Source organism: Lithobates pipiens, unplaced genomic scaffold (assembly GCF_037356315.1).
Source record: "Lithobates pipiens isolate NorthernLeopardFrog02 unplaced genomic scaffold, aLitPip1_a1.2 Scaffold_16, whole genome shotgun sequence".
In the NCBI taxonomy this organism is placed as follows: Eukaryota; Metazoa; Chordata; class Amphibia; order Anura; family Ranidae; genus Lithobates; species Lithobates pipiens.
In genome coordinates, this window is record NW_027507748.1 from 293,299,469 (window position 1) to 293,371,557 (window position 72,089).

Here is a 72,089-nt window from a genome sequence, read left to right on the forward strand (position 1 = left end):
GTGTGTGGCGTATGGTCTGAACACTGACAGGCTGACCCCCCACCCCTTCAACCTCTACAGCAATACTGGCAGCACTCATAAGTCTATTTCCCAAAGACAACCTCTGGATGTCAGGCTGAGCAAGTGCACTCAACTTCTTTGGTTGACCATGGAATTTTGTTTTGAGTGGAACTTGTCCTGTTAAACCACTGTATGGTCTTGGCCATCGTGCGGCAGCTCAGTTTCAGGGTCTTGGCAATCTTCTTATAGCTTAGGCCATCTTTATGTAAAGCAACAATTCTTTTTTTTCAGATCTTCAGAGAGTTCTTTGCCATGAGGTGCCATGTTATACTTCCCATGACCAGTATGAGGGAGTGAGAATGATAAAACCAAATTTAACACACCTGCTCTCCATTCACACCTGAGACCTTTTGACACTAATGAGTTACATGACACCATGGAGGGAAAATGGCTACCTGGGCCCAATTTGGACATTTTCACTTAGGGGTGTACTCACTTTTGTTGCCAGCGGTTTAGACATTAATGGCTGTGTGTTGAGTTATTTAGAGGGGACAGCAAATTTACACTATTATAAAAGCTGTGCACTCACTACTTTACATTGTAGCAAAGTATAATTTCTTCAGTGTTGTCACATGAAAAGATATGATAAAATATTTTTTAAAAATGTGAGGGGTGTACTCACTTTTGTGAGATACTGTACATATCTTTATCAAGCAGGAAATGTAAAAAACTTTGTATAGCAGAAAAGAAACCAGAAAAAAATAAAAATAGAACAGCTACCTTTACTTAGTAAAACTGTGAACCATGTGAGTGCGTTATATGAACCATACACCTCATATGGGATTCTCGGATGTTCCCAGTGCCCTCCCTACAGTCCATTCCAACCTCTAACAATCAACTCTCAGAAACCTCCTCTAAGGTATTATGGGAATCTTCTCATCAGAACCAGTCTTTAGTAACTTTTTTGGGGCACCTCTAGGCCTCATATGTCATTCTATAAAGCGTAAGGTCTGCATTAACCATTTGTTTCCACATAGCAAAAGTTAGAGTATCTGTATATATCCATCTCCTAGCGATAAGCTTGCAAACATAATAAAAGAGAAGTCTAATTTTGTAGCATTACTCATTTCCTCATACTCTGATGAAACCAAGCAAACATAAAACATATGTTTGGGAAGCCAAAATTGAGAACATAGAGGCACTCACAAGTCATGTGTAAAAAGTTGTCCTCAAATAACTGACACTTCTGACATAAAGTGGATTCCCTTTTCCTCATTCAAAACAATCATAAAGGTGTGTAGTAAGTTTGATGTAAATAACTTAACTGTATCATCCTGTCAATAGATGCAATTACCATAGTATGATAAGTGTGGAGCACCTCACTACACTGCTCCTCTGACCAGAGGCGTAACTAGCATCTTCAGGGCCCCGGTGCAAGAACCCATGAAGGGCCCCCACCAAGGTTGTTGCTAGGTCTACAAAAGATCTCGGGCTAGAGCCCATAGCAGCGAAGAAAAGAAAGTCATACACTTGGGCGGGCATACACATGTAAATTATATATATATATATATATATATATATATATATATATATATCTATGCCATTACATATCTGAGTACGGGTCCCCCACTTACATCAGGGTCCCCAGAGATCCTCCACTTACATCAGGTACCCCAGAGAACTTTCCTACTTACATCAGGGACCCCAGAGAACCTCCTTACTTACATTAGGGTCCCCAGAGAGCCTCCCCTTACATCAGTGTCCCCATAGACCCCCTCCTTACATCAGGATCCCCAGAGAGCCTCCCCTTACATCAGAATCCCCAGAGAGCCCGCTTTACATCAGTGTCCCCAGAGAGCCCCCCTTACATCAGTGTCCCCAGAGAGCCCCTCCTTACATCAGGGTCCCCAGAGAGCCTCCCCCTACATTAGGCTCCCCAGAGAGCCTCCCTCTACATTAGGTTCCCCAGAGAGCCTCCCCCAACATTAGGGTCCCCAGAAAGCCTCCCCTTACATCAGGGTCCCCAGAGAGCCTCCCCTTACATCAGGGTCCCCAGAGAATCTCCCCCTACATCAAGGTCCCCAGAGAGCCTACCCTACATTAGGGTCCCAAAAGAGCCTCCCCTTCCATAAGGGGTCCCCAGAGAGCCTCCCCTTCCATAAGGGGTCCCCAGAGAGCCTCCCCTTCCATAAGAGTCCTCAGAGAGCCCCCTTACATCAGAGTCCCCATAGACCCCCTCCTTACATCGAGGTCCCCAGAGAGCCTCCCCCTACATCAGGGTCCCCAGAGAGCCTCCCCCTACATCAGGGTCCCCAGAGAGCCTCCCCCTACATCAGGGTCCTCAGTGAGCCTCCCCCTACATCAGGGTGCCCAGAGAGCCTCCCCCACCATCAGAGTCTCCAGAGAGCCCCCTCCTTACATCAGGGTCCCCAGAGAGCCCCCTCCTTACATCGGGGTCCCCAGAGAGCCCCCTCCTTACATCAGGGTCCCCAGAGAGCCCCCTCCTTACATCGGGGCCCCCAGAGAGCCCCCTCCTTACATCGGGTCCCCAGAGAGCCCCCTCCTTACATAAGGGTCCCCAGAGAGCCCCCTCATTACATAAGGGTCCCCAGAGAGCTCCCTCATTACATAAGGGTGCCCAGAGAGCCCCCTCCTTACATAAGGGTCCCCAGAGAGCAACCCCTCTTACATTAGTCTCCCCAGAGGGCCCCTTCCTTACATTAGTGTCCCCAGAGGGCCCCCCTTTACATCAGGGTACCCAGACAGCTGACCCCCCCTTTCAGAGGTTTCCCTGTACCTGGCTGGTGGAGGTGGGAGGCGGCGATTGGCAACTCTATGGTGTCCACAGGCAGGAGGATCTCCCTGGGGCTTGTAGTTCTTCTCTACCGAGTGTATACAGTGGAGAAGAGAGGGGCCTCTGACCAGGGCATGTATCAGAAACAGTGTACAAGCAGAGCGACTCACTGAAAGTGAAACTGATACCTGCCAGGGTCAGAGGCCCCTCCCCTTTCCTCTCCACTGTATACACTGACAATCGGGAAGAGAGAACTACAAGCCCCAGGCAGATCCCGCCGCTCACAGGCACCATAGAGCTCGATTGCCGCTTTCCACCTCCCCCCAGTGCTTTCTAAAGTGCCAGCCAGAGGTGCAGGGGAGATGCCAGGTCTTGGGCACCCCCACAGCGGCAGAACGGCAGGGCCCAGTCGCAAGTGTGACTGCAGCGACCCCTATAGTTCCGCCGCTGCCTCTGACAACTTCAGTACAACGGTGGACCAACAGTTTTTGGGTCTCTCCACTAATTCATTAGTACAAGGAGCTAAGTTCACATAATATCTAGAAACTAGTTTAATATGAACGGGATCTAAAAGAAATTACTCCAGCTTAGTATTTGTCAAGGATACCTCCCCATCCCCAAATTGAGCCCTCGCCACATATTTCAACTGATAATACTGATAAAATATATTTATGACCCTACAAAAGACCTCAAAAGATCAAATATGACCCTCAGAGTATAAATCATGTGCATATTTTATCCCATATTGAGCCCAAGAAGAGCCATTTAGAGATGGCCTTTGCGGTTCGTCCAGCGGTCGGTTCGCCAAACCGGCGGACTTCTGCCGCTGTTTGCGGCTGCCATATTCGTTTACATTGTGAAAAACTTTGACCCATGACACATCCATCATGGGGTACAGGACAGCCAATTGAGACATTTCTGCACATGGACATACCCCCTACCTTATAAATAGACCTGAGCTGGCGGCCATTTTACATTCTGTCTTTTGTCAGTGTAGGGAAAGGGCGCTGTGTGGAGCAGGGACAGTCAGTCTAATCACTAGCTAGCTATTACTATTAGGTCCACAAAAGTCCTTTTAAGGACTGGTATAGGTGTACAGTATATAGGGTTGTAATACACTTATGATATAATTTCTTTCAAATATAGAAAGTATATTATGGTGCACTGCTGTGCTGCTGAGTGCTGACCGATTCTGCAGCTGTCTTTTATCAGTGTAGGGAGGGACAGTTTGGTGTTTGGAGCAAGGACAGTCTGCAATTCACTAGCTACTAGGTCCACAAAGGTTCTTTTAAGGACTGGTATAGGTGTACAGTATATAGGGTTGTAATACACATATAATATACTTTCTTTCAAATATAGAAAGCATATTATACGCAAATGCTGTGCTGCTGACTGATTCTGCAGCTGTCGTTTCTCATTGTAGGGAGGGACAGTTTGGTGTTTGGAGCAGGGGCAGTCCCCAATTCACTAGCTACTAGCTAGCTACTACTAGGTCCACAAAGGTCCTTTTAAGGACTAGTATAGGTGTACAGTATATAGGGTTGTAATACACGTATAATATACTTTCTTTCAAATATAGAAAGCATATTATACTGGACTGCATGCAGTGCTGCTGACCGATTCTGCAGCTGTCGTTTCTCAGTGTAGGGAGAGACAGTTTGGTGGTTGGAGCAGGGACAGTCTGCAATTCACTCGCTACTAGCTAGCTACTATTAGGTCCACAAAGGTCCTTTTAAGGACTGGTATAGATGTACTATTTGGTGTGCAGTATATAGGGGTGTAATACACGTATAAAATCATTTCAAATATAGAAAGCATAGTATAGTGCATTTCCACTATGCAGCATTGTGACTGCTGAGCGGTTCTGCAGCGATACTACAAAGAGTGAAAAGCGCAATTAGAAAAAAGTATTATATAGTTGTCCCTGTCGGAGGGTGGAGAGGAGGTTGGTGCCATTGTCGCAAACCACCATTCCTGGCAGAGGGCCATCAATGAGTACCTGTGCGACTACGGCACCAGGACAGGGTCAGGGGAGCTTGGTTTTTTCTCACCACGCCAGTGGGGCATGATCAGGGATGCATGCACTGTCCTGTCATCGTTTGAGGAGGCCACAAGGATGGTGAGCAGTGACAGTGCATGCATCAGTGACACTGTACCTCTTGTCCACCTCTTGGAGCATACGCTGCGTGGAATAATGGACAGGGCACTTGAGGCAGAACAGAGGCAGGAAGAGGAGGACTTACTTGCCTCTCAAGGCCCCCTTTATCCTGACAGTGTTCCTGCTGTGCCACCCATCACACAGGAAGAGGATGAGGAGGAGGAGGAGGAGGAGGAGGAGGATGATTGTGTCAGCATGGAGGTGGAGGCTGGCACTCAGCATCAGCAGCCACAGCAGTCTTGTAGGGATGATTTACAGTCTCAAGAAACCCGTGGACTTGTACGTGGCTGGGAGGAGGTAGCTGCGGATTATGTTGTCCTTAGTGACCCAGAGGACTCCGGACCGAATGCCTCAGCTAACGTATGCTGAATGGCCTCCCTGATCCTGCAAAGCCTGCGGAAGGATCCTCGTATTCTTCGGATCAAGGAGAGGGACCATCACTGGCTGGCCACTCTCCTTGATCCACGGTTGCCGACCTTATCTTGCCGTCGCAGAGGGAGCAGAGGATGAGACATCTCCGGGAGGCCTTGCAGAAAGGTCTGTGCAAAGCATTCCCAGAGACTGGGAGGTTACATATCCTGGTCCTGGACAACGTGTTGCTGAGGCATCGGTCAGAAGGAGCGGTGGAGAAGGTTTTTTTAGTCCGCAGCCCCAAGGTATGATCGGTTCCAGCAACCATCGCCAGCGTCTGATTTACATGGTGCAGGAATACCTAGGGGCAAGGTCAGACTTGGACACCTTTCCCACCGAAAATCCTCTGGCTTACTAGGTCTTGAGGATGGATCACTGGCCAGAGCTTGCACAGTATGCAATTGAGCTACTGGCCTGTCCTGCATCCAGCGTTCTTTTGGAACGCACCTTCAGTGCTGCTGGTGGCTTTGTTACCGATCACAGGGTGCGCTTGTCCACCGAATCAGTTGATCGACTGACCTTCATCAAGATGAATCAGTCTTCATCAAGATGAATCAGTCCACAGCTACCAAGCACCTGAAGCTGATGTAACCGAATATTTTTTTTTTAAATATCACATCCCTTCAAAACTGCCTATGCTGATGCTGAGTGACTGTCCTGTTATGTTGATTATCTATCCTCTTCCTCCTCCGCTGATATGTTGGAAGAACATTTCTGGTTCTGGGTGATGCCATCAGCCCAATTTTTCTGCCCCTGTTTAACAGGGGCGTTGAATTACAATTTTTGATGCAATGCTTTGCAGCAGGGCTAATGCCTGCAATAAAACTAGAGTATATGGGAGAGGTTGCAGTGTGGTGGCACCAGCACCAGTGCCTAAGGCCCAATTTTTCTGCCCCTGTTTAACAGGGGCGTTTAATTACAATTTTTGATGCAATGCTTTGCAGCAGGGCTAATTCCTGCACTAACACTAGAGTATATGGGAGAGGTTGCAGTGTCGTGGCACCAGCACCAGTGCCTAAGGCCCAATTTTTCTGCCCCTGTTTAACAGGGGCATGTAATTACAATTCTTGATATAATATTTCACAGGAGGGCCCGTTCCTGTGCCCACCCAGAGTAACTGTGAGGACTTATAGTGTTGTGGCACCAGCACCACAACCACCAAAGGTCAATTTTTCTACCACTGTTCAACAATGGCATGTAATTACAATTCTTGATATAATTGTTCACAGCAGGGCGCTCCAGCGCCCACCAAGAGTCACTTTGAGGGCTTACAATGTTGTGGCAAAACCAACACCTTGTTCCGCCATTTCTGCAGAGCATATAGGGCAGGCCCCTACTTTCAAACATCCAACTTACAAACATCTCCTACTTGCAAACGGAAGGAGACATCAGCAAGTGAGATGAAAAAAGACGGACGGTGAAACAAATTATACAGGGGTGATAACCCTTCCCTATGTTTTCCAAAAGCTTAAAAATAGTTTTTTTGACTGGAGCTAAACTTTAAAAATGTACCAGTTGAAAATTACAAACAGATTTAACTTAACACAACAAACCTACACAGTCCCTGTCTTGTTTGCACCGCCTGTATACTGCTGTTCTGAATATATAGGGCCTGGGGGCCACACGTATTTCCTTTTTTTAATATGGGTACAGGGTTCCCCTTAATATGCGTACAAGACCCAAAGGGGCTGGTAATGGCCAGGGAGGGCTACCCATGCCATTTTTCTCAATGATTTTCAACCATATTGCAGGAACCAGATATAACATTAAAACCGCAAGCAATTTTAAATGACGTTATTTCCGTTAAATGTCATTTTGTGCAGGGACTGTTCTAAACACGGGAAACACGTGGCACTTCACAGGCATACTACAGACAACCCCCAGGCACGATATTTAAAGGAATATTTCACTTTTTTTTTTCACTTTAATCGTCATTAAAATCAGTGCTCCCGCCAAAACGGACGTTTTTAAAACTTTTTTTTGCATTGACCCATGTCCCCTGGGGCAGGAGCCAGTTCCCCAAACCCTTTTTAGGACAGTATCTTGCATGTTAGCCGTTAAAATTAGCACTTTTAATTTTGAACGTTCGAGTCCCATAGACTTCAATGGGGTTCTAATGTTCGTACGAATTTGGGGTCCGTTCGAAAGTTCTGGTGCGAACTGAACCGGGGGGGTGTTCGGCTCATCCCTTGTGCCAAAATACATCTGACCACAGACACGTGGTCTATAACAAACATGGGCAGGGAAGGTATATAACTTTTACTGCCCACTGGGTGAACCTTCTGATGGCCGTCAAGCATGTAACCTGTGGCACCCGTGTAGATTTGGTTTTACCGCCACTGATTTCATGCAGGCCTGCCTCTTCTTCTCCTCCTCCTACTTCATCCTCCCTCTCCTCCTCAGCTGACTCCTCCTTTACAGCTGCTAGTGTTTCTTCCGCTGCACCGCCCAAGATCCCCAGAACCTATTTGACATGCCAGGTGAGACGTTGCCATGCTGTGCTGCGTCTGTTGTGCCTGGAGGCCAAGAGCCACACTGCCCCTGCACTCCTTTCAGCTTTGCGTTCACAGGCAGATCAGTGGCTAACACCGCTCATTTTGACAGTTGGTAAAGTGGTGTGTGACAACGGTGCCAATCTACTTAGCGCATTGAAACAGAGCAAAATAACACACGTGTTACATGCATGGCACACGTCTTAAACTTGGTCGTGCAGCGATTCGTTGTCAAATACCCTGGGGTCCAGGACATCTTGCGGCAGGCAAGGAAAATCTCGGCCCATTTGAGAAAATCTTTCACGGCCATGGCTCGCCTTGCTGACATTCAGCAGCGACACAATCTGCCGGTCAGACGTCTTATTTGCGATTGCCCGACGTGATGGAACTCAACCTTCTATATGCTTGATAGGCTGCTCCAGCAGAAACGGGCAGTTAACGACTACCTGTACAAACTCTGCGGCAGAACAGGTTCTGGGGAGCTTGGTTTTTTTTCACAGCGCCAGTGGCTGCTTATGCGCGACGCATGCAGACTTCTGTGGCCATTTGATGAGATCACCAAACTGGTCAGTCGCAGCCATGGTGCCATCAGTGACATGGTACCTTATGCCTTCTTTATGGAGCGTGCATTGCGTTTTGTCATTGATCAAGCCGTGGAGGAGCAGAAAGATGAGGAAGTCGCAATGCTGGATGAATTCCCGGGGGGGGGCTACTCTATCTGAGACAAGTCAACAACAGGAGTCTGAAGAGGAGTCAGAGGAGGATGGTGCCGGGGCAGATGAGGAAGAGCAACAAGAGCATGCTTTAAACCTTTCTGGGATCCCTGTTGTTGTCCGTGGATGGGGAGAGGAGAATGAGGAGGATGACATTATCCTGGATGATGAGCAGGAGCCAGGCCACCACACCGCTTCCAGTTTAGTGCAAATGGGGGCCTTCATGCTCCAGTGTTTTAACAGGGACCCCCGTTAAAAAGCATAAAGGTCAAGGACCACTACTGGGTGGCAATGTACTTAGACCCCCGGTACAAACACAAAATGGCGGAAATGTTACCACCATCACAGAGGGCTGTCAGAATGGAGCACTTACAGGCCTTGCTTAGAGAAATGCTGCATTCTGATTTTGCGTGCGCTGGCAGAGGAGGAATTCCCAATCCCAGAGAAAGAATTGTGGGTACCAATCCAACATCACCTGCAAGAAGAGGGTGGTTTGAAGATGTGTTGGTCACTTCTGAAATGAGATCATTCTTTCAGCCGACCCATCGACAGGTCTCATCTGGATCCAGCATCAGGGAACGCCTAGACCGACAGGTGTCCGACTACGTCGGGTTAACAGCCGATGTGGACACTCTGAGAAGTGATGAACCCCTGGACTACAGGGTGGGCAGGCTTGACCTCTGGCCAGAGCTTGTGCAATTTGCAATTGAACTGTTGGCTTGCCCCTTGTCCAGTGTCCTGTCCGAAAGGACGTTCAGCGCAGCAGGGGGGATCGTGACCGATAAGCGCACTCGCCTAGCTCACGACAGTGTTGACTACCTCACATTTATAAAAATGATTTCAACACATGTGACCAGTAGACCATGTATATGCATAACTCTATAAACGATTTATTTAATCTAGCACACTGACCTTTTTTCTACCTTTGGCTCACTTCCTTGTACAAAAAAAGTGCACCGTACTATATGCCCGTACCCTCCTGTTTGAAAAAGTTGAGCGGTGTCATATTTTTGGGTGCCGCAGCGAGTTGCTGGTATCAGTGCTGGTGTCAGTGCTCTCTAGCTTGGTGCTGGTGTGGTGTCAGTGCTCTCTATCACTGTGCTGGTGTGGTGTCAGTGTTCTCTATCACAGTGCTGGTGCCAGTGCTCTCTCTCTATCTTGGTGCTGGTGTCAGTGCTCTCTCTCTATCTCGGTGCTGTGTGGTGTCAGTGCTCTCTATCTCGGTGCTGGTGTCAGCGCTCTCTATCACGGTGCTGGTGTCAGTGCTCTCTATCACGGTGCTGGTGTCAGTGCTCTCTATCTCGGTGCTGGTGTGGTCTCAGTGCTGTCTATCACGGTGCTGGTGTCAGTGCTCTCACGGTGCTGGTGTCAGTGCTCTCTATCACAGTGCTGGTGTCAGTACTCTCTCTCTCTATCTCGATGCTGGTGTCAGTGCTCTCTCTCGGTGCTGGTGTGGTGTCAGTGCTCTCTATCTTGGTGCTGGTGTCAGTGCTCTCTATCACGGTGCTGGTATCAGTGCTTTCTATCATGGTGCTGGTGTCAGTGCTCTCTATCTCGGTGCTGGTGTGGTCTCAGTGCTCTCTATCACAGTGCTGGTGTCAGTGCTCTCACGGTGCTGGTGTCAGTGTTCTCTATCACGGTGCTGGTGTCAGTGCTCTCTATCTCGGTGCTGGTGTCAGTGCTCTCTATCTCGGTGCTGGTGTCAGTGCTCTCTTTGACGGTGCTGGTGTCAGTGCTCTCTATCACGGTGCTGGTGTCAGTGCTCCCTATCTCGGTGCTGGTGTGGTCTCAGTGCTCTCTATCATGGTGCTGGTGTCAGTGCTCTCGCGGTGCCGGTGCCAGTGCTCTCTATCACGGTGCTGGTGTCAGTACTCTCTAACACGGTGCTGGTATCAGTGCTCTCACGGTGCTGGTGTCAGTGCTCTCTATCACGGCGCTGGTGTCAGTGCTCTCTATCATGGTGCTGGTGTCAGTGCTCTCTATCTCTGTGCTGGTGTGGTCTCAGTGCTCTCTATCATGGTGCTGGTGTCAGTGCTCTCATGGTGCTGGTGTCAGTGCTCTCAATCACGGTGCTGGTGTCAGTGCTCTCACGGTGCTGGTGTCAGTGCTCTCTATCACGGTGCTGGTGTCAGTGCTCTATATCACAGTGCTGGTGTCAGTGCTCTCACGGTGCTGGTGTCAGTGCTCTCTATAACGGTGCTGGTGTCAGTGCTCTCTATCTCGGTGCTGGTGTGGTGTCAGTGCTCTCTATCACAGTGCTGGTGTCAGTGCTCTCATGGTGCTGGTGTCAGTGTTCTCTATCACGGTGCTGGTGTCAGTGCTCTCTATCTCGGCGCTGGTGTCAGTGCTCTCTATCTTGGTGCTGGTGTCAGTGCTCTCTATCACGGTGGTGGTGTCAGTGCTCTCTATCTCGGTGCTGGTGTGGTCTCAGTGCTCTCTATCATGGTGCTGGTGTCAGTGCTCTTACGGTGCTGGTGTCAGTGCTCTCTATCACAGTGCTGGTGTCAGTACTCTCTAACACGGTGCTGGTATCAGTGCTCTCACGGTGCTGGTGTCACGGCTCTCTATCACGGCGCTGGTGTCAGTGCTCTCTATCACGGTGCTGGTGTCAGTGCTCTCTATCTAGGTGCTGGTGTGGTCTCAGTGCTCTCTATCATGGTGCTGGTGTCAGTGCTCTCACGGTGCTGGTGTCAGTGCTCTCAATCACGGTGCTGGTGTCAGTGCTCTCACGGTGCTGGTGTCAGTGATCTCTATCACGGTGCTGGTGTCAGTGCTCTCTATCACGGTGCTGGTGTCAGTGCTCTCTATCACGGTGCTGGTGTCAGTGCTCTCATGGTGCTGGTGTCAGTGCTCTCTATCACGGTGCTGGTGTCAGTGCTCTCTATCTCGGTGCTTGTGTCAGTGCTCTCTATCACGGTGCTGGTGTCAGTGCTCTCTATCACGGTGCTGGTGTCAGTGCTCTCTATCACGGTGCTGTATCAGTGCTCTCACGGTGCTGGTGTCAGTGCTCTCTATCACGGTGCTGGTGTCAGTGCTCTCTATCTCTGTGATTGTGTCAGTGCTCTCTATCTTGGTGCTGGTGTCAGTGCTCTCTATCACGGTGCTGGTGTCAGTGCTCTCTATCTCAGTGCTGGTGTCAGTGCTCTCTATCACGGTGCTGGTGTCAGTTCTCAGTCTCTATCGCGGTGCTGGTTTCAGACAGTGAGGGAGATAGCAGCAGAGAAGCCAATCAGCAGGCAGTGACAGCACCATGGCTGAGGATCAGCACTGGGCTGGCACCTCCGGACCACCACAGTGGAGTCCTGCATAGGTGGGGGTAAGGGCCGGGCAGAGGGAGGGGCTCAAGCACAGGTTGGCACACTGGGACACTGGCTCAGGACTGCGCTGCCCTGACTGTGGCACTGATCATCTCCTGCACCCCCTTCATAGCCTGCCCTGACCTTGTCTCTCCTCCATGGCCTTCATGCGCTCCTGAATTGTCAAAATTTCACAGATAAAAAAAGAATGCTTGTCGTTGTCGATCCCAGATTCACTTAATACTTGTGTTATGTCAGTGTCCATGTTGTGGGACCATGTGTGCACAGCTAGTAAGTATTTTGTGGATGAAAATATGACCTGGAGGTTTTTAAGGTTCGCCTGCCATTAAAGTCAATGGGGTCCGCCGTGAAACTTGCGGTACGCAAACTTTTGGCCACGTTCGCGGTTCGCATTCGCGCAACGTCCCGTCGGAAATTCGTCCATCACTAGAGCCATTCTCTCTTTCACAAAAAAAATTTTCAGGCAAATATAATGTAGTGCCGGGCTCCTGAAGAGCATGCGCTATGTTTTGTAAATTTATTTTTTTCCTAAGACCATAGTTGGGTTTTAGGATTGATTACAGTAAATTATGGTTTTGGCATCAGTTTGGCTGGACTGTACTATGTTCTGCCTGGTCATAGGTGTAAGTGACACCTATGACAGACATTGGAACGCAGTCTGGTTGGGCGCATTGGGTACCAATCTCTCTCTCTGAGACAATCAGCGGGTGCGTTGTCTCGCTGTGTATTCTGGGAGAGGGTACTTAAGGTGCTGAGATCACGTGGTTCTGGGTTCCGGTCCAGAAGTATGTGCTGACTCCTTGGTCCTGGTCCTCCTGACCAGCCCCCAGAGGCCCTCATGGCCTGGGGTGCGGATCCATCCATTTCTGAGTCTCGGGGCTGGCTAGCCCAAGGCCCAGTAACTGGAAGGAGGGTTCCGAGGTGGGCCGGTGCCGTCTCAGGTTTGGAGAGGCCCAGCAACTGAAAACGCAACCAGGGGAGGACTCTTCAGAAGAGGGCCATGCATGAGGCTGGCTGCTCGGTAAGAACCTGGAAGCTAAGCTGAAAGGACACCAAGTGAATCCACATTCTTACAGGATCGCCGGACCAGCTGCAAGATACTGATACCGTAAGAGAGTTCCTAATTTCATCCTTCTGTTACAACTAAGTTCTGTGAGAGACTTTCTGCTCTATTCTAAAGTTCTACAACCAAGTGTGTGGCAGAGACTTTGCTAAACTTAAATCACCTGTCAGCTGCTAAATTCACTAAAAGGGGATTTTTACCCGATAGATGAAATATGCAGTTGCGAATGCCTATTCCCTGGATCACCTAGATAGAGACATTTCAAGTGTCAGCAGTTCCAAGAGTAACTGAGCTTCTATATTCCTTACTGAGAGACTGTGTTCTGTTTAACGTTTCTGCAAATAATAAAAATTCCCAACAGGATTCAAGTGTCGGTCTCTACAGTTTATTGGGCCATCAACCTCGGCAAACCCCTAGACGAGCACGAGGTGGAGAAGGTAACGGTAAGCCCAAACAAAACTAGCGGCTTCTTCGAGGGTCAGTGCTAGAATAGTATTTCCCCTCCCTCCATTCTGGGATTTTCAACAAATATAATTGTGCTTCACAAATATGAACCTATTTTAAAACTTTACACATTTTAATAATGAAATATCATGCGCAACATAATGTGAAAACAATAAAGTTCCCAATGATGATTATGTATAATATATTTTCAATTCAATATTACATCTATTTTTTAGTTTTATTCTATTTATTACTAGTTTATGTTATAAATTGTGAATCTCTGTTGTCACCAATGCATATAATACATTTTTAAAATCTTTAAATGCTTCACCCAGGTTATATTTGCTCTTTGAATGCTGAACCAGCTCCCCAATGTTTTGGAAACCAATTAACTCCAAACGTTGGACTTTTTCTTACAGAAGGTCAAAAGCACCCTATGAAAATCCACAGGAATGGGTTATGACACTCCTTTTAGCCTGGTCACACATGCACTCACAAAACATAAGAAGCCTCAGCTCAAAGTGTAATTATATTTATTAAAAAAAGGCTTTAATGAATCCAACAATTTACAGACTCACATTATCAATGTGCACAAAGCACCATGTATACCAGCATAGGGGTCGAATAGCAACAATAATCCTTCAACCTCAATCCAATACATATGCCACTCACTGCAGATCAACTAACGACAAATTAGTTCTATAACCTGTTATAAAAGCACCCTTTTGCATTTTGTCTTTAGACTTCCTCAGGGGCCATTTATTGAAGTTTAAAAAAAAAAAAAATTAGCGTATACCCTTGGGTGATTACAATTATTTTCTGTAGAATATGTGTGTCTAAAAACTGCACCACAGTATTTTCTGTACCTACTTATGCTAAAAAATTGTTTGCCCTTTTGCAAATGCCAGTATCGGGCACTCATCTCCTGAATATTGCTGAGTGCACTGATGCTTCTGGAGACCCAACTCACCTTTTTGAACTCGTACAAAAAGGACATCTTTCACATGTGTAGTAGAAGTATAAGAAGAAGTGCAAGAAGTATATTAGTGCTATACTAAGGGCATACATGTTAATTCTGCCATGGTGCCATTCTGCTTTTCAAATAATGCATACAACAACATTGAAAATTGGTATGGTAAAGTGTCTGTGTGCTATAACTGTGCCTGCTCTGTATGTTATGTGCCCTAGGTATGTAGTCTGCTGTGCAAATGTACCGAAGTCGATCCAGCCTGTTGTTCTCCTTTTGCTCAATCGCTGCCAGCGGCTATAGCAGCCAGCAGTGATAATTGTATTCTGCCAGAGGGGAATGAGCTCCCTTTTGCAAAACACAATAGTGCTGTGGGAGGGAGAGTGACTGTGTTTTTGTTGGGAAGTGAGCAACCTGCGGATGAAGGAAAGAAAAGTGCATAATGTATGGTTTGCCCTAACTGTGTTCAGGCAGGTTAGGGCAAACTCCCTAATTGTGCTATTCTATTTTGACACCAGATATTTTTTCTCCATGAGAGTACACTCATCAGCACTGCAGCCATTGACTGCAAGAATCTCACATGCTGGTTTTCCAGCAGGGTGGTTTACCAATCGGCTTCTATTGAACAGAGAGGGCTTCACACAGATTGAAATTCGGCTGAATGTGCCACAATGTGCAGGCTGTTGGATTCTCTAGAAATCTTCACTGCAGGGCTGTCCTCTTCCTGCTGCTGAATTCCTGGCATTGTGGGGGTTAACAACTTCAGATCTCTAGGCACAGATGCAGTAAAGATAACCTGATAGGGACACACTCCCTCCTGCCCTTTCCTCCCTTGAGAAGATTTCTTAGGCTATATTCACTTTTGTGGTGGTGGTTCCCACTGCGATTCTGCACTTGTTCCCATAGCCACAACTACCCACACAGAAAAACACAGTAGATGTGTGGCACGCTACATGTACTGGAAATTGCTAGTGCACTGGGAGCCACACTGCACTTGCGGTTTCCGTGCAGACGGCGATTCCAGAAATGCCGCAGGGACCTTTTCCCTGCATTTCAGGATTGAATGAATGGGCTGCCGTGCCCATGCAAAACTCGGCTCACAGAGCTGAATCAATGTAGACCCAGCCTTACACGGATTAAGCACAATCTGTGAATGGGGGGGAGTCTAATTCGTCACAAGATTTTCTCCCCCATTTTCAGATTTCGTTAAAGGCAGTGTAATCAATTGAAAATTTTTTCTCAATGGAGGACAGGAAGGGGCTTATCCCTGTCTGGTCATCTTTTAAACTAATTTCTCTTTATTAAAACATTTTTTGTAACTTGTTTTTCCAAAAAAAGCATAGATCACAACAACAATTAAAGATCGTTTCATCAAATACATATCTAAACACAAAAGGCAGAATCATACACAACATACAAGTTGCCACTGACCCGCCTACACAGATCCCCCCCACCCCCCGCCCAGAACCCCTCGTTTCGAACACGTGCTGCCGACCCCAGCCAACCCAACCCTGGTTGGTTGGAAGGAAAGTGGTGGAGACCGCCAGGGACAGGAGAGAGGGAGGAAGAGGGGCACATCCAGATATCACTCCCCCTAAAGGGGGTATCAGGGAGACCCCCCTCAGCCATGGGCCAAGCGGGTGAGCATTGGATCTATCCCTCAGCTATCCCGTCCAGAGGATAACCGATATCATTCAACCAGGGATTCCATAGCTCCTTAAATTTTTTTAAGTTATTTTGTCTAATAAACGTCACTCGTTCGCACCAAATTGTGGAGTTGATAGCATTTACCCATGCTTGTAGTACTGGAGGATTTTTTGCCTGCCAATTTGTCGCGATTAACCGCCTAGCCTGGTACAGGCACCTTAATATAGATGTCCTTATTACAGAGGGAATTCCACCCTCCTCTAGAATCCCCAATAGACAAATCTTGGCTTCTGGTTTCAAGGTGGTCTTAAAAGTCCTGTTTATTCTATGTACAATTTCTATCAAGTACCAATACAGTTTCTGGCACTTCCACACCATATGGAGAAGATCCCCTGATGCCCCACATCTGGGGAAATCATCCTTGGGTTTTCTGCCTATTTTCCACATCTTTTTGGGAGTATGGTATGCCCTATATATAAGAAGCAGGTGGGACATGCGCTGTGATGGGAATATGGACACCAAGCTCCCCTGTGCTAGTATCTCATCCCATTGCTCCTACGTTATAGGTCCCAGGTCTTCCGCCCATCCCCTCCTGCTCTTATCGGTTCCCTCCCCCTTCAAAATTTTGTCCTTGAGTTTTATATATAACCTAGAGATCTGGCCTTTTACTTGCCTTCAATCAATAAGTCCCTGAAGCAAGGGAATTTCAATCCTCTTAATGGCGAGTGACCCATACTGCGCTTGAATCCCATGTCTCAGCTGCAAATATTTATAGAACGTCTTATTGGAAATACCAAATTCCTGTCTAAGATCTTCAAAGGATTTCATAAGACTCCCCTGATATAATTGCACTAACCTACTAATCCCCCACCTCTCCCATTCCAGAGACCTATCTATACTATTTAGTTCAGCCAATTCTCTCCATTATACCATAGAGGAGTATAGTCAGTCACTCCCACATAACCCATAAGTTGCTTGGCTATCTGCCACACTTTCCTCGCCAAAACATTAGTGGGGCATTTATGAGCAAATGAATTGGCTTCCAGAGCTTCAACTAATGATTTATGATGCGCTTTATCAATCATCAGTTTATGATTTGGACACCCTCCCCCTTTAAGCCCAGCCCCAGCTAAATGCTGGAGCTGGGCTGACAAAAAGTATGTTCTCGGGTGTGGTATCGCCACTCCTCCCCTCCTGACGGGGAGCTGCAATGTCTGTAGCCAGATCCGAGCTTGCCCCTTCTTCCAAATTAGTTCTCGAAACAACGATTCCAACTTGCTGAACCACTTCTGATTGATCCAGATTGGGGAGTTATGCAAGATATATAGAATTTGTGGCTGCCAGATCATTTTTATTAAATTGCAGCGTTTCGCCACAGAAAGGGGGAGACAACACCAATTATTAACCTTCTGCTTCAATTTCGTTAGTAATGGTACTAAATTCTCCTCAACATACTGGTTTACTTCTCTAGAGATCCAAACGCCCAAGTACTTTAACTTGGGCACCACTTCTAAACCTGTAATTATAGGCGGTGTTAAATCTCCAGGTCCAGACAACAGCAGGAGGGCTGATTTACTCCAATTGATCACCAAACCCGATTGTTGCCCAAACTCCCCCATCATCTGCACTACATTGTTCAAGGTAGAGCCCATGTCCCCAATAAAGAACAGAACATCGTCCGCGAACAAGGCAATTTTTCCTCCTCCAGCCCACGTCGGAATCCCTGGATGTCCAGGCACGATCTTGTCAGGACAGCCAGGGGTTCCATAGCCAACACGAACAGGAGGGGAGACAACGGGCACCCCTGTCTTGTCCCCCTTTCCAAGTGGAATATATCAGAGAATAGAGTCCCCATTTTAATCTTTGCCCTAGGTCCATTATAAAGTAATTTTACCCATTGAATAAATAAAGGGCCAAAACCAAAATGCTCCAATACTCCCCATAGATAACCCCATTCCAAGCTTCTAGAGCTAATATAGCTCCAGGTCCTTCATTATCTCTAGGTATTTGTATATTTAGAAAAACTCTCCTGATATTGGTACTGGTTGCCCTGCCCGGGATAAACCCGGACTGGTCTGGATGTATTAATTTATGGATATAATTATTTAAACGGGTCGCTAAGACCTTGGCTAATATTTTTACATCGGAGCATAACAAGGATATTGGCCGATTTGATGAAACCTCCTGTTGGTCCTTCCCCTCCTTAAGTATTAAAGTAACATTGGCCTCCAACATTGAAGCGGGGAGCTATCCCGCCACCAATGCATGATTTGGCATTTCCAGTAGTGCTGGCAGCAGCTCTTCACTATATCGTTTATAAATTTCTATTGGTAGCCCATCGGGGCCAGGAGATTTATAATTGGGCATACTGGTCATTGCGCTTTTTAACTCTTCTAGGGTAAGTGGTAGATCAAGACTCAATTTATCCTGATCTGATAGTGTTGGCGTTGAAATATACGTAGATTCTCCGCCTTTTTCAAAAGTGCCATTTTATATATTTGTTGGCTATCCACCCAAGCCTTCTGCTTCCCGAGCGATAGATCCTCTATATACGCTCTCTCAGCCTGGATAACATCATTTCTTATTACCCTCTCTTTCTCTCTGGTTTTCCTCCTAATTATTGCGATTTGCTGTATGAGTATTCCTCTAATAAAGGCTTTTAGGGAGTCCCAAACTATTCCAGGCGCGGCTGACCCTCTGTTATTTTGAAGAAATGCCCTAATCCGGCCCACCGGGGAGCTAGAACTGCTAATCAGTTCCAGCCAAGCGGGGTTTACTCTCCACTCCCCGGGACCCGCTCTCTCTCCCATGCTCACAGTAATAGACAGAGGGGAATGATCTGAAATCCCCCTTACCCCATATTCTATGTCTAGTACCAAACCTGATGCCTCCTTGTTCCCCAAAACCATGTCTATTCTTGATAGAGTCTGGTAGGTACTAGAGAAACAGGAATACTGCCTGTCCTGGGGATGTCGCATGCGCCAGAGATTGTTCAGTCCGATTTCTGATAGAAATCCATGTAGTCGACCTGTTCTATTCCCAGCAGGACAAGGGAATCTGTCCAAACACTTATCTAAAGTTTCGTTAAAGTCTCCTAATATTATCCACGGGACACCTGGTTTACCCAAGCTAAACGTAAGAAATTTGTACATGACCTCCAACTTGAAGGGAGGGGGTATATAAATATTGGCTAAGACGTATTCTTGCCCACCAATCAGGCAATATAGAAAGACGACCCTCCCCTCCGCATCAATGTGGTACTCCTTACATAAAAAATCCGTTCCCCTCCGTACTAGCACACTCACACCCCTAGAGTACGACGAATGGAAGGAATGGTAATATGCCTGGAATTTCCGATTATTTAACTGGAGGGCCGTGATTGGAGTTAAGTGGGTCTCCTGTAAAAAAAGCAACCCAGTTCCCTTTCTCTCTGTCTCCAACATCACAGCAGCTCTCTTATTTGAGTCTCCCAAGCCCCTCACATTCCATGAGGTTATATTCAACCTACTCATCAGCTCTAATTGCTAGACCCAGGGGAACAGAAGGGTGGGGGGGAGGGGGCGACACCCTCTCCCCCAACACCGCCCCCCATCCCGGCCCCCCCGCCACCTCCTTGGTACTTACAGCACGTGTTCGAAGACCCACCCCTCTCCCCCCACCCCCCCCCCCAACCCTGCCCATCAGAGCATCCCCTAGGGGTCTCTATTGTAGCCAGCTTATTCAAACCCCATCCAAGAGTGCCCACACTAACTACCCCCCCAAATAGTCCTACCTCCCCCATTTAGGAATAATTCTAGATATCACAATCATTTTATAACGTCTAATTATTCCCTTCTATAAAAGGGAAAGAAAGGGAAAGCGGGGAGAGAAAAAAAAGGGGGGGGGGGCAAGGGGAAAAAAAACCCCAAAAACATTGATTATTGCATTTCAAGAAACCATAAAAAAATCATTAAATCTAATCTATTTATTATTCCATTATACTTCCAGACAGTTAATAATGTGACTTACTCTGTCAGATAGTTACCTCCATTTATGAAGAAGGAAGAAAGAGGGGAGAAAAAAATAAAATTTTCCCCTTTCTCTTCCCCTCTCCCCTCCCCCCAGACTATCAAACCTCGTTTACCTCACCCTACATAATATTTGTTTGCGGTATAATTCACCCTGTGATTCTTAGCGCACAGTGATCCATAGTGCTTACCCACCATGTCTAATCTACTTATTATGCCATTGTACACATTTCCCCCCCACCTACCCTACCATAAATAACCATTGATAACATGATCTGTAAAAAAAAACAAAAAAAAACAAACCCCCCGTCCACCACCCCCCCCCACCCTCCTCCCCTCCACAACGTCCAATACAGGCCAACGTCAAGCAATACTACAAAGTCTCTTTATGTTCCTCCAGCCAGTTTGCGGCCTCCAAGGGAGAGTTGAAGAATAGGGTTGAACCCAAAGCAAACACTTGCAGTCGAGCCGGATACAGTAATGCATAAGTTATCCTATATTTTTGCAAAGTGCGCTTAATAGAAGTAAACTCAGCTCTCTGTTTCTGCAGGTCCAATGAAAAATCTGGATAAAATTATACTCTAGTCCCCTTATAGAAAATGTCTCCTAGTTCTCTAATTCTTCGCATCAAAATCATTCGATCATTGTAATTAACAAATTTCAGTATCAATGGCCTACAGCGTCCCTCTAGTGATCTAGATCTAAAAGGAACTGTATGGGCCCATTCAATAGAAAGAAGTGAAGAAGAGGGAACATCTTCCACTAATTCCTTAAACCAGTTCTCCAAAAAGGTTATGGGGTTAGAGCCCTCGCTTCCCTCTGGCAAGCCAATTAGGCGCACGTTATTCCTGCGATTTCTGTTGTCCATATCATCAATTTTAGATGCTTGTATGGTAATTTGCTTCTGGAGTGCAGTTATTTTTTCCTGTAGAGGGGATAACTCGTCCTCCACCGTACTTAATCTTCCCTCTAATACATTCATTCTATCGATGGTATTGCTTAATAGTTGGCTCATGGAATGTAATTCATTTTTAATGTTGCTCAATTGGTTATCTAGACCAGAAATAAAGTTCTTGCACTCATTAACTGCCTGCAGTATCTCTCGTAGCGTGGGTTCACCAACCCCATCCCCAGAGATTGTTCCGTTCTTGCAGCGCCATGAGCCACCTTACTCTCCCCCTGTGTTAGCTCACCTACCCCCCCCTTCTGGAGGTAAGGTAGCAGGATCTGGTACCAAATGGCCTGCATTTCTCCTGTCGCCCAGTGTCCCCTGTGATTTAGTTTGCCCTTACGGATGATTCTGTGTTTTCCTGAGGTTGCATGGGCAAATCGCTCAAGTTTAGCTGCCGCAGAGGCTTGATTTAATTTTTCCTTGGCTGCCCACGTTTTTTGATTCCCTTCCCCATGTAGCATGTCCTCCGCAGCTCTCTTACTAAGCATGATGGTAGCCACGTAGCAGAAAAAAGCTGTGTCAGCAAAAATGATAATGTGATAGAGTATAACCCTCTGTCAGATCCCCACAGCAAAAACTCAGCTTTTAAATAAGAGAACGTGGGGGAAAGATACCAAACAGTCTGTTAACAATGCACTACCAAGATCATATAGATTTTATATCATGGAGCCGAAATTCCCTCAAACTGGAGGTTTATAAATGGAAAAGAAGGGGGGGGGGGGACAAGCGTCCCGCCAAAGCAGGGGTCACTAGGGCACTTCCTTGCTTTCAATCATTAGCGGCGATTCAGTTCGCATTGTGCGCTATATAAGTATTTCATTCATTCATTCATTCATTAGCAATGACCATTATCTCAGTCTTCACTACACATGCTTTTCACTGTTCACTCTCCCCTAGTTACCACTGCCTAAGTCGATGCTTTAGGCACGGCCGCTATCCAATTGCTCCACCGCTTCCCCGCTGTCCCACTCAGGTGTTCAACGTGCCTCTTGGTTCCAAAGCGGGGGTTAGCTGGGATGGCTCCACTCTACCGGACACCGCCGGGGATCTTTCGTCAATCTGGGTCAGCAGCGGAACCCTCCCCGCTCATCCACGTGTAGCTTCGTATACTTCTGTACAACTTCGAATCTCCGCTCGAAGTCTCGCGATATCCCGAACCATCCGTGGGACCTTCCTCGGGTAGTTTTGGCACTCTCCGACAGCGCCCATTAGAATGGGCAGTACTAGGCACTTTCCAGGTCTTCGTATTTGATGCAGAGCCACAGCGAGAAAGATCAGACAGCGGAGGTGATAACCACCCAAAGGTTTACATTCTCCAGTCAAAGGGCAGAGGCAGAGAGCACGGGCACTCACATCTCACTCTCTCACTTACTCACTCCCACCTCCATCCGGCCACACCCCCCTTGATTTAGCTGGCTGGTCATCTTTAGTGCAGCTGAGGATGGAGACCCAAAGCAGGTACCCCCCACAGAACTGGAATTTCAGTTGCACTTCATTACAGGTAAGCAATGTAACTAAAGCTGCAGTAAAATAAAATAGCTAAACTTTAGCATTAAATATAAAATAGTCCAAAAACTTCATTTCTGAACATTTGATAGCTGGTAAATTCCAGTACGGCATAGAATCACAGTAAACGGGAGAGAAGCAGTCATTGGTAAGGAGAGGGAAGGCGAGCGGATTGCCGCACAGGAAAGGAGAGCAGAGAGGATGGTGGTGTGCAATACACTGCCAGTACAGCTGACCGGAAACAGGAGCTGCCATTCTTTAAAGTACGAAAATGAGGATAGCAGAAATGGAGATGAAGCATGCTCACTGAGGGTGTAACATTATGGGTGTAACACTAATGCCGCGTACACACGACCAGACTTTCAAGCAGAAAGTCAGTTTGTTTTGAACCTGATGATGTACGATGGGACTAAAAAAGGAAGTTCAATAGCCAGTAGCCAATAGCTGCCCTTGCATCGTATTTGGTCCGTCAGACCAGCATACAGATGAACGGTTTTCCCCATAAGAATTGAGTCCATCGGACAGATTTGAAACATGTTCTATTTCTAGGTCGGTCTGAATTTTTTAAAGAAAAACGATCAGACTATCCCACACACTATCGGACTATCCGACGGAATGATTCCGTCTGACTTATTTTGCCAAAAGTCCGGTCGTGTGTACGCGGCATAAGGCCGCGTACACACGGGCGGATTGTCTGCCCAACTAAGTTCGTCAGACAATCCGACAGACAGTCCGTTCAACTTTTGAATGAACGGACTTGACCACACACGATGAGCAGACAGTCCGCCGAAAGCTTGCACGATGACGTGTACAGCACGTACGACGGGACTAGAAATTCGACGTCCAATATACTGCAATGCAACCTTCGGCGTGTAAATCCTTTCTGAGCATGCGCCATACTTAGTCCGTCAAACTTGCCTACTCACGAGCAGACTGTCCGCTGAAACCAAGTTTGGACGGACAAAATTACGGAAATGCCGAAAGACTAAGTCCGTCAGACTGTCCGCTGAAAAAGTCAGCTGAAGCCCACACACGAGCGGATTGTCCGCTGAAACACGGTTCAGCGGACTAAGTTGGGCAGACAATCCGCCCGTGTGTACGCGGCCTTAGGGTTCTATTTATAAAACATTAATTGCACAAATGTCAGAAGCTGAACAAAATGCCATTGTAATTTTTCCTAGAAATTACTGCCTGTATTGTCAGTTCCATTTAGTGGCCAAAATGTGTTATGGTGTTGTGAAATACCTCAATAAGAAAAGTATATGGCATTTTGGCCACTAGATGCAGCTGATGATACAGGAATGACTGTTAAAAAAATTACAATGACATTGTGTTCAGCTTGCGCTAATACATCTGACATTCCTGCAATTAATGTTTTATAAATAGAAAATTCCATAACTGCTGGTAGACAATAAAAAGTACTCTCCCCTCTTAATATTATACAGAATTAGGTATATTGTACCGTGCATTGCCTAACACACTTTTGTGTACACTGTTTTTAAATATTTCAGAATACTAGAAATGTAGTAACTCAAAAAGGATAAACTATAAAATGCACTAAACAACCATTATTACAGTATAAAGCTTAGACAGGTGAGGCCTTCTCTCATACTAAAATTCCTTTTATGTAGTTTCATGGTAGAGAAATAATAAATCCAAATGGAAGCCAGTTCAGATGACAGGAGAGTCATGAAAACGTTTGAGTGACTGTAATAAAGTTAAGTGTAACTTCTAATGGTAAAAGCATTCACGGAATGGGATGTTTCCTAAACTGTTGTTAAATTATGAACAGAGCCAACTCAGCAAAGGTGCAGGTGTACAGATGATGTGACTGGTGAATTGCTTGTTTATGTTTAGAGAAAGGAAATGAGACCCATATGAAAGATAAAATACAGTGAATACTATGAATGATCATTGCTAGGACAAGGTCATTTGGCGCCCAAGGTGAAAAATGCCAAAATGCAATATACATTTTTCACCTTTTTAAATTAGAAACATGTCTGATCTCCTTTATGTTCTGTAGTTGCCAAATTAGCAATTGCTAAATCTTGGAAGAAGGCGTCAATTAATACAATAATACAATGTTAAGATAATAAGGGTTGGATTATTATTAATGTTCGCTTATCTTGTATCTTTTTCACCTTTTAAAATTAAACACGACTCTTTTATGTCTTGCAGTTGCCAAAACAGCAATTGCGAAATCTTGGAAGAAGACATCAATTAATACAGATGATGTTACGATACATAAGGGTGGGATCATGATTAAAGTGATATTAAAGATAAATATATAAAAAAATAAAATAAACATGTTATACTTACCTGCCCCATGCAATGGTTTTGCACAGAGCAGCCCTGAAACTCCTCTTCTCGGGTCCCTGCCGACGCTCATGGCTCCTTCTTTTCTCCAAGTTGCCCCAAAGCAAGCCGTTTGCTCTGGGGAAACTCATGCGTACTTGCCCCCGAGCATGATCTGCATGTCCATAAGACAGACAAAATAGGGTTTGGCCTTCGCCCTCTGCTCCATCCTCACAGGCTGTGATGGACAGCAGCAGGAGTCAATCTAGGGGCACTGATTTCAATTTGACTCAATGTTATACTTACTGCTGTATTTAAAAAAAAAGCCCCTTAGTGCAAGTTGGTTAGTTGTGTAGGACAAATAACATATAGTTATTTAATATCTATAGTTAAAGTGATACTAAAACACACACTGTTTAATTTATTTTGTCCCTTTCTTTTTCTGTATTTTTTTTTGTGTGCTAATTGCTGATATGAGAGGAAGCCCACATCCCCAATTGTACAATCTAAAAGAAAAAAACCCTCTAGTGGGCTTTTTTAGGGCATGAACTCCCAAAAAGTGAAGTTGTTTGTATAAAAAGATCAACAGTTTTATTTGTATATGTTAGAAACAAGAGAATCAAATGCAGAACTAAAACAATGAATTTGATGCAGTGATAGTAAATATACACAATAATTACACACATGTTACATACATAAGGACAGAGTGAAGTCCAATGCGTTTTGAGAAATTTATGTGGTTTCTCTTCTTCAGGGGTAAGTTACAAAACAGTATCAAATGGATATGGGTTCATATCCCAAACATCTGCATCAGTTAAAAATGCAAGGAATTTTGCCGCCATGAGTACCATGAGTCCAAAAGGTAAGGAGCAAATGGGCCCAACTCAAACCACCCACAAGGGGCATGAGACCCAACCCCAAGGGGAATGCCACACCATAAATCAGGGGTATGAAATATCTGGGCCTTGAGTATATAGTGGATTGGTTAAATAATTCCAGAGTACCATAGAAAGGAATAATATACAGTGGTTTCAGTCATAAACTTGGAAAATGTCATTGTCATGGATCCGTCTGTAGGGATACTCTACCAGGAGTGGATTTTCTTCCTTTTTACTTCCTCAGGGCCTCAACCCCCATTGTATTTGACCTTCCTTGGCTACAGCTAAACTCTCTACATGTGGACTGGACTTCTGGGCAGATCCTGGTCTGAGGTCCCTCATGTTTCTTTCCCTGCCTTCTCAAGGTGGCCCCCAAGGAGAGACTTCCGATTGCTACCACATCTGTATATTTTGATCTTCCCACTGCATACAGTGATTTCCGGGATGTATTTTGCAAAAAATCAGCTGAGGTTCCTCCTCCTCACAGGTCCTTTGTGCTATTGACCTTGTTCCTGGGGCAACTCTGCCCAGGGGTCGTACCTACCCTCTGTCCATCCCAGAGACCCAGGTCATGTCAGAGTATGTTGCTGAGAATCTTGAGAGAGGTTTCATCCGGAAATCTTCATCGCCTACAGGAGCAGGGTTCTTTTTCGTTGCCAAAAAAGATGGTACCTTAAGACCCTGTATAGACTATCAAGGTTTAAAAGCAGTGACTATAAAAAAATAGCCACTCCTTACCTTAATATCTGAGCTATTCGACAGGTTGAAAGGTGCCTCCATTTTTACCAAGTTGGACCTCAGACCCCATCTGATTCCTATATGGTAAGGTGACTAATGGAAAACCGCGTTTAACACTAGAGACGGGCATTACGAATACTTGATTATGCCTTTTGGTTTGTGTAATGCCCCAGCTGTGTTCCAAAACTTTGTCAATGAAATCTTCAGGGATCTGCTGTATCAGTTTATCATCTATCTGGATGACATTTTCATCTTTTTGGAAAATTTGCTTGTCCACAGAAACATGTTCGCTCTGTACTTCAGCACCTTAGAGAGAATAATCGGTATGCCAAGCTGGAGAAATTTTCTTTTGAATGTTTTGAGGTCCTGTTTCTGGAATGCTTTATCTTGAGTTTGGGTCTTTGCATGGATCTTGGAAAGGTCTAGGCCATTACCAACTGGCCTCTTCCTGCTAGCCTCAAGGCCACACAGCGCTTTCTTGGGTTCACTAATTATTATAGGCAATTCATTAGGAATTACTCTTCGGTTGCAGTGCCTATTATTAGTGATGGCCGAACGGTTCGCCCGGCGGTCGTTTCGCGGCGAATTTCCGACTTTCGCCGTCCGCGGGTTCGAACGCCTTTTTCCGTCGTTCGCCCCGGCGGACTTACGTGTTTAATGTATACAAGAACTTTAACCTTTCGTGACACGTTTATCATGTGTTACAGGACAACCAATTGAGACATGACAGCTCATGGACACTTGGACATTCCCCCTAACCTATAAATACACCCGATCCGGTGGCCATTTTACATTCTTTCTTCTGTCACTGTAGGGAAAGGATCCTGTGTGGAGTAGGGACAGAGAAAACGCTAGCTATTTGGTACACAAAAGTTCTTTTCAGGACTGGTATAGGTGTTAGGTCAGCAGCCTGAGTTTCTTTTGTCAGTTTAGATAAAGGGACAGAGCGCTGTATGCTGCTATTTTAGGGACAGCTCAGCCAGATTAGTCTTTCTTCATCATCATCATCATCATCATCATTAGCTGTTACTATCAGGTCCACAAAAGAGCTGTTCCAGCTAATCGTTCCAGCCTACTCTTTTTTGCCAATTTGTATAGGGACAGGCAGGAAGCAGTGTGTCAGGCAGTGAGGATAATTTTAAAGACTTGCTGTTACTATTAGTTCCACAAAGGTTCTTTTCAGGACTGGTATCAGTGGTACGGTAATAGGCTTGTACACGTATAATATTCTTTCTTCCAAATATAGAAAGAATATTATACTTGACTGCTGCCCTTCTGCTGCAGTCTGCTAATCATTCACAACTCACTTGTTCCACAAAGCTCTTTATCAGGACTGGTAACTTGGTCTGTCTAGGGTGCTACGGTACATAGGCTTGGGTGCGGTACAGTCTGCTGTTCTGTAAGGACCGCTATCGGTCCACAATACATAGGGTTGCCGTGCACTACTGCTGACCGCTGCCCTATACTGCAGCAGTCCTTCAGCGGTATAGGGACTGACGCACAGTCTGCTAAACACTAATACACAACCTGCTTGGTCCACAAAAGTTCTTATAAGGACTGGTAACTTGGTATAGGGTGCTACGGTACATAGGCCTGAGTGCAGTACAGTCTGCTGTTCTGTAAGGACCGCTATCGGTCCACAATACATAGGGTTGCCGTGCACTACTGCTGACCGCTGCCCTATACTGCAGCAGTCCTTCATTGGTATAGGGACTGACGTACAGTCTGCTAATCACTAACACACAACCTGCTTGGTCCACAAAAGTTCTTATAAGGACTGGTAACTTGGTATAGGGTGCTACGGTACATAGGCCTGAGTGCAGTACAGTCTGCTGTTCTGTAAGGACCGCTATCGGTCCACAATACATAGGGTTGCCGTGCACTACTGCTGACCGCTGCCCTATACTGCAGCAGTCCTTCATTGGTATAGGGACTGACGTACAGTCTGCTAATCACTAACACACAACCTGCTTGGTCCACAAAAGTTCTTATAAGGACTGGTAACTTGGTATAGGGTGCTACGGTACATAGGCCTGAGTGCGTTACAGTCTGCTGTTCTGTAAGGACCGCTATCGGTCCACAATACATAGGGTTGCCGTGCACTACTGCTGACCGCTGCCCTATACTGCAGCAGTCCTTCAGCGGTATAGGGACTGACGCACAGTCTGCTAAACACTAACACACAACCTGCTTGGTCCACAAAAGTTTTTATAAGGACTGGTAACTTGGTATAGGGTGCTACGGTACATAGGCCTGAGTGCAGTACAGTCTGCTGTTCTGTAAGGACCGCTATCGGTCCACAATACATAGGGTTGCCGTGCACTACTGCTGACCGCTGCCCTATACTGCAGCAGTCCTTCATTGGTATAGGGACTGACGTACAGTCTGCTAATCACTAACACACAACCTGCTTGGTCCACAAAAGTTCTTATAAGGACTGGTAACTTGGTATAGGGTGCTACGGTACATAGGCCTGAGTGCGTTACAGTCTGCTGTTCTGTAAGGACCGCTATCGGTCCACAATACATAGGGTTGCCGTGCACTACTGCTGACCGCTGCCCTATACTGCAGCAGTCCTTCATTGGTATAGGGACTGACGTACAGTCTGCTAATCACTAACACACAACCTGCTTGTTCCACAAAAGTTCTTATAAGGACTGGTAACTTGGTATAGGGTGCTACGGTACATAGGCTTGAGTGCGGTACAGTCTGCTGTTCTGTAAGGACCGCTATCGGTCCACAATAGATAGGGTTGACGTGCACCACTGCTGACCGCTGCCCTATACTGCAGCAGTCCTTCAGCGGTATAGGGACTGACGTACAGTCTGCTAAACACTAATACACAACCTGCTTGGTCCACAAAAGTTCTTATAAGGACTGGTAACTTGGTATAGGGTGCTACGGTACATAGGCTTGAGTGCGGTACAGTCTGCTGTTCTGTAAGGACCGCTATCGGTCCACAATAGATAGGGTTGACGTGCACCACTGCTGACCGCTGCCCTATACTGCAGCAGTCCTTCAGCGGTATAGGGACTGACGTACAGTCTGCTAAACACTAATACACAACCTGCTTGGTCCACAAAAGTTCTTATAAGGACTGGTAACTTGGTATAGGGTGCTACGGTACATAGGCTTGAGTGCGGTACAGTCTGCTGTTCTGTAAGGACCGCTATCGGTCCACAATAGATAGGGTTGACGTGCACCACTGCTGACCGCTGCCCTATACTGCAGCAGTCCTTCAGCGGTATAGGGACTGACGTACAGTCTGCTAAACACTAATACACAACCTGCTTGGTCCACAAAAGTTCTTATAAGGACTGGTAACTTGGTATAGGGTGCTACGGTACATAGGCTTGAGTGCGGTACAGTCTGCTGTTCTGTAAGGACCGCTATCGGTCCACAATAGATAGGGTTGACGTGCACCACTGCTGACCGCTCACCTATACTGCAGCAGTCCTTCAGCGGTATAGGGACTGACGTACAGTCTGCTAATCACTAACACACAACCTGCTTGTTCCACAAAAGTTCTTATAAGGACTGGTAACTTGGTATAGGGTGCTACGGTACATAGGCTTGAGTGCGGTACAGTCTGCTGTTCTGTAAGGACCGCTATCGGTCCACAATAGATAGGGTTGACGTGCACCACTGCTGACCGCTGCCCTATACTGCAGCAGTCCTTCAGCGGTATAGGGACTGACGTACAGTCTGCTAAACACTAATACACAACCTGCTTGGTCCACAAAAGTTCTTATAAGGACTGGTAACTTGGTATAGGGTGCTACGGTACATAGGCTTGAGTGCGGTACAGTCTGCTGTTCTGTAAGGACCGCTATCGGTCCACAATAGATAGGGTTGACGTGCACCACTGCTGACCGCTGCCCTATACTGCAGCAGTCCTTCAGCGGTATAGGGACTGACGTACAGTCTGCTAAACACTAATACACAACCTGCTTGGTCCACAAAAGTTCTTATAAGGACTGGTAACTTGGTATAGGGTGCTACGGTACATAGGCTTGAGTGCGGTACAGTCTGCTGTTCTGTAAGGACCGCTATCGGTCCACAATAGATAGGGTTGACGTGCACCACTGCTGACCGCTGCCCTATACTGCAGCAGTCCTTCAGCGGTATAGGGACTGACGTACAGTCTGCTAAACACTAATACACAACCTGCTTGGTCCACAAAAGTTCTTATAAGGACTGGTAACTTGGTATAGGGTGCTACGGTACATAGGCTTGAGTGCGGTACAGTCTGCTGTTCTGTAAGGACCGCTATCGGTCCACAATAGATAGGGTTGACGTGCACCACTGCTGACCGCTCACCTATACTGCAGCAGTCCTTCAGCGGTATAGGGACTAAGAGTTTTGTCACAGGGTCATTTAAAAAATGACATGCAGAGGAAGAGGCAGGCCCTTCCGCAGGGGTGGTAGGGGTAGGGCAGGAGCAACAGGCTTGAGCCAAAGTGGGAAGTTGCAGAAGGTGCGTTCAATTACTTTAAAGGATGCACCAGACTTGGTTGAGTGGCTCGCTCAGCCTTACTCTTCTGCACCCTCCTCATCCTCTCGATCTGCACCCTCTTCTTCACTCTCTGCTATGTGCACCCCCAAAGACACTACCACCAACAACACGACCACCACCACCACCACCACATACCTTCCGCTTGAGTCACTGGAATTATTTTCCGATCCATATCAAGAGGACATTTCTGATGCGCAGCCACTCTTGGTATTGGATCAGGAAGAGGAGGTAGCAACAAGCGCTACTCAGCAGTCTGACGCCAGTACCCAGATCAGCCCAAGGAGGAGGTTGGTCCCCGGTGTTGCTGCCTACTCTACTTATAGCGGTGGGGAAGGTGACGTTGATGATGACGTGTCTAGTGATGTCACGTGGGTGCCCACAAGAGAGGAAGAGGAGGGGAGTTCAGAGGGAGATATGGACCAGCAGATAGGGAGGAGAAGCAGCAATGACTTACATTGCACAGCAGGGACAAAGCAGACTGCAAATGTATCAGGAGCGAGTCATCGACCATGTACGGTCACATCTGGCGCTCCCAGGACACCGGCACATGGCTCCGCAGTGTGGGCTTTTTTTAACGTGTCCGCTGCTGACAATAGCGTTGCCATCTGCAATCTTTGCAGTCAACGCGTTAGTCGCGGTAAGCCCAATACTCACCTAGGGACGACCGCCTTAAGAAGGCACATGAGCAGCCATCACCGAGCCCAGTGGGAGCAACGGAACACACAAAGCCACACTGCAGGCTCTCACCGTCCAGCCTCGTCTTCTACTTCTCCTTCTCCTCTCTCCTCACAATTGTCCTCCACTCCACCTTCCATCACGCCAAGCTCACATTTTTCTGCAAAAAGGCAGGCTTCCGTGGGCCTAATGTTTGAGCGTAAAAAAATGATGACGCCGGATAACCCTCTTGCCCAACGGTTGGCGGCTGGCTTGTCAGAACTCATAGCCCGCCAACTACTGCCATATAAACTGGTGGACTCGGAGGCCTTTCGCAAATTTGTGGCCATTGGAACACCACAATGGAAGGTCCCAGGAAGGAAGTATTTCTCAGAGAAGGGCATCCCAGAGCTATATGGCCATGTTCAGCGGCAAGTGAATGTATCTCTGGCACACAGTGTCGGTGCCAAGATACATCTGACCACAGACACGTGGTCTAGCAAACACGGGCAGGGAAGGTATATCAGTTTTACTGCCCACTGGGTGAACCTTCTGACGGCCGTCAAGCATGTAACCCGTGGCACCCGTGTAGATTTGGTTTTACCGCCACGGATTGCATGCAGGCCTGACTCTTCTTCTCCTCCTCCTACTCCATCCTCCTCCCTCTCCTCCTCAGCTGCCTCCTCCTTTTCCGCTGCTAGCGTCTCTTCCACTGCACCGCCCAAGCTCCCCAGAACCTATTCCACATGCCAGGTGAGACGTTGCCATGCCGTGCTGCGTCTGTTGTGCCTGGAAGCAAAGAGCCACACTGGCCCGGCACTCCTTTCAGCTTTGCGTTCACAGGCAGATGAGTGGCTAACACCGCTCAATTTGACAGTTGGTAAAGTGGTGTGTGACAACGGTGCCAATCTGCTTAGCGCATTGAAACAGGGCAAAATCACGCACGTGCCGTGCATGGCACACGTCTTAAACTTGGTCGTGCAGCGATTCCTTGTCAAATACCCTGGGGTCCAGGACATCTTGCGGCAGGCAAGGAAAATCTCGGCCCATTTCAGAAGATCTTACACGGCCATGGCTCGCCTTGCTGACATTCAGCGGCGACACCATCTGCCGGTCAGACGTCTTATTTGCGATTGCCCGACGCGATGGAACTCAACCTTCTATATGCTTGATAGGCTGCTCCAGCAGAAACGTGCAGTTAACGTCTACCTGTATGAACTCTGCGAAAGAAACGGTTCTGGGGAGCTGGGTTTTTTTTCACCGCGCCAGTGGCTGCTCATGCGCGACACATGCAGACTTCTGCGGCCATTTGAGGAGATCACCAAACTGGTCAGTCGCAGCCATGGCGCCATCAGTGACATGGTACCTTATGCCTTCTTTCTGGAGCGTGCATTGCGTCGTGTCATTGATCAGGCTGTGGAGGAGCAGGAGCGGGAAGATGAGGAAGTCGCAATGCTGGATGAATTCCCAGGGGGGGCTACTCTATCTGAGACAAGTCAACAACAGGAGTCTGATGAGGAGTCAGAGGAGGATGGTGCCGGGGCGGATGAGCAGGAGCAAGAAGAGCATGCTTTAAACCTTTCTGGGATCCCTGTTGTGCGAGGATGGGGAGAGGAGAATGAAGAGGACGACATTATCCTGGATGATGAGCAGGAGCCAGGCCACCACACCGCTTCCACTTTAGTGCAAATGGGGGCCTTCATGCTCCAGTGTTTTAATAGGGACCCCCGTATAAAAAGCATGAGGGTCAAGGACCAGTACTGGGTGGCAACGTACTTAGACCCCCGGTACAAACACAAAATGGCGGAAATGTTACCGCCGTCGCAGAGGGCTGTCAGAATGCAGCACTTCCAGGCCTTGCTTCGAGAAATGCTGCATTCTGCTTTTGCGTGCGCTGGCAGAGGAGCAATTCCCACTCCCAGAGAAGGATTTGCGGGTACCAATCCAACAGCGCCTGCAAGAAGAGGCCGGTTTGAAGATGTGTTGGTGACTTCGGATATGAGGTCATTCTTTCAGCCGACCCATCGACAGGTGTCATCCGGATCCAGCATCAGGGAACGCCTAGACCGTCAGGTGTCCGACTACATTGGGTTAACGGCCGATGTGGACGCTCTGAGGAGTGATGAACCCCTAGACTACTGGGTGGGCAGGCTTGACCTCTGGCCAGAGCTTGCCCAATTTGCAATCGAACTGTTGGCTTGCCCCTCATCCAGTGTCCTGTCCGAAAGGACGTTCAGCGCAGCAGGGGGGATTGTGACCGATAAGCGTACTCGCCTAGCTCACCACAGTGTTAACTACCTCACATTTCTAAAAATGAATGAGGCATGGATCTCGGAGGAATTCAACACATGTGATCAGTAGACCATGTATATGTCTATAAACAATTTTTGGAATCAAGCACACAGACCTTCTTAATTCATTTGGCTCACTTCCCTGACCCAAAAAAGCACACCGTACTATATGCCCCTACCCTCCTCTTTGAAGAGGTTGAGCGGTGTCATATTTCTACTGGGGCTGCTTATTATGAGGGGTTCCCACCATCCCTGTGCTGTGCTGACTTCCTCCTGGGTGTTCTTATTATGAGGGGCTCCCACCATCCCTGTGCTGTGCTGACTTCCTCCTGGGGGTTCTTATTATGAGGGGATCACACCATCCCTGTGCTGTGCTGACTTCCTCCTGGGGCTGCTTACGGTGCTGCTGTCAGCGCTGTATGTCACGGAGCTGCTGTCAGCGCTGTATGTCACGGAGCTGCTGTCAGCGCTGTATGTCACGGAGCTGCTGTCAGCGCTGTATGTCACGGAGCTGCTGTCAGCGCTGTATGTCACGGAGCTGCTGTCAGCGCTGTATGTCACGGAGCTGCTGTCAGCGCTGTATGTCACGGAGCTGCTGTCAGCGCTGTATGTCACGGAGCTGCTGTCAGCGCTGTATGTCACGGAGCTGCTGTCAGCGCTGTATGTCACGGAGCTGCTGTCAGCGCTGTATGTCACGGTGCTGCTGTCAGCGCTGTATGTCACGGAGCTGCTGTCAGCGCTGTATGTCACGGAGCTGCTGTCAGTGCTGTATGTCACGGAGCTGCTGTCAGCGCTGTATGTCACGGAGCTGCTGTCAGCGCTGTATGTCACGGAGCTGCTGTCAGCGCTGTATGTCACGGTGCTGCTGTCAGCGCTGTATGTCACGGAGCTGCTGTCAGCGCTGTATGTCACGGAGCTGCTGTCAGCGCTGTATGTCACGGAGCTGCTGTCAGCGCTGTATGTCACGGAGCTGCTGTCAGCGCTGTATGTCACGGAGCTGCTGTCAGCGCTGTATGTCACGGTGCTGATGTCAGTGCTCTGTATTACGGTGCTGCTGTCAGTGCTCTGTATCTCCTGCACCCTCTTGTTTGCCTACCCTGGTCCCTGACCTTCCCTCTCCTCCATTGCCTTCATTAGCTCCATAGTCCTGAATTGTCAGAACAATTTCCCAAATAAAAAAAAAATGCTTGTAGTTATCGATCCCAAATTCACCTCATACATGTATTATGCTATTGTCCAGGTGGTGGGACTACGTGCTACCCCCTAATAATTACCCCGTGGCCGCAAATTCGACCTAAAGGTTTGCGAAATTCGCCTCCCATTGAAGTCAATGGAGCCCGCGGCGAACGGTCGTTTTCGCGAACGTTTGTGTCCGTTCGCGTTTCGCGTTCGCGAAACGTCCCGTCGGAAGTTCGTCCATCACTACCTATTATCACCTTGACCAAGAAGGGTGTGAAACCAAGGACTGACCCCCTGAAGCTGTATCTGCATTTCACGACCTGAAACAGGCCTTTTGTTTCTGGACCTCTCTTGAGGAGACCTAATCCTGGGAATCCATTTTTATTGAAGTGGACGCTTCTTCAATGAGGGGTGGGAGCTGTGCTTCTTCAATCTTTTGAGAAGAGCCGTTAACCATGTGCGTTCTTCTCCCAAAAAAATTTGCAGGCAGAGAGAAATCATGCTATTGGTGATCAAGAACTTCTTGCAAATAAATTGGCATTAGAGAAGTGGCGTCACCTCTTGGAGGGTTCTCCTCACTCCATAAGGATTTTTACTGATCATAAGAATCTACAGTACTTACAGAATGCTAAACATCTGAATACAGACAGGCCATGTGGAGTCTTTTTTTTTTCTTTTCCAATTTCATGATTACGTACAAACCTCATTCCTGCAATGGTTGGGCTTATGCACTCTCTAGGTCATTTGACACTTTTGGATGAGGAGTCCACGCCTGAACCTGACTCAATCATTCTGACCTCATGCATTGTTGCCCATTCTACCACCTTGGAGTAAAAAATTCCTCTTGGCAAGACCTTCACCCCCACTGAACTAAGAGCTAAGATCCTCCATTGGGGACATGATTCCAAGTTGGCAGGTCATGCTGGGTTCCTCCGATCCTTCCTGATCATCAGTCGCCACTACTGGTGGCCTAATCTCCGCTCAGATGTCAAAGACTACATCAAGGCTTGTCGTGTCTATGCTCAGTCTAAATCCTCCACACAACCCCCTGCTGGTCTTCTCATGCCATTGCCCATTCCTAAGAAGCCCTGGTCTCCCCATGACCTGTTCTCCAGACATTCCAGCTTTGGCTACGGCTCAGGAGTCTTTCAATTCCATTTGGAGTGATGGTTATGATTCCCTCCGGGCATCTGCTGCCAAATTCAAAGGCTCTACAGCCAGGGGACAAAGCTCAGAGTTTCTTCTCTAATGTTTACCCCAAGATTCATCATTGGTCCGTATACTATAACCTCTAAACTGAATCTGGTTTGTTTCAAAATTCAGATTTCTAAAAGCTTCAATAACTCTAACTCCTTCCATGTTGCCCTTCTGAAGCCTTTAATCCTCAATAAGTTCTCTCATTCTATCCTTACCATGGCCCCCGGTTTCTGAGGATAATCAGGAGTATGAGGTTAGTCAAATTCTGGATTCCCAGCTCTGTAAAGGCATTCTTCAGGACCTGGTGCATTGACATGGGTTTGGTCCTGAGGAGAGGTCTTGGATCACTGCATCTGAGGTCTTTGTGCCTCATCTGTTGAGGAGGTTTTATCTGAGGTTTCCTTCTAAGCCTGGGCCCAGGCAGGAGAGGGGGAGGCCTCGTAAGAATCGGGGGGGGGTACTGTCATGAATCCGCAATAATGTTTGTCAGCTTACCTCTCCATGTGTTCAGTTTAAAGACCAGTCACCCTTCACTTGGCTGCTTAAGTAATCTCTCCTCAAAGCATGGCTCCACTCCAGCCCTTATCAGGGAACTCTGTATTAACCTGTGCACTGAAAGCCAGCCTTGCTGATCAATATTTTGTTTTTGGCTTTTGTGCTCCTTGCTGTGTGTTCTACATCTGATTCTAGTTACCGATCTCGGCTGTCCTTGTCTTCTTCATATCCCGAACTTGGCATGTTCCTTGACTGCCCTTACCTACTTGTTGCCCTGACCCTTTGCTATCTCCTGCCTATCCTTTGTTGTCACAGTCTGCTGCTCCCTCTCTACCTTCCTGTAGTCTACCGTGAGCATGAGCTGGGAGGCCCTGGGGGTCACGACCTGGAGCCAGACTGTAGCTAAATCCATCCCCACTATGAGTGGCCTCTGGTGAACACCCGCTGGCTCTTATACTCCACGCCCTGGGAAATCTCATGGTCTAGTTCCCAGTGTGATCCGTATTGGTGCTGTAGAATACCTTCTCTTCTGAATCTCGTAGAGCTCCATCCACAGCAGACAGCCGTAGGGTCCACTACCTTGCGGTGCACTCCTGACCCCAACGGGGTGCATCTGTCACCTGGATTCAGGTGACCTGACAGTCATCCATAAGGAAAAGAGACTGATGCAAGGAAAATTTTCAACAGGGGCTTTAATGAAAGAGTCCACAAGGTCCTATAATGGATGGAGATAGTCTTGTCCTGTGTGTAGCAGCATATATGCCTGGATGCTTTGGAGGGTGGCTTGCCTTCTATTTCTGTATGTGGATGATGGAACTGATTATTTTAAATAACAAAAAAATCTAAGTACCTTTTTCCTAATCGATATACAGCTGTCACATGCCCCAGATCTTTCCCAGCCTATCAGCAGGGCAACATAAGCAGGAGGAGCTTCTAGTCCTCTGCTGCTGGTCACGTGTTAAAAAAAACTGCCTTTGGAATTTAGAGTAAAAAAAAATACATAATGTAGCACTAACCCCCGAAGGAGCTGCTGGTTTGATTGGGCTTACCGTTACCTTCTTCATCTCGATTTGCGTCTAGGGGTTTCCCGTGGTAGATGGCCCAGAAACTTTAGAGACTGACGTCAGATCCACTCAAAGGGATTTTTATTTGCAAAAACGTAGTTAACGAACAGTTTCTTAGTATAGGATCAGAGGCTTAAGAGGAAAGTTCAGGTACTCTTAGTGTCAAAGTCAATAATAAAGAACTTGCTTTCTTTGACTAAATTCAGAGAATAGCCATTCACAGCTGGATGTTCACTCAAGTTGGATAGTCCCTCTCTCACAAGGCCTAGCAGCCAACAAGGTGCTTAAATCAAGAACAAGTCTCTGCCACATACGTTGTTGTAGAACATGTAGGAATAAGTCTTTGCCACAGACGTTTTGTAGACCATGTAGGAAACTAGAACTTGTAGAACATTCAGTATCTTTCAGCCGGTTTGGCGATACCCACGAGACTGGATTCACTTAGGTCCCTCAGCCTCACCAGGCTCTTGCTAAGAAGCCAACCCGTACGTGGCCTTCTTCTGATGAGTCCTCCCCTGGATAGCTACAAAGTTGCTGGACCTCTCCAGAACCGGAGATGGCACCAGATCACCTCGGAATCCTTTCTTTAGTTTCCTTGCCTCGGGTGGATCCGCACCCAGGCCATAGCCTTCCTGGGGGCTGGTCAGGACCATGGAGTCAGAACATACTTCTGGACCGGAACCCTGAACCACGTGATGTCCACATCTTTAGTACCCTCTCCCAGAAAGCACAGCAAGAGTGACACTCCCACTGGGCTGGCTCCGAGAGAAAGTAAACATAAAGAACCCAACTTGACTGTGGTTCCATGCCTGCCAGAAGAGACAGTGCCCCCCTATGGCCAGGCTGAACACCCTATAGTCCAGTCAGACTGATGCTGAGGTCCAACTTTGGAATAATCATACCCAAACCAAACTGCAGTTCAGGTGTAACATTAAATTTAAAAAAAACATAGTGCATGCTCTTCATGAGCCGGCGCTACATAATATCAATAAACTGTTTTAAATTGGCATACAAATATATATTTAAAAACACATTTTTATTATTTTGTGGAAATAACCTGGTGTGAGCAGATTTATGCAAGTCACAGGCTGTGTCTTAGAATAAGAGGAAGGTGAAAGCTCCATTAATCTACATGTGATATCCCGTCCTGTTGTGTTTATCTGGTTAGAGGGGATGGGGGAGGAGGGTTTGGGCTGTCATTTACCACTGTTTATACACCCACATGTGACTCTTTAGTCACATGGGCTGCTCAGATGTGCATGTGCAGAGTTGCCACCATGGCTGCAAAACCTCTAGCTGAATAGAGAACATGAACAGAAGGTGGAGATAGAGAACAGCAGGATAAACCAGGTTTTTTGCAGAATACAGAATCTGATATCTATGTGATTATCTGATAGTGAGAAATCTGATAGTGAGTATGAACAGCATGTAATACACCATTTATTGATAGTTGTTTTTATGATGTTGGTTTAGTGACATAAATACAGTATATTTATGTCAGTCCCAATAAATTACTGCTTTTTATGGAATATCTGTTTATTGGGAATTTAACATGCAAGTTACTTTTAATTGTATTTACCTATACATTTTACATTTTTTTAATTTTACATTTTATATATTATTTTTATGTTACGTAATTGCATATGAATTATATAATCTCTATTTAAATGAAAATATTATGATCTGGTATTGTATGAGAAAAATGTTCATGTTTATTTGTCTGATTATTAGTACACAGCATTCGAAAGCCGACTATGACAGTTCGTCCGAAATTATCCGAAGGGACAAACATGAAAATGTTTCTCGTATATTATACCATATTGTATGATTTTCATTTAATTAGTAATTTTTTTTTAAAATACAATAGAAATGCAATGCAATACATTACTTCACTTCCAACTTTTTATTCTGTCGTACAAGAATTTTCACGAATTTAGTAACCCCTTAATTTTCGATTATGGAGACCTGTATGCCAAACAAAAAGGACAATCATTCGTCCAATAATCTCATTGTGTGTACCAGGCTTAAAAGGGGGATTTCCTTACATTCAAGTCTTCTATATAACACCCACATAGTTTGTAATAACCTCAATTGCCAACAGGCATGTGTCTGGTCCTGATCCACAGCGCCATGACATATAATGGAGGGATCCATGATGGAAAGAGCATCTTTAGTTAGTATTCTTGTATTATTTTCTAATATTATCTTTATCTATATCTGTCTTTTTGTTTAATAAATGTTACTGTTACTAAATAATACATATATGTTTTTGTGTGATCTCTCTTTGCACATATATCGAATAAAACACCAAAAATGTAAAATATCACATATCCATGATAAAACACTGGCCTATGTTACACTGCTGTATCCTCTGTGGTGTCATAGTTCTTAATGATTGTTTGATAGACTCTTATACAGGAATGGGTGGCTAGCTGCCCTTCCTTCCTGTAACAGAGCAGGCCACACGCCTTTCAACATTGAGAGAGGGGGTACCTTACAAGGAAGGGGAGTGGTGGCAAAGAACCTTTGTCCCAGTGTTGAGGGAAAAGGGCTCCTTCCCCACCTCCTTATAGACTCCAGAGAGAGAGAGACATCATTTTGCTCATGTACAAATCATTAGTAAGATGCTTGTACACTAGTTCACAAAAAGGATATCAGGGAATTGGAGAGAATGCAGAGAAGGCCAACCAAACTGATAAGAGGCATGGAGGAGCTCAGCTATGATTAGAGGAACTGAATGTATTTTCTCTTCAGAAGAGGAGATTAATGGGGAATATGATCAACTTGTATAAATACATAAGTGGTCCACATAGTGAACTTTGTGTTATTCACTTTAAGGTCATCACAGAAAAGCTCTTTTCTTTAACCCTGGAAGAAAAGAGATTTAACCTCGGCATATGGAAAGGTTTCCTCACAGTAAGAGCTGTAAAAATGTGGAATAGACTCCCTCAAGAACTAGTTATGGACAGCATAAAAGCATGTGACACCGTTCCCTACATACAGCTAATGTGTACGTTTAGGTCTACAGGCTTGGAAAAAACTGTTTGTAAATGGATAGAAAACTGGCTAAAAAACAGGATTCAGAGAGTAGTGGTTAATGATTCTTATTCTGAGTGGTCTAAGGTTATCATTGTAACATACATAGGTAATAACACCAGAGATTGTTTATCCATGAATATCCAATTCCCTCCAGAAGAAACAGGAGGGAATGTTTTCCTCTGCTGAAACAAACCGGGCATGCTTCATAAGAATTATTTGCCTTCCTCAGGATTGACTGTGGGTATAGTTTTCTGTGCATCAAGGTTTTCTTTTTCTATGTTTTTTTCAGTTGGTTGAACTAGATGGACTTATGTATTTTTTTTAACTATGTAACCTCCAATTCCCTAAGAAGGAGGTGGGGGTAATAACGGGGGAATTACAATGAAATCTGGAACCCCTTTATAAACTATGCTTCGTAAGATTTTTTTGCCTTCCTCAGGGTTGACAGTGGGTATATTTTTGTGTACATCAAGGTTTTCTTTTTGTATGTTTTTTTTTCTGTTGGTTGAACTAGATGTGTTTTTTCACTATGTAACTTTATGTAACTATATAACCTCCAATACCCCAAGAGGGAGCTGGGGGTAATATGGGGGAATTACAGTGAAATTTGTAACCCCTTTATAAAAAGTGGACCGCCAGATATCCACCCCCTCCAAGGGGAATGAATACAGCCAGCCCCGGGTTACAAACAAGATAGGTTCTGTAGGTTTGTTAAGTTTAATGTGTATGTAAGTTGGAACAGTTAATTTTTTGAAGTGTAACTCTAGTCAAAAAATCATTTTTTAGCTTTTTGGATAGCATAGGGAATGGTTACCATCCCTGCAATGTTTGCTTTGCTGTCTGTGCCCCTGTTCAGAAGCTTTCACCTCACTGTCTGTCTCTGTGGCAACTGCATTTTGAAAAATGTTGGTTGTTGTGGGAACAACCTTGATGATAAAGCTTCAGCAGAGACACCTTTTTTCCAAGATAACTCTTACAGGAGTGAATTTCCCCTCCTAGGGGTAGAGTTCTTCTTACTTCCTGTTGTCTTCCTCCATTTGTAAGTAGGAGTCGTTTGTAAATCAGGGACTGCCTGTACAGCAGTATTCATTACCCCTTACCGATTTCAATAACTAGTTAAATGTAAATAATAATAATAACTGTAAATAAACACACACAGACACACACACCTAGTTGTTTAATTTAGATAAACACAAAAAAGTCCTCTGATGTAATCCAATGTCGATCACATTAGCCAGTGACTTAATATACGTCAATTATAGCAATGATATAATCCAGCCATGATGAACTCACACCCACTGATACATGGACATCCGCAGAACTTTTTTTTTGGGGGGGGGGGCATCATTTTAAGGCCACACAAGCTCTGCCCCATTTTGACAATGTCACAGGAAATCCGGTTCTGTCTATTTAGGCAATGGTAAGGCTGCAGATGGACACTGATCAGGCTGCAGTGAGGAGCAAGGCTGCAGATGTGTAATGATGGGCAAGGCTGCAGATGGGCACTAATCAGGCTGCAATGAGGAGCAAGGCTGCAGATGTGCAATGATCAGGCTGCACTGAGGATTAAAGCTGCAGATGTGCAATGATGGGCAAGGTTGCAGATGGGCACTAATCAGGCTGCAGTGAGAAACAAGGCTGCAAATGTGCAATGATGGACAAGGCTGCAGATGGGCACTGATCAGGCTGCAGTGAGGAGCAAGGCTGCAGATGTGCAATCATGGGCAAGGCTGCAGATGGGCACTGTTTAGGCTGCAATGATGGGCAAGGCTGCAGATGGGCACTGATCAGGCTGCAATGATGGGCAATGGCAAGGCTGCAGATGGGCAATGATGTACAATGGCGAAGCTGCAGATGGGCACTGATTAGGCTGCAGTGATGGGCAATGTCGAGGTTGCAGCTGGGCCCTGATCAAACTGCAATGATCACCAATAGTGAGGCTGCAGATGAGCACTGATCGGACTGCAATAATGAGCAATGGCGAGGCTGCAGATAAGCACTGATCAGGCTTCAATAATGGCTAATGCATTGCGAGGCTGCAGATGAGCACTGATAAGGCTGCATTGATGGGCACTGACCCTTATTTTGCTTAAAATTATTTATTTAAAATTTTGTTTTTGTTTCCTGAAACTTCTTTCTTAAAATTAAGATGTGTGTTATACGCCTGTGCATGTTACATGACAATAAATACAGTATATCTAATTTCCAATGGAAAGACGTGTTATATAAGAGATAATTTATCTTCACTTTGGATTGGAAGTTACTCAGGCGTACCATGCCGATATAAATAGCCTAGAGAATGTACATGTTTTTATATTGCAATACATGTTGTGGGTGGCCATATTTTGATCTTGATGAAAACAGCTATACTGTATGAGCATTGTAGCCAGTGTACTGTACAAACCCATGGAGCATCAAGCTCATAATCTGGAAACCTGGCTGGTGAAGGGTTAAGGGAATCCCTGTGCTGGGAGCAAACAGTGGCTGACCTTATGCAAAGCTTAAAGTGGTTGTATACCCTTACAAACCACTTTGACCTACAGGTAAGCCTAGATTAAGGCTTACTTGTAGGTCCAAGAAATATCTCCTAAACCTATACGGTTTAGAAGATATTTACCCGAAGACAGCCACTGCTGTCTATGGCGCATGCGCTGTAGACAGCGGCGCGCAGGCGCACTGGGCAGGCCGCAGATCGTGGCTATATGCCGTGAGTGTCGGCTCCCGTGCACATGCGCGGGAGTGACATCATCGCGGCTCCGGCAAATCACAGCACCGGAGCAGCAAGACCTGGAAGTCGCTCCGGGATCCATGGCAGCGGCGAAGAGGAAGACGGAGGACCTCTTCAGGGGCTTTGTTCTCAGGTAGGTTATTCATAATGAGCTAGTATGCCATGCATACTAGCTCATTATGCCTTTTCCTTGCAGGGTGTGTTTTTTATTTTTTTCCCTTTACTTCCTCTTTAAGTGAGCTGAGATAACAAGTGGATAGATAAGAGTAGCAGCTTTGGGAAATGCATACACAGTCACTCCATTTAGAATCTGTGTCTAAGAAGTAATCTCCGTCTCACCAGACCCATTCCTTGTTCTTCTTCTATTGCCGGTTCATGGCCACTTCCCATTTCCTCTACATGTGTACATTTTGCTTCTCCCGGACACCTTCACTTACTCTCCTGATGCTGCCCAGTTTCAAAAAGACCACATTTCGTTTCCATTCTCCAGAGGCAGGAGACATGGCAGCAGCTGATCCTCAAAGCCTGTCCTTGCCCTCCCTTTCCTTTTTCCTGCCCAAATCACTGCCTTTCTCCTCACAGAAGGCTCTGTTACATAGCAGTGAGTGCTCAATAGTTAAGTTGCTCCAGGGATCACGGCGGGGTGGAGGGAGGGATCTGTGCTGTGCCCACATGGATGTTTTTTATACAGGCAATGATCCTGCCCGGCCAAGCAGTCCAATTTAGAGGGGGACACACGGTGGGGCAAGGAATAACCTGGGCATCACCATTCTACTTGTGGGTGGTGTCAGTCGGATCTACATCTTCTCAACTCTTACTACACAGTAGGGAAGGGACTGGAGGCGGAGCATTTCTGAGTCAGATCATGTCAGAGAGCAGCAGCAGCCGGCAGACTCAGAAAAAAGTCTGCGGCGGACCCCTCAGCTCTCAGACACCCACTTGTCCTGTGCAGACACCTTGCTGATTCCGGGGGGGGGGGGCACTTGACCCCCCTTGCCCCCTCCCATGCACTGATGTTCAACCATAATGCAAACAGTCAGCAAGGGATCTCCAGCGACCTTATTGACCAAATTTGACCAATGGCATAAATTCAGTGTTTTCAGACTTCATGCTGGATTCACTGAATGAATGAATGAATTAAATACTTGTATAGCGCACAATGCGAACTGAATCGCCTCTAGGCGCTGTGGCGAGCTTTGATCATCTGCTAAAAGAGAAAGGTCTTGAGTTTTTTCCTAAAAACCAGGTGATTTTTTTCCTGGCGGATGTTGATTGGTAAAGAAATTCCATAGCCGAGGCCCTTGGACAGCGAATCTCCGATCACCCTTGGATTTATACCGGGCTTTGGGCACGAGGAGGAGGTTTTTGTTGGCTGATCGAAGACTGCGGTTTGGTGTGTAATGATTTATTTTCTCCATTAGGTATTGTGGAGCTTCTCTATGCACGCATTTGTGGGTGAGGCACAGGGTCTTGAACGTGATCCGATTTTTTACGGTTAGCCAATGTAAGCTCCTTAGTGAAGGAGAGATGGATTCCCAGGGTTTTTTTCCTGTTATCAGCCTTGCCGCCGTGTTTTGGATCAGTTTTAATCTCGCAAGTTGATATTGTGGTAATCCTATGTAAAGCGAATTTGCGTAGTCCAGTCGTGAATTAATGATTGTTCCAACTACCACTGCTTTGTCATTCTTTGGGATAAAAGGGATGAGTCTGCGAAGCATGCGCAGCAGATGGTGAGATCGACTGACTACAGATCCTATTTGCGCATCCATTGACATTTGTGCATCTAAAATAACCCCGAGACTCTTCGCTTTGGTCTTTGGGGAGATAGTCTGCCCAAAGACGGTTGATGAAGACCAGGAGGTTTTGGTTGCGGGCTTATGATTTGGGTGTAAGATAAGAAGCTCTGTCTTTGATTCGTTCAGCTGGAGGGAGTTGCTGGTCATCCAGTCCTCTATTGATTTGAGGCAGTTTTCAAGTTGTTGTTGGTGATCTTTTTTTCCATTGATCCGGAAATAAAGTTGCGTGTCGTCAGCGTAAGAGTGGATCAGAGATCTGAGCATCTGATGATTTGAAGGAGTGGGCGAATGTAAATGTTGAAGAGAACGGGTGACAACGGAGAGCCTTGAGGGACTCCGCAGGTGACTGCCCGAGTTTCGGAGAGGAATTTTCCTAGTTTCACTGTCTGTGACCGATTTCCTAGGAAGGACACGAACCATTGGAGATCTATGTCTTGGACTCCAGCTACTTCTGTGAGGCGGACGAGTAGAGTATTGTGATCTACTGTATCAAACGCTGCACTTAGGTCTAGCAGTACGAGGAGACACGGCTCTCTGTCATCTGCTGCTTCGAGGGCGTCATCCCAAATCTTAAGGAGAGCGGTTTCTGTTCCATGACCCGGGCAGAAGCCTGATTGCAGCGGGTCCGGGAGTTTGTGAGTATCCAGGTGAAGTTGTAGCTGATGTACTACAGCTTTCTCCATGATCTTAGAAATGGTGTTGAGGCTTGTAATTGGCCTACGGTTGTTTGGATCCTGAGGGTCCAGGTTTGGTTTCTTGAGTAGAGGTTTGACGATGCCTTGTTTGAGGATGCTGGGAACAATCCCTTCGTGGAATGATCGGTTTATGAGGTGGGTTATGGTTGGAGCCACGATGTCGGAGCATTCTTTCAGTAGTTTTGTGGGGATGATGTCAATAGGTGAGGTACTGTCACGCAGTTTATTAATGATGTTTTTTGCGGTGTCTACGGTAATTGGGGATAGTGAAAATTTTGGCGGTTGCGGTATGTTGGTGCAGACATCCTCTTTATGTATTTGCTGGCTGAGGTTGGATGTTTTCTTCTGACAAATTGTTTCCCTGATGGTTTTGACTTTATCGATGAAAAAATCCAACAGTTTGTCACAGTAATCCTGGGATTCGCTTTCTGGGGGTTCTAGGCACACCGGATTCATTGATTGATTAACCAGTTTAAACAGTTCCCGTGGTTGGTTTGCGGCCGTTGAGATTGTATATGAGAAGTGGTCCTTTTTGGCATTGAAGATTGCTTTCCGATAATTCTCTGTGAGACCTTTGTAGTTAAATAGGTTTTCCTCGGTGGGATTTCTTCTCCATGTTCTTTCCGCTCTTCTGCGTTCTTGCTTTAGTACGGAGAGGGAGCTATTAAACCATCCAGCATTTTTCTTTCTGATGAGTGCCCTGCGTTTTGGTGCTACCGAGTTTGCTGATTGCAGTAATGCCTTGTTCAGGGAGTTGAGTGTTTCCTCCGTAGAGTGGTTTAAGGTTATTGTAGATATCTTTTTGGACAGAGTGGTTTTGAAGGCTTCGGAGTACAGTTTTTTTATGCGATCTGGTCCAGTGCGTTGTTACAGGTTTCCGTTTTGCGTTGGTGATGTTGGTAGCGATTTTGAATTTGATGGCGTGGTGATCCGTTCATGGCAGAGTTATGTTGTCGCATATGTTGACGTCGATGTTCTGTTTGAAAATGAGGTCCAGGGTGTGTCCTAACCCATGCGTGGGAGTCTTTATCAGTTGCTGTAGACCCAGTTCTTCTAGTTGATTGATGAAACTCCCATTAACTGAACTAGCCAGATTTACTCATTCCCAGTTCCTGGTAGTGTACCAAAAGGTCCTGAATGATTTCATTTGTTTCTAAGTGATATAAGTGGAGGTTTGGTGGATAAAGTACTTTTTTTTGCTGATGACATAAAGGAGTGCAATAGAATTGCTATTCCTGGAGGTGTATGGAACATGATTTGGCATTGCTGGAAGATTGGTCAAAGTACTGAAAACTGCAGTTCAACATAGCTGAATACAAAATCATACATTTAGGGGATAAATTCTCTCATAGACTACAATATTGAAGGTACAGTGCTGGCCAAAACTACAGAGGAAAAGGATTTGGGGGGTGCATTACTAGCGGGGTCACCAGCAGGAAGAAGGAGGTCCTTATTCCAGAAGCGTAATTAGAATCTTCAAGGCACGGTGCAAGGAACAATGAAGGGCCCCCCTGACCCCCACCCTTCCATCTAAGCCCCGGACTTCCAGTTCTGGGAGGGCTTTCATGGGCATCCTCCCACAACCCTGCCTCTTGCGTGCCCTCTGGGGTACGCACCCAGCACGCTTTGTGACTGCTATGTCTTTCGGACACTGCTGATCACAGATCATGATAAAAAGCCAATCACAGATACCCTTTACCATGTGATCAGCTTGTCACATGTAAGCAGACTTGCTGGTTATCAGCAGACCTTTCCTCCCACGCTGTGTCTCTGTGAGGAAACGAGAGCCGTTAACCAGCAAGACTGTCAGTACATTGTTTACACTGACAATTAGGGCACTAATCATCAGTGCCTTAATTATAAGTGCCACCTATCAGTGCTCATCAATGCTGAATATCAGTGCTCATCAATGTCACTTATCAGTGCCCATTAGTGCAGCCTATCAGTGCCACCTATCAGTACTCATCAATGCCAATCAGTGCCGCCTATCAGTGCTGCCTATCAGTGTCCTGGATCAGTGCTCAATAATGCAGCCTATCAGTTCCCATCAGTGCTTATCCACTTCAGCCCCGGAAGGATTTACCCCCTTCTTGACCAATCCATTTTGCTTTACCAGGAGCGATCGCAGGTGCCTGGTGGAGATCGCGGCTGGCCAGCGGAGAACGCGGCTACCGGGCACGCGCACCGGCTCCCTAGGAATGTAGCACGCGCACGTGCCCTCTATACTCCTTAAATCACCCGCCGTACAGCTACAGCAATTTGCGCAGGAGTGTCATGGCAGGCAGTCGGCAAGTGGTTATCAATGCTGCCTATCAGTGCCAAGAAGTGCAGCCTATCAGTGCTGGTTATCAGTGCTCATCAATGCAGCCTATCAGTGCTGATCAGTGCCACCTATCAGTGCTCATCAGTGCCACCTATCAGTGTTTATAAATGCTGCCTATCAGTGCTCATCAATGCTGCTTATTAGTGCTACCCACCAGTGCTGCCTATCAGTGCCGCCTGTCTGGGCCTCTTTAGCAGGACTCTGAGCTGAGAGTATCTTTCTCGCACAGCCCAGAGGCTGCACTGACAGTTCCCCCTCCCTCCTCCCTCACACAGATGAGAGAGGAGAGAGCCGGTCTGCCCCTTCTCCTCCTACCACTCTCCCCCTGTGTGTGCACCGTGGGAAGTGTGAAACCAAGCAGCTGAATAATTTAACCTTTAAATACATTAGGGCTCAATGTGACATGCCATTTAAATTGTTGTCGTGGATGGGAAGCAAATCATCCGTACGCACAGTAAAACCATGGCTTAACCACCTGTTTTTACTGCCACCTGTGTGAATGAGCCCCAAGGATGTGCATGTAGCACTGCCCCTTGGGGGTTACTTACAATTTCATGTTCATCTGCGCCACTCTGACCCTGTAAACTTCCTGGCTCTCCTGACTCTCTACTTTTAAATAATACACTGACACAATGCAGATTGATAAGCTCTCTCAGATTTTACTTGTTCAAAGTAAGAGTCATGGAACAGGGCGTTAGTTAGCTAAGTCCTGGGTAAACAACCAAAACTCAGTTGAAAAGGTCCCCTGAGGCAATTACATAACAGCTTGAAATCACAGATATAAAATAGCAATGTGCATAGAAACAGACAATAAATGAATGAATATCTAAGGGAATGCTACTAATGCCTGCATGCACTATCACTGTCAAAAGAGGACACCTTTAATTCTAATGAGAGACTGGGTATTATCAATATTAGGAGTATGTCCCCTTTAAATAGCAATAGGATAACAGTGTCTAGGATGCAATTTTTTTTAAGTTGGAGCTCATAGAACAAGGATCCTGAGTGTGGCACAGTGGGGTATGATCAAAGCAAGCAGTTGTGCCTGGCTAGTTCTAATCCTTATGCCGCGTACACACGGGCGGACTGTATGGCCTACTTAGTCCGCCGAAACACATTTCAGCGGACAGTCCGCTCGTGTGTGGGCTTCAGCGGACTTTTTCAGCGTGCAGTCCGGCGTACTAAGTATTTCGGATTTTTCGAAATACTGTCCGTCGTACTCGCATTTCGGCGGACAATCCGCCCGTGTGTATGCCAGTCCGCCGTACTTTTGAAATGAGCGGACTTTTCCCGCCCGGAGAAAAGTCCGCTCATTTCGAGCGGGTATCCAGGTAGGCGGGGCCCGCGAAGGAGACGTCGCTGGCCCCGCCACCTGGTATGGACTTAAAGGGGAACCCCAACGCCGAAAAAAATCGGCGTGGGGGTCCCCCCCAAGTCCACAACAGACCCTTGTCCGAGCACGCTACCCGGCCGGCCAGGAAAGGGGGGCGAGCGAGCGCCCCCCCCTCCTAAACCGTACCAGGCCACGTGCCCTCAACATGGGGGGGTGCCTTGGGGAAGGGGGGGCCGCGCGGCCCCGCCACCCCAAAGCACCTTGTCCCCATGTTGATGAGGACAAGGGCCTCTTCCCGACAACCCTGGCCGTGGGTTGTCGGGGTCTGCGGGCGGGGGGCTTATTGGAATCCGGGAGCCCCCTTTAATAAGGGGGCCCCCGGATACCGGCCCCCCACCCTATGTGAATGAGTATGAGGTACAATGTACCCCTACCCATTCACCTGTAAAATAAAAGTACAAAAAAAAAAACACAACACACGAGATAAAATACTTTATTGCACAGCTCCGGGGGTCTTCCGTCTTCGGGGGTCTTCTCGCCGGACTCCTCCGCTATCTTCTTGTAGCTCTTTTGCTAGCGGAGGAGTCCGGCTTTCTTCCTCGCCGCCGGCCGGAATGCCAGGGACGCACTGCGCGGCCACTTATATAGGGACAAGGGGCGGTGTCACATGGCTTTATGTCACATGGGTTGGTGTCACATGGTGACCCCGCCCCCTTACGATGTCATAGTCCCCATGTGACATCAACCCATGTGACCAACCCATGTGACATAAAGCCATGTGACACCGCCCCTTGTCCCTATATAAGTGGCCGCGCAGTGCGTCCCTGGCATTCCGGCCGGAGAGATCGTCGAGGCAACATCTCCTGGAGAAGAAGAAGAAGAAGAAGAAGAACAGAAGGCAGCGGCGGCGGCGACAGAAGACCGGGCCACGCCTGTAAAAGAGCTATAAGAAGGCGCGGTGGCCCGGCAGAAGAACCGAAGAGGGGGACAAGACCCCCGAAGTCGGGAGAAGAGGCCGGCGGTGAGGAAGAAAGCCGGACTCCTCCGCTAGCAAAAGAGCTACAAGAAGATAGCGGAGGAGTCCGGCGAGAAGACCCCCGAAGACGGAAGACCCCCAGAGCTGTGCAATAAAGTATTTTATCTCGTGTGTTGTGTTTTTTTTTGTACTTTTATTTTACAGGTGAATGGGTAGGGGTACATTGTACCCCATACTCATTCACATAGGGTGGGGGGCCGGTATCCGGGGGCCCCCTTATTAAAGAGGGCTCCTGGATTCCGATAAGCCCCCCGCCCGCAGACCCCGACAACCAACGGCCAGGGTTGTCGGGAAGAGGCCCTTGTCCTCATCAACATGGGGACAAGGTGCTTTGGGGTGGGGGGGCCGCGCGGCCCCCCCTTTCCCAAGGCACCCCCCATGTTGAGGGCACGCGGCCTGGTACGGTTTAGGAGGGGGGCCGCTCGCTCGCCCCCCTTTCCTGGCCGGCCGGGTAGCGTGCTCAGACAAGGGTCTGTTGTGGACTTTGGGGGGACCCCCACGCCGATTTTTTTCGCCGTTGGGATTCCCCTTTAAGTCCATACCAGGAGGCGGGGTCAGTGACGTCTCTTTCGCGGGCCCCGCCTACCTGGAGACGCGCTCGAAATGAGCGGACTTTCCTCCGCGTGTGTGGGCGAGTCCGTTCATTTCAAAAGTAGGGTGGATAGTATGGCGGACTTAGTACGCCGTATTAGTCCGCTCAAAAAGTGGTGTGTGTGGTCAAGTCCGTTCATTCGAAAGTATGACGGACTGTCCGTCGGATTGTATGACGGACTAAGTAGGCCATACAGTCCGCCCGTGTGTACGCGGCTTTAGGGTAATTCCAGGTGTAAGATGTTTGTATACAGTGTTCTGTGAGATAAGTTAAAGCAATTCCAGGTGTAAGGTGTCTATATACAGTGTTTTGTGAACTAAGATAAAGTGGAAATTGTATTGGCGGGTGGATGCCCTCTCACCAAACTGAAGAAAAGCATTGGAACCTTCTGAAGAGCAATCCAAGTGCATCCTTCTGTGGATCTGGCTGATTACAGCGATGGTGCAGCGACGCTGGACCCACCTGGGATGGAGCTGGGATTGAGGTTTTGCCGCGTGGTAGGCCGCAGTCCTCTCGCATAGCAGCAGAGGAGTGTTTACCTGATGGAACCCGGAAAGCATGAATGCTTAGGCCTAGTCGGCTGACCCTTATAAAGCCTCTCCCAGAGTTCTTACTCTGGAACAGATGGCATGCTGGGATTTGTAGTCCAGCTATAGTTCTGCAGATACAGGATGGTTGTTCAGGAGACTAAAGTCCCCACACTGCTCTCTGCTGGATGATGGTGGAAGATGATGCAAGTATTTTTTAGCCCAACACTAGAGGAACAGAGACAGTCTAGGAAAGAAGAGGAAAGTCTGCAATGTCGGCTACATCCTCCCCCACTTGAAAGTCTTTGGTCCCTGAAGACAGGATACAATCTCATTATTTATCTGTTGAGTAGTAAACTTAAAGATAAACAACAAATGATTCTAGTAACCATTATAAACAGTAACAAACAGCTGGCTAATAGATGGATTTTCTAACAGTAAACTATATACACCATCGGACAAAGTTATATCATTTTGATGACAGGCCAGTAAGAGATTAGTGACCCACCTAGTAGTGTCAGGAAGCAGATCAGGGTCAACCTCTACCAAAGGTTCAGTAGAGGTTGCAGGCACTTGGCTAGAATGTTGCTCTGTGGCGATGAGTTCATCAGAGCTTTCTCAAAGGGTATCATAGGTCAGTCTCTTAGGAGGACAGATTTTCTAATGCCCCGTACACACGAGAGGACTTATGTCCGACAGACTTCCAAAGGAGTTCCGCCGGAGTTCCGACGGAGTTCTGACAGACTTTTCGGCCGAACGGACTTGGCCACACACGATCACACTAAACTCCGACGGATTCGAACGTGATGACGTACGACCCGACTCTAATAAGGAAGTTCATAGCCAGTAGCCAATAGCTGCCCTAGCGTCGGTTTTAGTCCGTCGGAGTAGCATACACACGAGCGGATTTTTCGAAGGGGACCGGGTCCGGCGGAGTTCCGTCGGGAAAATTTGAAGCATGCTTCATTTCTAAAGTCCGTCAGACTTTTGCGAAGCTAAAGTCCGTTGCAGCCCACACACGATCGGATAGTCTGACGGACTCGGTCTGACGGACTTTGGATGTTGAAAAGTCCGCTCGTGTGTACGGGGCATAAGTCTTGAGTATATACCCTCCTCACGTTCAAGTTCACAATCTTTCCTCCAAAAACTACAACCGGGCTCTGGCTCTTTCATACTCTCACAAGCAATCTCTCCTTCTGCATCAGAAACAGGGGAAACGGGAGCTTCTCCAAAGTCTTGTACCTCAGGGTTGTTGGTTGGTTCTAATTTTACCCCTCCAGTCCCTCTCCCAGGGGAGCAGATGGGCCCTTCTGCTTCAAAAGGCTGAGGGTCTACCCTTCCGGGTTGAGATGTATCATTCCTGTTTTTCACTGGAGATTGATGGACTCTGGTGGTATTCTCAAGTGGGGGGATTCATAACCAGTCAAAGGTTAATTCTTCCTCATCACTCTCCTCTTCTTCAACCTCCGGGGAATGGCTACATGGATCTCAAAGTAGGGGAGCAGGTGCATCAATGCAAGGAGGTGGAGAGAATCGAATGGCTTCAGATATGGACAGCAAGTGGTTCTGATGCCATGTCTTGAGTGGGCCCTTCTTCCTTTCCAGGCAGATCTGGTAAACGGGCAGCCCTGGTAGTCATTTGCAGACAACGTATGGTTGAAAACGCCATTGATCGGCCAACTTATGTTTTCCAGGCACCCCTAATTTGCACAATAGCACCCGATCTCCTGGTTGCAAGTCTTGCCCCATACCTTGAGATCAAAGTTCCTTTTGTTTTTATGCTCCCTAGCGATGGATTCTTTCTTGACTTTCTCATAGACAGTCTTCAAACTTCTCCAAAGTCTATTAACATCTCCCCAATAAGAGGCTTGAGGAGTGTGATCCAAAGATATCCAAAAAGCCAGAACCACAGGCAAACAAGCTTCTCTCCCAAACATCAACCTATAAGGAGAGTACCCAGAGGAGTCATTCACTGTACTATTGTAAACGTGGACTACGGCAGCAATGTAATCACCCCAATGTTGCTTCTTTTGCAAAGGCAGGGTTCCTGACATGCTTAATAGAGTACAATGTTCTGGTTTTGGATCTTCTTGGGGATGATAAGGTGTGATTCTAGATTTTTGAATACTCAAGAGTAGGGATGGGCCGAACAGACCCCTGTTCGGTTTGCACCAATACTTTCGAACACAGCAAAAGTTCAGATCCGAATAACGAACCCCATTAAAGTCAATGGGACCCAAACAACAAAAATCAAAAGTGCCCATTTTGAAGGCTTATATGCAAGTAATTGGGCATACAATGGTTATAGGAGTCTGGGTCCTGCCCTGGGGGACATATATCAATAAAAAAAAGTTTGTGAAAAATTTAATTTTTAAATGAGCAGTGATTTTTTTATTTATAAAGTGAAGGCATAAAAATGAAAAAAAACATCCAATATAGTGCCTTGGGGGTCCCCTTATGCCCCGTACACACGAGAGGGATTAAGTCTGACAGACCTCCAAAGGAGTTCCGACGGAGTTCTGGCGGACTTTTCGACCGAACGGACTTGACCACACACCATCACACCAAACTCCGACGGAGTCGAACGTGATGACGTACGACTGGATTCGACGTAGGAAGTTCATAGACAGTAGCCAATAGCTGCCCTAGCGTCGGTTTTAGTCCGTCGGAGTAGCACACACACGAGCAAATTTTTCGAAGGGGACCGGGTCCGGCGGAGTTCCGTCGGGAAAATTTGAAGCATGCTTCATTTCTAAAGTCCGTCAGACTTTTGCGAAGCTAAAGTCCGTTGCAGCCCACACACGATCGGATAGTCTGACGGACTCGGTCTGACGGACTTTGGATGTTGAAAAGTCCGCTCGTGTGTACGGGGCTTGAGTCTACTTGTAAAGTGGAAGATCTGTACCATTTCTAGAATCTGCTGCAGCAATAATTGCATTTATAAGGAAAGGAAGTCCTCCTCTTCCTCCTGCTGCTCTGCCTCCAGTGCCCTGTCCATAATGCCATGCAGAGTCTGCTCCAGCAGGAACACAACAGGGATTGTGTCACTGATGCATGCACTGTCACTGCTCACCATTGTGGCCTGTATTGTAATGGTGACAATACAGTGCATGCATCCTTAATGATCAGCCATTGGTGTGGGGAAAAAAATCGGAGGCAGCCTGTGCCTGTTGTCATGCTGTCCTGGCACATATACTCATTGACGGCCATCTGCTGCATGTATAGCCATTGCAGCATTCCCAAAGTTGAGTTCCACCTTGTGGGCATGTCCCAAATCAGGCCTGTTTTAGTACATCTTGCAACTCTGGGTACATACTTAGGAAATGCTGCACCACCAAATTGAGGACATGTGCCATGCCTGGCACATGTGTCAACTTTCCCTGTCTAAGGGCGGACAGGAGGTTTGAGCCATTATCGGACACCACCATTGCTGGCTCCAGCTGACATGGTGTGAACCACCTCTGGGCCTGTCCCTGCAGAGCTGCAAGAGCAAGAGCTGCAGAGCTGCAAGAATCTCTGCTTCGGTGTGGTTCCTGTCCCCTAAACACACCAGCTGAAGCACTGCAGGGCACCTTTTAGCCTGGCTCTTGGAATAGGCCTTTGAACACTTAGGGGGTACCTAATCTTCATAGGACAATTCTGCAGAGGAGAGCATGGAGGTGGTGTAGGAGCAGGAGGGGGTAGAGCTCACAGGTGTGGCATCATCATCACCAGCTGTATGGAGACATGGGGGCACAACAAGCTGCAGCAGCGAGCCCTGTACTGCATCCTTTTGAGTTCCAAGCAGCGTTACCCAGTGTGCTGTGAACTAAATATATATCGTCCCTGCTCATGCTTACTAGACCACGTGTCAGCAGTAAGGTGGATTTATGGCTGACTGCTTTGCCCAACGATGCCAGAATATTCCCTTCCACGTGATGGTAGAGAGATGGAATGGCCTTATGTGAAAAGTAGTAGCGGCTGGGAACCTGCCATTGTGGTACAGCACATTGTGCAAATTCACGGAAGGGGCAGAATTCACCAGGCTGAAAGGCAGAAGTTGGAGAACCAACAGCTTTGACAAGCTTGCAGTCAGACGCTGGGCATGTGCGTGGCAGGGACTGTATTTTTTTGTTTGCTGCAGCAGATAGGGCAGAGAAATTTGCCAGCTACAGTCTACAGCTGCAGATGTGCTGCTGGCAGATGTGCTGCTAGGACCTGGGACACCCTGTGCTATACCATCATCCCTGTCAGTGGAGGCTGCTGAAAGGTAATGACTTGGTATCGCAGGGGCAGACTGAAGTGGGTAAAGAGGAGGAGGAGGAGGGACAGATTTGTGCCCCTTTTGTGTGGCTCTTGCCAATGGGCTGAGTGGTTGGACATTAAATGCCTTGTTAGGTTTGTGGTACCCAAATGGTTGGTGTTTTTGCCACGTTTGATGTGCCTGAGACACAGTTTGCAGAAAGCAACAGTGCGATCTGCTGCAGATGTGCTGAAAAAGGCCCAGACAGCTGAGCTTTGGGGAGAGGTTCGGAAGATAACAGCTGCAGAATGTGATGGAATAGGGTGGCTGTTCTCTACTCTTTCTTGATGTCGGCCTCCTTGGGGTTGTGCCGCCTCACCTTCAGTTTCCTCCTCTGCACTATCTGGCACCCAATTCGCATCAGTTACCTCATCATCATCATCATCATCATCTCTATCTTCTCCATCTTCATCATTACCACTGGAGACAACTTGGCAATAGGGATGGGCAAACATTTCGGGCCGAACTTTGTTTATTCGGATGTTCTAGCGAACACCGAACAATATGCGGCGTTTGGGGCAAATTCGAAAATCCGCCAGAACACTGTTTAAAAGTAATAGCAGCTATAGTGAATTGTCTATGGGAGAAATCAAAAGTGCTAATTTTAAGGGTTAATATGCAAGTTATTGTCATAAAAAGTGTTTGGGGACCTGGGTCCTGCCCCATGGAACATGTATCAGTGCAAAAAAAGTTTTAAAGACGGCAGTTTTTTCGGGAGCAGTGATTTTAATAATGCTTAAAGTGAAACAATAAAAGTGAAATATTCCTTTAAATTTCATACCTGGAGGTGTTTATAGTATGCCTGTAAAGTGGCGCATTTTTCCCGTGTTTAGAACAGTCCCTGCACAAAATGACATTTCTAAAGGAAAAAAAGTAATTTAGAAGAAATAGTGACTATAGTGAATTGTCAGGTCTAGGCAATACAGATAAAAGTCATTGAAAAAAACAGTATGGGATCCCCCAGTCCACTGCCAGGAATTTTGGGTCTGGTATGAATATTAAGGGAAACACTGAACCAAAATTTTAAAAAAAAATTGCGTGGGTGTCCCCCCAAATTCCATACCAGGCCCTTCAGGTCTGGTATGGATATTAAGGGGAACCCAGCCCCAATTTTTTTTAAATGACATAGGGGCCCCCCTCAAAATCTATACCAGACCCTTCAGGTCTGGTATGGATTTTAAGGGGAAACCCGCACCAAAATTAAAAAAAAAATGCCGTGGGGGCCCCCCAAAAATCCATACCAGACCCTTATCTGAGCATGCAACCTGGCAGGCCGCAGGAAAAGAGGGGGGACGAGAGAGCTCCCCGCCTCCTGAAACGTACCAGGCCACATGCCCTCAAATGGGGAGGGTGCTTTGGGGTAGCCCCCCAAAGCACCTTGTCCCCATGTTGATTCATCCCCACAACCCTTGACTAGTGGCTGTGGGGGTCTGCGGGCTGGGGCTTATCGGAATCTGGAAGTCCCCTTTAACAAGGGGACCCCCAGATCTCAGCCCCCTTGTTTGAAATGGTAACAATACATTGTACCCGTACCGTTTCACAAAAAAAGTGTCAAATAATAAAAAAAAAACAAGTCCTTTATTAAAAAAAAAAAAAAATGTCCCACAAAGTCCATTCATCTTCTTCTCTCGCTCTGACAACAAACTGAAAAAAAAAAAATAACCCGCAGGGTGCCACCAATCCACCTCCATGGGAGGCACCCGCCGTATGATGCGTCCTCGTAGGTGACAGTTCTTTTATAGCTGAGGTCGGAGCCACACAGTGATGTACCCAGGTGACCCCGCCCCCTATGACGCATGGGGACTTCCCAATGACTTTTTCAGGGCATCAGAGGGGGTGGGGGCCACCCGGTTGCATAAACAGGTGGTCCGCCTCCTCTGAACGCCATGGGGAAACCATTGGGAAGTCCCCATGCATCAGAGGGGGTGGGGTCACCCCGGTACCTCACTGTGTGGCCCGCCCTCAGTTATAAAAGAACTGTCACCTGCAAGGACGTGTCTTACGGTGGGTGCCTCCCATGGAGGTGAATCAGTGGCGGCCTGCAGGGTTTTTTTTTTCGGTCCAGCGACGGAGCAAGAAAAGAAGATGAATGGACTTCGTGGGACACTTTTATTTTTTTATTTTTTAATAAAGGACTTGTCCTAAAGTGTGTCTTGTGATTTTTTTTTAAATGTGACACTTTTTTTGTGAAATCGTACGGGTACAATGTACCCATTACCATTTCAAATGGAGGGGCGGGATCTGGGGGTCCCCTTGTTAAAGGGAGCCCCCCGCCCACAGACCCCCACAACCACCAGGCAAGGGTTGTGGGGATAAGGCCCTTGTCCCCATCAACATGGGGACAAGGTGCTTTCGGGGCCTACCCCAAAGCACCCTCCCCATGTTGAGGACATGTGGCCTGGTACGGTTCAGGAGGGGGGCGCTCTCTCGTCCCCCTCTCTTTTCCTGCAGCCTGTCAGGTTTATTGCTCAGATAAGGGTGTCAGGGCTGGCTTAGCCCTTCCTTCTCTGGGCTGGCTGCTCAGCTGTCGGCTAATTCCATAGTTACCCAGCTGTTCCTGATCCTGCTCATCTGACCTGCCTACTTAAAGCTGTCCAGCTCACTTCATCTCTGCCTTTGCCTTGGTCACATCACAAGAAACCATCTCCTGCGTTCCTGTTTAAAGACTGGCTTGCTGACATCCCTTCTGGCTTCTTATCCTGATTTCTGTTCCTCTACTTGGATCCCTGACTTCTGGCCTGGCTGATTACCTGATTTGTTTACTGAACTCTGGCCTGCCTGACTACTCGATCCGGTTACTGAATTCTGTCAAGCTATGCTTTGACTACTCTTACTCTATTTACCTTTTTATTTTTTTATTAATAAACAAGTGGGATTTAATTGTACTTCTGTCTCGGTCTGGTTCATGTTTTCTGACAAAGGGTCTGGTATGGTGCAGGGTTCCCCTTAAAGTCCATACCAGTCCTTCAGGTCTAGTATGGATTTTGAGGGGGACCCCTACGCCATTTTTTTAAAAAAGAAATCGGCACAGGGTTCCCCTTAATATTCATATCAGACCCAAAGGGCCTGGTAATGGACTGGGGGGATCCCATGCCATTCTTATCAATGACTTTTATCAGTATTGCCGAGACTCGACAATTCACTTTAGCCGCTATTACTTTTAAATTACTTTTTTTTCCTTTAGAAATGTCATTTTGTGCAGGGACTCTTCTAAACACAGTAAAAATACACCACTTTACAGTCTATAGACACCCCCCCGGTACGAAATTTAAAGGAATATTTCACTTTGAGCCCCGGTTCACACCTATGCGAATTAGATGCGGCTTACACCGCATTCAATTCGCAGGACATTTTAAAATACATTCAAATGAATGTATCTTGTTCACATATGTGCGTTGCATTCGCACTGCACATTTCACAAAAAACGTGGGCATTTTCTGGGCATTGCGGTGCAAATTACAAGCCCATTATCCTCTATCTGATTCGCAGATGTATTGCGTTCTGAACAAGAAATCTTTCCTTCTTCTCACTACAACTCCCCCTCCTCTCCCCCCTCTCCCTGCTCAGCTGATGCGTAGATAGAACGGTGCGGCACCACTGAACAGCTGCTTTTTCTCTTCACAGAGAAAATGTAGCTGGAATTCACACCGCACTGGTGTGAACCCGGGCTTATTGTTTCCCTTTATGCATTATTAAAATCACTGCTCCCGAAAAAACAGCCGTTTTTAAAACTTTTTTTGCATTGATACATGTCCCCTGGGGCAGGACCCGGGTCCGCAAACACTTTTTATGACAATAACTTGCATATTAACCCTTAAAATTATCACTTTTGATTTTTCATGTTCATGTCCCATAGACTTTAACGGTGTTTACGTGTTTAAACAAATTGTTTGCCTGTTCACATGTTCTGCTGCGAACCGAACTGGGGCGTGTTTGGCCCATCCATACTTGGCAATATGCTGCGGCTTGGGGAACATGAATTCCAATTTGTCTACCAGTGTTCCTGCCTCTCTCTAGGCTCATGTTTCTGTCATCCTCAACCTCAGAGCCAACATTTGAATCCAGTAATGGCTGGGCATCATCAAGGGGCAAGTGGCTGACGCTGGGGTCAAATAATCAGTTGACTCCTCAATCGCTAATGTTGGGGCTATGGCAGGAATAGATGTGGACAAGGAGGCAGGTTTATCCACTCTGGCAACTGCAGGGGACTGCAGACTTGTCTCTACTTGTCTCTACTTGCGTGACAGAAGATGAGGAGGATGAGGAAGGTTTAGTAAGCCAGCCCACCACCTCCTTTGCTTGCTGTGGCTGGATAGCATGGGCAAACTCACTAAACAGAGGAAATGATGCCCTGCCTGAGGACTGACCACCACATCCACCTTTGCCTGTGGACACATTTGTTGCTGGCCCCCTTACAATGCCAAGGGAACATCTGCCTCTCCTTGTTGTCCTCTCAGACATTATGGAGAGGGAGGAGGCGGTGCTTATAAGCAAATGTAAATAAGAAGTGGAAATCTGTACATAGATGGACTTTAATAAATGTAAAGAGGTGTTTGGTGCACTTTCATTTGAGCACTTACAATACACAAACACACTCCACGGATACCCTATAATATACTGCAATATAATGCACCAAACATACAGTGATGCGCAGAACTATATGGCGTTAAACTGCTAGCAACGCAGGCAAAACTATATGGCATTAAACTGGCAGTAACGCGTGCAAAACGATATAGCGTTGAACTGGCAGTAACGCACACAGAAGAAAATGGTGTTAAACTGGCAGTAACACGCTATCTGAACTGTCCCTACTCTAGCTATACACTAATGTCAAGATTACTGACATGGTCTCACTACACTACACTACACTGAAACTATATGAGCTGTCCCTACTCACAGTATGCAAAGCTGAATGATGGTCCTCCTCACTACACTCAACTATCCCTAGACTGACACTAAAGCAATATTCTACACTGATAATTGAAGCAAAATAACACAGTATAGCACACTAACTAACAAATAGCACTGAACAGAGCCCTGGTCTATCTCTCTCCATGCCAAAATCACACTGAAAATGGCTGCCATTGAAAGAATACTTTTATACTGTGGGGAAGGGAATGAGCCATGATTGGATAAAGTCATGATGACAGTGTCCAATCATGACTCTGACAGTGCTCTGTGCCCTGATTGGCTGAAGCTTTCACTGCTTCAGCCAATCAGGGTTTGCAATGCACTGTTCAATGGCTGTTTGCTGAACAACTGAACAAAGAAAGTTTGGCCCGAACTTATGCTCGGGCTGAACCTTTCCCCATCCCTACTCAAGAGCTTAAACAGTCTTTTTATCAACTTGCTCTCGAAATCCTGACCTTGATCCGAATGTAATCGATGAGGTTTCCTATTGGATGAAAAACTTCTCCATCAGAGTCTTGGCAACAGTACTAGTTTGTTGGTCTTTGGTCAGGAAGGCCTGAGCATAATGGGGGAAATGGTCTATGCCACAACCAGGACATTATTTCGCCCACTCAGGTCAGGTTCGAGAATCAATGCACACCAGCTCCATCGGCCCGTGACTCTGCAGATGGTCCATTGGGGCAGCCCTGTTAGGCAAAGTCTTTCTTTTGATACACCAGATGCCGAAGCGGCAGCAACTTTCAACTTTGGCCCTCATAGATGGCCAATAAAAGAGATCCTTAACTAGCTTAAGGGGTCTGTCTGGCCCCAAATATCCATGGTCATCATGATGAGTGGTCCGTACTACCAGTCTGTGCTTTTCTGGAAGAAACATTTGGTGAACACCTTCAGGCTCCTCAGTTGGGCCTTTCCTGTATATGACTCCTTTTTCCAACTACATCCGTTCCCATTCTTTATGAACCACATCAATAGAACAGTTTAGTAGCATTTTAGGGTCCCTAGCTAACAGGGCCTTCATACAAGGCTACATAGTGGATCTTCACGTTGATGCCTCTTCAAATGTTTTACTCCCTGGCACACTGCGCACACTTCTTCAGGAGTCTAATGAACCCAGTTCTTCAGGCTACCATCTATAACTAATGATCTTAGCCCTTGTACACACGGTCGGACATTCCGACAACAAAATCCGCTGGATTTTGTCCAACGGATTTTGTCCGAAACTTGTGTTGCATACATATGGTCGGACAAAGTTGTCGGAAAATCCGATCGTAGGTAACGTGATTCCGTTATTTCATTATGATGGGACTACTTTCAGGCTAGTAGCAAATAGCTTTGGTCTAGGAATTTGATCTGAGCATGCATGGCACTTTTTCCGATTGGAATTCTCTACACACAATCGGACAAAGTCCGATCGGATCATGTTGTCAGAAAGTTTTATAGCCCAGCTCTAAAACTTTGCCCGTCGGATATTCAGACGGAAACAGTCTGATAGAGCCCACACACAGTCGGATTATCCGACAACGCGGTCTGATCGGACATTTTCCGTCGGAATGTCCGACCGTGTGTACAAGGGCTTAGGGATAAGGCATCTGCATCTTGGTTTCCCACTCCTGGCCGATACTTCAGGCTGAATTAAAATTCGGACAGTGCGGCCAACCACTGATGTCCAGTAGCATGCAATTTAGCAGTAGACAGCAAGTAGGTCAGAGGATTGTTGTCCGTTTTGACCACAAACGAAGCTCCATATAATAGTCTCACAGCTTGTCTGCCACTGCCCACTTGAGGGCCAAAAACTCTAACTTGTGCACAGGATAGTTCTTTTCAGGGGAGTGAGACTCTGACTCACATATGCTATTGGATGAAGCTTCCCTTCCGACTCTTGATACAGAACTCCCCCTAGCCCATCTCGGCTAGCATCCACATGCAACTCATAAGGCTTTGAAGGGTCAGCATAGGCCAAAACTGATCCCGAACAGGGGTCCCAACGGTTTGGAACCCCTTGAATTCAGCTTTAGCGAATCTTCACTCTCCTCCCTCTGCAAGAGCTCATTGAGAGGTTTCACAATTTGTGCAAAGTTCTTCACAAACCTCCTGTAATAGGAACGTAATCCTAGAAATGACCTCAGTTCAGTGACAGTACTTGGTCGAGGCCAAGAGGTGACAGCTTCCAGCTTCCGCGGATCCGTGGCTACTCCTTCAGCTTAGACCACGTGGCCCAAATAGGTAACTGAAGTCTGGTAAAATTGACACTTCTCCACTGACAGCTTCAGTTCCTCTGCATGGAGCCTCTGGAAGATTTTCTCGAATTTATTTTTGTGCTCTTCTAACATCTTGCCAAAAACAATGATGTAATCCAAGTACACGAGTACCTCTTTCAATGTTATGTCACCCACCGTATTCTCCATCAACCTCTAAAAGGTGGCTGGGGTCCCTGTCGACCCCTGTGGCATGCGATCAAACTCAAAAACACACTGAACCACTTAGCTCCAGACAGACACTGCAAAGCATCTTCTATACGAGGGGTGATATACTGATCAGGAATTGTTCTTCAGTTCAGAGTTCTATAGTCAATACACATCCGAATGGACCAATTTTTCTTGCGCACTACCACTCCTGGACTCACCAACAAAGAGGGGAGAGACTCTTCGAGTACATTTCTCGAGTAGACGGAATGCTGCACCAGATAATCCTTAAGAAGGGTATTGATCCGAAGGATGCTGATCAAACTCAATAAAACTCATCTCGATTGGGTCTTGCAAGGGGCCCGTCCCAACCATCCCGTTGTTGTAAAACTATTACTGAGAGAAGTACACGAGGATGAGGCTTTGCTGGAGGAGAAGAGTCAGGGAATGAGAGAGTTGAGTGCCAGTGGAGGAAAGACAGAGAAAGTGCCTGCTCATGTTGTTCAGGCTGAAGCTGGTTTGGATAAAGACAGTGAAAAAGAACCCGAAATCATTCTTAGGCCGCGTACACACGGGCGGATTGTCTGGCCAACTTAGTCCGCTGAAACGTGTTTCAGCGGACAATCCGCTCGTGTGTGGGCTTCAGCTGACTTTTTCAGCGGACAGTCTGGCGGACTAAGTCTTTCGGAATTTCCGTAATACAGTCCGTCCAAACTTGGTTTCAGCGGACAGTCCGCTCGTGAGTAGGCAAGTTGGACGGACTAAGTATGGCGCATGCTCAGAAAGGATTTACACGGCCGAAGGTTGCATTGCAGTGTATTGGACGTCGAATTTCTAGTCCCGTCGTACGTGCCGTACACGTCATCGCACAAGCTTTCAGCGGACTGTCTGTTCGTCGTGTGTGGTCAAGTCCGTTCATTCAAAAGTAGGACGGACTGTCTGTCGGATTGTCTGACGAACTTAGTTGGCCAGACAATCCGCCCGTGTGTACGCGGCCTTAGAGAACATCTTTTCCCACCTGGCTAGGTAAGCTCTAACCCTTTCTTCCCATTGGGGAGACAAAGTGGGACACTGGACAGAAGGCTCTCTCCCAGGTTCCCTTGTGACCAGGTCATCTGCCTTCACTGGGTTGGCCACACTCACTTTCCCAATCACCATATGAAGATTCAGGCTAACCGGCTGACTGGTAACATTTTGAACAGGGATTATTCCCCCACTTCTCAGTAGCGCTCTGGTGGATACGATCTCTGGGACCAGTTCTATCCTGATATCTTCTTCTAATGGGTCAGCTTCCAATATCACATAGGGACCCGGCTGATCCCAGAACAGCTTACCGGTGGCCTTCATGCCTGTCCTTTCTCCAGGCTGCAATAATCTCTCTTGAGTATCCAGTCGCCACAGTCTTCCCACTCTTTTGGAGGGCACCTTCTGTTCCTGCAGTACACGTTGGAAAGCCTGCTTCAGCTGGGGGTGAATCCTCTTCACAGCAGCACCCCCCACAGCCAATGGGGTGAGCAATCATCTCACAAGGATTGTATTAGTTCCTATCAACAAGGAATTTCGACTTGCCCAAGGGGGCCGAGGGAAAACAACGGACAGGGTTTTAAACGTTTCTGGCTTCCTGGAGAATGAAGGATCAAATGTTTTCTTGATAAGGATATATGCATCATAAGGGAACTTTTGAATTCCTATACCCCAAATCTCCAGCTCCTCTAGTTTGCACAAGGGGATATGCTTCAGATGTTTGTCATAAAAATCCCTATATAACAGCGTCACCTGAGCTCCGGTATCTAGTGTGTAGCAATTGTTTGTAGATTCCTTCCACTTGGAGCAAAACTATTGGGGAAGGCCCCAGTAGGTTTTTGGCAGATTCCTCACTTGTGACTCTATAGTTCTAACCAGCTTCTCTTGAGACTGACGAATCTCTTTAACTGTTCGACTAGAAGGGTGTGCATTGATCTCCCGTGTCCGTCTTCCTTTCCCTTGGGGCTCACTTTTAGAAGCGGGCAAAGGAGGAGAGAGATTAGTGTAAGACTTTTGTTTCTGCTTCTTCTTTGCCTTCCTCTTGGGTTTGGGTAAAACTCTGTTTTACCACGGGACGCTCAATTGGCTCCTTCACTGAGGTCCCCGGAAGTTTCCCTCTGGCTTCAAGACGAGTATCTTCTGTAACGATTTTAATACTTCTGTGAGGAACTGTGGGCTGATTCCTGCTTTAGGACAATTAACCTTGAAATGCCCAGCTTCCCCACATCCAAAACATTTTTTTCACTTAGTTTGGGAAGGCTTTCACCCTCCTAGGTGAGATCCTTGCTCTTGCAATTTTCCTTGGGTCTCCATTACACGCATCAATGCATGATACATCTGGATTTGAGCCTGGGTGACTTGGGTCATCAATTCTACTGGCCCTGATTGATTCACCAACTGGCTTTCTGTTGTCTGGCCTGACAGTTCCCGCTTGTTCTGGTTCTGTTTCACTGTCTTTAACCAAACCAGCTTCAGCCTGGACAACATGAGCAGGCACTTTCTCTGTCTTTCCTCCACTGGCACGCAACTCTCTCATTCCCTGACTCTTCTCCTCCAGCAAAGCCTCATCCTCATGTACTTCTCTCAGTAATAGTTTTAAAACAATGGGATGGTTGGGACGGGCCCCTTACAAGACCCAATCGAGATGAGTTTGATCGAGTTTGATCTGCATCCTTCGGATCAATACCCTTCATAAGGATTATCTGGTGCAGCATTCCGTCTACTCGAGAAATGTACTCGGAGAGTCTCTCCTTTCTTTGTTGGTGAGTGTGATTGAACTTATAAGAAAGATACAAGATCATCTCAACCCTTCCATATACAGCATACAAATCTTCTATATAGTCCATAGCGACACCAGTTTTCTTTCTTATTCTCAGATTACGGATTACTTCGGCTGCAGGGCCTCAAAGGCTCTCAGTAAGTCGCTGTCACTTCTCAGCTTCCAAAACACTCCATTCCTCTACTGCCTGAATGGCCTGACTCAACCAGGTCTCAAACTCCTCCTCTCCGGCTGGAGTTGGCAACTGCTCTGAGAAGAACTGGGGTCTCTGATACCCTTGGTTTACATTGCCATTCTTCACCAAGCTCTCAACTAGATGGCTCATATCCATGTAGAACTAGGGAGGAGGAGCATTAGCCACACAGGAATCTGCACCAATCAGTCCTGAACTCCCCACACTGGCCTTTGGTGGTGGTGGCCCCTCGGTGGTCTCTTCCCTCACTTGCAGTGGGACCACCCGAACAACTACCCCTTCTGCTAAGGGCACCCCTTTCTCCCGAAAACAGGAGGGTATCTCTTCCTGCCACTCCATCAACACCCAAACATAATCCAGAGCGAAATCCACCTCCACATACAAAATGTCGGCCCTCTGCTCTGGAACTACTGCTCTTATCCACTGTTGGATCGCCTTCTCAGTGCATTCACTTCGTGGGATCTCCAGAACAGTGCTTCACTTCACTTGAGCTCCTTGTACTCTCCCCCAGATGACTGTAGCAGCGGAGTCCATCTCTCTCTCTCATGTAGTGGCTCTTGTCTGGACTGGCTAGGTCCAGCAGCTGAGAGCATCCCAGACTAGGCCCCAAATAGGGATGAGCCGAACACCCCCAGGTTCGGTTCGCACCAGAACTTTCGAACGGACCCCAAATTCGTACGAACGTTAGAACCCCATTGAAGTCAATCGAACTCGAACGTTCAAAATTAAAAGTGCTAGGTTTAACTGCTAATATGCAAGATACTGTCCTAAAAAGGGTTTGGGGACCTGGCTCCTGCCCCAGGGGACATGGGTCAATGCCTAAAATGTTTTTAAAAATGGCCGTTTTGGCGGGAGCACTGATTTTAATGACGATTAAAGTGAAAAGAAAAGTGAAATATTCCTTTAAATATCGTGCCTGGGGGTTGTCTATAGTATGCCTGTGAAGTGCCACGTGTTTCCCGTGTTTAGAACAGTCCCTGCACAAAATGACATTTAACGGAAATAACGTAATTTCAAACTGCTTACGGTTTTAATGTTATATCTGGTTCCTGCAATATGGTTGAAAATCATTGAGAAAAATGGCATGGGTAGCCCTCCCTGGCCATTACCAGCCCCCTTGGGTCTTGTACGGATAATAAGGGGAACCCTGTACCCATATTAAAAAAAGGAAATACGTGTGGCCCCCAGGCCCTATATACTCAGAACAGCAGTATACAGGCGGTGCAAACAAGACAGGGACTGTGTAGATTTGTTGTGTTAAGTTGAATCTGTTTGTAATTTTCAACTGGTACATTTTTAAAGTGTAGCTCCAGTCAAAAAAACTATTTTTAAGCTTTTTGGAAAACATAGGGAAGGGTTATCACCCCTGTATAATTTGTTTTGCCGTCTGTCTTTTTTCATCTCACTTGCTGTTGTCTCCTTCCGTTTGAAGTAGGAGATGTTTGTAAGTTGGATGTTTGAAATTAGGGGCCTGCCCTATATGCTCTGCAGAAATGGCGGAACAAGGTGTTGGTTTTGCCACAACATTGTAAGCCCTCAAAGTGACTCTTGGTGGGCGCTGGAGCGCCCTGCTGTGAACGATTATATCAAGAATTGTAATTACATGCCATTGTTGAACAGTGGTAGAAAAATTGACCTTTGGTGGTTGTGGTGCTGGTGCCACAACACTATAAGTCCTCACAGTTACTTTGGGTGGGTACAGGAACGGGCCCTCCTGTGAAATATTATATCAAGAATTGTAATTACATGCCTCTGTTAAACAGGGGCTGGAAAATTGACCTGCTGGCACTGGTGCTGGTGCCACGACACTGCAACCTCTCCCATATACTCTAGTTGTAGTGCAGGAATGAGCCCTGCTGCAAAGCATTGCATCAAAAATTGTAATTAAACGCCCCTGTTAAACAGGGGCAGAAAAATTGGGCCTTATGCACTGGTGCTGGTGCCACGACATTGCAACCTCGCCCATATACTCTAGTTGTAGTGCAGGAATGAGCCCTGCTGCAAAGCATTGCATCGAAAATTGTAATTAAACGCCCCTGTTAAAGAGGGGCAGAAAAATTGGGCTGGTGGCATCACCCAGAACCAAAAATGTTCTTCCAACATATCAACGGAGGAGGAAGAGGATAGACAATCAACATAACAGGACAGTCACTCAGCATCAGCATAGGCAGTCTTGAAGGGATGTGATATTTCTAAAAAAATTATTCGGTTACATCAGCTTCAGGTGCTTGGTAGCTGTGGGTGATCCAAGACTTATTCATCTTGATGAAGGTCAGTCGATCAACTGAGTCGGTGGACAGGCGCACCCTGTGATTGGTAACAAAGCCAACAGCAGCACTGAAGGTGCGTTCCGAAAGAACGCTGGATGCAGGACAGGCCAGTAGCTCAATTGTATACTGTGCAAGCTCTGGCCAGTGATCCATCCTCAAGACCCAGTAAGCCAGAGGATTTTCAGTGGGAAAGGTGTCCAAGTCTGACCATGCCCCTAGGTATTCCTGCACCATGTAAATCAGACGCTGGCGATGGTTGCTGGAACCGATCATATCTTGGGGCTGCGGACTAAAAAATTGTCTGAAAGCATCGGTCAGACGGCCACCTTCTCCACCGCTCCTTCTGACCGATGCCTCAGCAACACGTTGTCCAGGACCAGGAGTTTGTAACCTCCCAGTCTCTGGGAATGCGTTGCACAGACCTTTCTGCAAGGCCTCCCGGAGATGTCTCATCCTCTGCTCCCTCTGTGATGGCAAGATAAGGTCGGCAACCTTACCCTTGTACCGTGGATCAAGGAGAGTGGCCAGCCAGTAATGGTCCCTCTCCTTGATCTGAAGAATACGAGGATCCTTCCGCAGGCTTTGCAGGATCAGGGAAGCCATGCAGCGTAGGCTAGCTGAGGCATTCGGTCCGGAGTCCTCTGGGTCACTAAGGACAACATGATCCGCAGCTACCTCCTCCCAGCCACGTACAAGTCCACGGGTTTCTTGAGACTGTAAATCATCCCTACAAGACTGCTGCTGCTGCTGACGCTGAGTGCCAGCCTCCACCTCCATGCTGACACAATCATCCTCCTCCTCCTCCTCATCCTCTTCCTGTGTGATGGGTGGCACAGCAGGAACACTGTCTGGATAAAGGGGGCCTTGAGAGGCAAGGAAGTCCTCCTCTTCCTGCCTCTGTTCTGCCTCAAGTGCCCTGTCCATTATTCCACGCAGCGTATGCTCCAAGAGGTGGACAAGAGGTACAGTGTCACTGATGCATGCACTGTCACTGCTCACCATCCTTGTGGCCTCCTCAAACGGTGACAGGACAGTGCATGCATCCTTGATCATGCCCCACTGGCGTGGTGAGAAAAAACCGAGCTCCCCTAACCCAGTTCTGGTGCCTTAGTCGCACAGGTACTCATTGATGGCCCTCTGCTGCATGTGCAGCCGCTGCAGCATGGCCAACGTTGAGTTCCACCTGGTGGGCATGTCACATATAAGGCGGTTCTTGGGCAGGTTCAACTCCTTTTGGAGCTCAGCCAGCCGAGCACAGGCATTAAATGATCGGCGGAAATGCACACAGACTTTCCTGGCCTGCTTCAGGACATCCTGTAAGCCCAGGTACCTGCCCAAGAACCGCTGCACCACCAGGTTAAGGACGTGAGCCACACAGGGCACATGGGTCAGTTGTCCCTGTCGGAGGGCGGAGAGGAGGTTGGTGCCATTGTCGCAAACCACCATTCCTGGCTTAAGCTGGCGTGACGTCAACCACCTCTCAGCCTGCCCATGCGGAGCTGACAAAACATCCGCCCCAGTGTGGCTCCTGTCCCCCAAACAAACCAGCGCAAGCACGGCATGGCATTGTTTTGCCTGCGTACTTGCGTAGCCCCTGGAACGCCTACCGAGCACCGCTGGTTCTGAGGACAGAGCACTGGAAGAGGCCATGGAGGAAGAAGAAGAGGAGGGGGTGGAGGAGAGAGGTGTGTCACAACCAATAGTAGCATTTTGGAGGCGTGGTGGCGGAACAACCTCCAACATTACTGCACCTTGTCCTGCATCCTTCCCAGCTGCCAGAAGAGTGACCCAATGGGCCGTGAAAGACAGGTAACGTAACTGTCCATGCCTGCTGGACCATGAGTCAGCGGTAATATGCACCTTACCGCTGACCGCCCTGTCCAGCGAGGCAAGGACATTGCCTTCCACATGCCGGTAGAGAGCCGGAATCGCCTTCCGTGAGAAAAAGTGGCATTTGGGGACCTGCCACTGAGGAACCGCACATTGTACAAACTCACAGAAGGGGGCCAAGTCTACCAACTGAAAAGGCAGCAGTTGAGGTGCTAGCAATTTAGCCAAGCTAGCATTCAACCGCTGGGCATGTGGATGGCTGGGAGTGAACTTCTTTCGCCGGTCCAGCAGCTGGGGCAGGGACATTTGCCTGCTATAATCGGACGTGGGTGTACTGCTAGCAGAGTGCCCGGAAGCACTTGGCTGTGACACACCTAATTCTACACCTTCATTCCTCTCAGAGCAGCTTTCAGAGAGGACTAAAGGTCTAGTGGGGTTGGAGATCCCAGCTGATGAGGAGCAAGGAGAGGTCCGCTTTGTTCTTTGGTGTGGGTCTTTGAGGTACGCTTGCCAACGAGCTGCATGGCAGGTCAACATATGTCTGGTCAAGCATGTGGTGCCCAATAGGCTGATGTTTTGGCCACGTGAGATACGCTTGAGACATATGTTGCAAATAGCAGCGGTGCGATCTGATGCACTCGTCTCAAAAAAGGCCCACACCAAAGAAATTTTAGAATAACGCGCAGAGGCAGCGCCCTGCACAGGCGGAGCTCTGCGGTGTGATTCAGTCGGTGTGCTGCCCCTAAGCTGGCCCCGGGGGGCATCCTGCCTCGTTGGACATGTGCCTCCTCCTCCTCCTCCTCTCTCCTACCAGGCACCCACGTGGAGTCAGTGCCCTCATCATCCCCTCCCTCTTCATCGCTGGAGCAAACCTGCCAGTATGCTGCAGCTTGTGGAACATGACTGCCAGATTGCTGTCCTTCTTGAGCATCCCCTCTCTCTGCATTCATGCTACTGCCTTCCTCTAGCTGAGTATCATCATCAGAGCCTAAAAAACACTGGGCATCCTCTTGGAGCATGTACCCAACACTGTGCTCAAAGAGTTCAGGAGACTCCTCAGGAGGACGTAGTGGGTCTAGGGAAGGAGTCACTGATGATGATATTGAGAGGAGGGAAGATGATGCATTGGCAGCTGCTTTGCTAGTACCCTGAGCCTGGGTGAGAGAGGATGAGGAGGATGAAGAGGGCTTGGTCACCCACTCTACCAAGTCGGTGGCATGTTGCGGCTCAACATCTCCAGCTGCCGAAAAGAAGGACAAGAGTGTCCCATGGCCACGTGCTGATGATGACGATGCACCGCGTCCACGATCAGCACTGTTGTCTCAAGACACAGAGCTTGCTTGCCCTCTTTTATCGGCTCGCGCCTGTCTGCCTCTCCTTGCTGGCCTTCCAGACATGGTAATGGCCTGAAGGGAGATGGGAAAACCAGCAATTGGGCAGTGTATTTTGTGCTCGAGGCACACACAACATCCACTAACTCCTGCAGATGGCAGATGGCTCAATTAGAGAAGAGCTATGTAGGTGGATATAACGGTGTATACTGGGTTCAGG